Source organism: Quercus lobata, chromosome 4, assembly GCF_001633185.2.
Source record: "Quercus lobata isolate SW786 chromosome 4, ValleyOak3.0 Primary Assembly, whole genome shotgun sequence".
Taxonomy (NCBI): domain Eukaryota; kingdom Viridiplantae; phylum Streptophyta; class Magnoliopsida; order Fagales; family Fagaceae; genus Quercus; species Quercus lobata.
The window spans coordinates 65,417,915-65,490,003 of NC_044907.1; the positions used below are offsets into that span (position 1 = coordinate 65,417,915).

At 34.3% G+C, this 72,089-nt stretch overlaps 3 protein-coding genes and 1 long non-coding RNA gene across 7 annotated transcripts; 2 read left to right on the forward strand and 2 right to left on the reverse strand.

Annotated features, from left to right (window-relative positions):
* Positions 1-14,814: 14,814 nt before the first annotated feature.
* Positions 14,815-16,338, forward strand: LOC115985617. The gene has a single exon (XM_031108544.1). The coding sequence runs from the start codon at positions 14,815-14,817 to the stop codon at positions 16,336-16,338; it is 1,524 nt and encodes a 507-aa protein (XP_030964404.1).
* A 5,836-nt stretch (positions 16,339-22,174) lies between these two features.
* Positions 22,175-26,033, reverse strand: LOC115983838. The gene is made up of 3 exons (XR_004090270.1): positions 25,695-26,033; positions 24,312-24,436; positions 22,175-22,521 (listed from the first exon to the last, which is right to left on the reverse strand). It is a non-coding gene; the product is annotated as an uncharacterized LOC115983838 (long non-coding RNA).
* Positions 26,034-26,140: 107 nt separating this feature from the next.
* On the forward strand, positions 26,141-50,104 carry LOC115983836 (vacuolar protein sorting-associated protein 53 A). 4 transcript variants are annotated; one of them, XM_031106664.1, is made up of 26 exons: positions 26,141-26,304; positions 26,649-26,693; positions 27,657-27,752; positions 28,287-28,381; positions 28,711-28,767; positions 28,971-29,121; positions 30,485-30,555; positions 31,143-31,267; positions 31,761-31,921; positions 32,024-32,165; positions 34,202-34,265; positions 38,524-38,709; positions 38,821-38,862; positions 39,579-39,683; positions 39,778-39,837; positions 41,720-41,797; positions 44,593-44,700; positions 44,806-44,871; positions 45,388-45,465; positions 45,543-45,676; positions 45,759-45,852; positions 46,308-46,385; positions 47,443-47,505; positions 48,895-48,963; positions 49,040-49,135; positions 49,603-50,104. In XM_031106664.1, the coding sequence occupies exons 3-26, from the start codon at positions 27,704-27,706 to the stop codon at positions 49,897-49,899; spliced, it is 2,469 nt and encodes an 822-aa protein (XP_030962524.1). In that variant the 5' UTR covers positions 26,141-26,304; positions 26,649-26,693; positions 27,657-27,703; the 3' UTR covers positions 49,900-50,104. The 4 variants fall into 4 exon arrangements, with proteins under 4 accessions (XP_030962524.1, XP_030962526.1, XP_030962523.1 ...); XM_031106666.1 differs by lacking the exon at positions 26,649-26,693; XM_031106663.1 differs by lacking the exon at positions 26,141-26,304 and having other exon boundaries at positions 26,590-26,693.
* Positions 50,105-52,210: 2,106 nt separating this feature from the next.
* On the reverse strand, positions 52,211-57,307 carry LOC115986608 (DEAD-box ATP-dependent RNA helicase 53, mitochondrial-like). The gene is made up of 8 exons (XM_031109804.1): positions 56,704-57,307; positions 56,124-56,251; positions 55,620-56,031; positions 55,195-55,293; positions 54,781-55,005; positions 53,851-54,012; positions 52,690-53,117; positions 52,211-52,585 (listed from the first exon to the last, which is right to left on the reverse strand). The coding sequence occupies exons 1-8, from the start codon at positions 57,127-57,129 to the stop codon at positions 52,582-52,584; spliced, it is 1,884 nt and encodes a 627-aa protein (XP_030965664.1). The 5' UTR covers positions 57,130-57,307; the 3' UTR covers positions 52,211-52,581.
* Positions 57,308-72,089: the final 14,782 nt, after the last annotated feature.

The following is a 72,089-nucleotide window of genomic DNA, read 5'->3' on the forward strand; positions in this document are numbered from 1 at the left end:
AAGTGGTTATGAGTTTAGTGATTTAAGACTTCTCTCATGATTATTTGTTTTGTTGTGGTTTTGTCACCGATTTTCAAAGGGAAAGATTGTTAGGGACATACTTTATGTAATTGGCTAATCTTTTGACAAAACGCACTTTACTTGTAATTGGGTAGATTTCGAATGCGTTTAGCACTTCAAGAAACAAGTATTCAAGTTAAGTATTGAAGTCATGCAAGTCTGACCAAGAAACAAGTAAAAGAAGTACTGTTCATTAAAGCTCAACAGAAGTCTCGACAGAATCCTTTCTATCGAAATTTAATGTTGAAGCTCGACACAAGCTATATCTGTCAAGAATTATGAAATCAGACTTTTCAGATATGATTGCATGCATATTCTTATGTATTTGTGCAGGATTTCTGTTCTCACAACCTTAGACATATATAAGAATTATTTTAAAGGCCGTCGCACATGCATTGTGTGACCGAATGCAAAAAGTGAGCTAGTTCGTCATTCTCTCTGTAGAAGCTACTGAGTTTGTATGCCAAGAGTTTTGTGACCAAGGAGTTTCCTAATCTTCATTGTTGATGAACTGAAAAACTTTGCAGCCAACAATCTTCCTCAAGTTGGTGAGTTAGTCATGTACTGGGATCCGTGCATCATTGGTTAGTTATGTACTAGGTTTTGTACATTGAACGAAGAGATTGCCGCTACAATACAAGTCCAATTGGGTATTGAAGTAAGGGTTCAATTGTAGGTTGGTATTCCAGGATAGGCTAAAGAGTTTGGTAAGATTCCTTATACTTGTAACCGCTTGTGATTGATAATAGTGGATTCTCGGGAGTGATGACCTTAGATTCACCCGGTGAAGTTTTTTCTCGGTAGTTTTCCCCATTTGTAAACAAATCACCTGTGTTAAATTTAATTTCTACTGCATTTAATTTAGTTGGTGATTTGTTTGAGCTACCACGCCATTGCATGTGATTTGATCTAATTAATTAACTTGGGTAATTAATTAATTTGCAAGGAGTCAATTCACTACAAAAAAACGGGGCTATCCCAGCATTTTGAAAACCGCTGGGATAGCCCCAGAAAGCACTAGGATAGGATCAAAATTCCTATCCCAGCATTTTTTTCCCAACTCTTCAAACTGCTGCGGTTTGAATGTCGGTATAGGGTCGCCGGACATGTACCAACGCTTTTCAAAAGCGCCAGGAAAGGCATACGCCCTATACCAGCTCTTTTGAAAGCGCTGGTATAGACCTTTTAAATTATATTGATTCAAGACCTATACCAGTGCTTTTGAAAGCGCTGGAATAGGTACTGCCTATGCCAGCGCTTTCAAAAGCACTGGTACAGGTCATGAATAAATATAATTTAAAAGACTTATACCAGCACTTCTGAAAGCGCTGGCATAGGCTGTACCTATTCCAGCGTTCTCAAAAGCGCTGGTATAGGTCTTGAATCAATATAATTTAAAAGGACCTATGCCAGCGCTTTCAAAAGCGCTGGTATAGGTCCTTTTTAAAAAAAAAATTAGCACTTGTAATGTACCTAAAATACATATTTTCCAATACCTATTTTATAGCAACCATAATGAATTACAATTCATATTTTCCAATAGCAAATAGAATACCACATTAAACCAAGAAACTAAATATATTTAATTACACCATATCAATAATTACATCCCAAATGTCTAGAATTTTATACACAAAATAATACATCCCAAGTGTCTAGAATGTTATGAACAAAATAATACATTCTAAACAACTATGTACAATGTCCTACACAAAAGAATACATTCTAACTATATAGAATGTCCTGCACAAAAGAATACATTCTAATTGTCTAGAATGTTATAATAAATTTTCCAACTATGATGTGTACATATATATCAAAGTTTGAAACTTTATTATAAATATCAAAATATCATAGTAACTACTCCAAAATAGGTGCCCAAAGTATTGCCTACTGCGTATCATCAAATGATAAGTGCTAAGCACCGGGAGACTGGATATCCATTGCAGAATCACCATCATCATCACCATTACTATCCTACGAATTAAGAAACACACAATGGATTAGTGTACTAAACAACAAAGTTAATAGCTGAATGACACAATATCACTAGTATTACTACCAAGTGCCACATTAGCAATTAAAACACACTCAAAATTTGAGATTTCAGTTAAGCATTCGAACATTCTATTCCTTCAAAAACTCTCAAATTTATTTCCCTCCAAATGGTCCATATAAGGCAAGCCAGAGTAGCTCCCCACTAAGTAAAACAAGTCTTTTTACCACACAGTCCAGACCAAATAATGAGCAGGTCTGGCACCAAACACAGCCTTGAATTGCAGTAAGGTACTTAGACTAGTGTGGTAAAAAGTGTAGAGAAAAGGTTCAAACCTTAACTCTAACTCTTCTAAAAAGATCAAAGCAATACATTAAGTTATATGAGAAACATGTTTTAGATATCACATTTTATATTAGCAGAACCCTTAAATAAGTTCAATTAAATAAGCTACATCTTTTGTGTTTTAGGGGTATTTTGGTAATTTTTAGGTTTTGAGGGTATTTTGGTCATTTTTTGGACTTTGGGGGATATTTTGGTCATTTTTTGACTTTGGGAATATTTTGGTCATTTTTTTGGGTTTTTGGGGTATTTTGGTCATTTTTTTGGTTTCAGGGGGTATTTCAGTCATTTTTTATGTTTCGGGGGTATTTTGGAAATTTTTAGGGTTTCGAGGTATATTTTGGTCATTTTGTAGGTTTTGGGGTTATTTTGGTCTTTTATTGAGTTTTAGGGGTATTTTGATCATTTTTTAGGTTTAAGGGGTATTTTGGTAATTTTAGTGGTTTTGGGGTATTTTAAAGTTGGTTGATTTGTAGAAATGATACTTGGATCATAATTGGGTCTAATTGGGTACCCATTTAAAATCCAATAAACATTAATGTTAATTGGGTTTAATTAGGTTAATACCCATTTAACCCAATTAATAATTGGGTGAGTTTGGGTCTCATTTAAGTAGTCAGGTTTGGGTGGGCAAATGGATTTGGGTTGATTTTGCCACCCCTAGTGTTATTTAAGTAATCAAGGGGTTTTCCACCTTTTTTATGTATGGGGGGTGCTTTTGTCATTTTCTAGCTTTTAGGACTCATTTTGATGTTTTTGGGGTATGGTCATTTTTTATGTTTCGGGGGTGTATCAATCCTTTTCTGGGTGTTAGGTGTGTTTTGGACATTTTTTGTCTTCTTAGGATCATTTTGGTCATTTATCAGACTTATAGGGGCATTTTGTTCTTATTCAAGTAATCAATGTTATTTTGGCTAGTTTTAGACACAAGGGGTACTCCAGTAATTTTCGATGCCTTAAGGGGTGCTTAGGTCATTTTTTATGTTTTGGGGGTATTTCAGTCATTTATTAGGTTTCGGAGGTATATTGGTCTTTTGCTAGGTATCGGGGTGTTTTTGCTCTTTTTCGATGTTTTGGGGGGTATTTTGGTCTTTTTTTAGGTTTAGGGGGGTATTGGTCATTTGATAATTAATAAATTCCTCCACAAGTATAAGTACTTGTGGGGTATGGGGGGCAAGCAACGGGGTTCAAGTCTCTAGGAGGGAGCTTCATATACATATACACTTAGATTAGGCTAGAGTAGAAATTCTATCTTGTGTAAAAAAAATAAAAAAAATAAAAAAATAAAAATCCCTATAAGTGACCTATCCCGACGCTTTTAAAAGCACTGGATAGGTCTTTCCCCTTAAGGGAAATCAGTAACCCTATCCCAGCGCTTTTGGGCTTCCTATACCAGCATTTTTGAAAAACGCCACTATAGGCCTCCTATTGCAGCGCTTTGTAAAGCGCCAGTTTTGAGTCGCCGTAATAGGATTTCCTATACCAGTATTTTCAAAAAGCGCTGGTACAAGCTTATCTATTACAACGGTTTGTAAAAATGCCAGGAAAAAAGCGTTGGGATAGGACGATTTTTTTGTAGTGATTCATTTTAACCCAACACAAAATTCAAGAAACTTCAAATAATTGAAGTTTTTGGGCATGCCAAAAGAATTCAAAGAAAGTTTGGATCCTAAGCAAGGGAAACATTACTAGATTGTTGAGCATGTGCCAGTCATTTATCTCTGTTGCAAGGTTCGCAATGGATATTATAGCTATGACATCCACATTCTCTGTTCCAAGCATTTGGTGGGGTCTAAATGGAAAACAATTAACAAGAATGATGGCAACAATATCAATGCTTAGTTGAAAAAGGTTAGTGCAATATAGCTTAAAAAATGGCTTTAGATTTGGTGGTTATTTTTCTTTTCTTTTCCTGGTGAATAAGGCTATTGTGTTGTAGATTTGTATAGTACAAAGCAACAGTTTTCCTTTTTTATTTTTCATTTGTGGGAATATGTGATTCACACCCCTTTTGTCTCTGTTTACTTGGATTTTGTTCAATTTTTAAGTTACGCTTAAATTCCACTTCTGTGAAAATTGTAGAGGTTGAAGCTACTTTGCTCATTTTTTGATACAATATCAAGACAAAACAAGCGATAGAAGGAAGAGAACACTGTCAAAACATTGCTTTGAGGATTTAACAAAGTTGCTTTTTTTTTTTAATACCCTAATTCATTTTTTTTTATACCCTAATTCAATCTATTTAGATAGGGTATTAAAAAAAAAAGTTTAGTTGAAAGAAGGGCTAGAAGGAGAACCTGGAGGAAGAGGCTAACGATGACTTTGACTCTTTCCATCTTCTTGCTTTCCAATTGGAGACTCCAGGCTCAATCCTGTCAATTTTCTCTATAACCTATCACTATAATTTCTTTACTTAGAAATCATAATGAACAGTGTTGATGTAATTTTCTATAACCTTCAGTTTTTTTTTTTAATAAATTCACCCTCTCTCTCTCTCTCTCTCTCCATGAAGTATGGTTTTTGTTTAGGTTGTTGGTTGGACTATATATGTAAGTCTCTTTTTTAACAAGATTTCACATGGCTGTCAAATAATAGAAATGTCACTAATGTGATTCAATCAACTCTTTCCAATGCTTTAGTTTGTAAGCTATCACTCATGAAGAACATCAGGTAAGGGATTTAGTAGCCCAGGCTTTGTCACATAACTTTTAAGGTAGTCTTCCTGAAAAAAGCTTTATTGATGAAAATTGGCATTACTGTGACCTTTTTTTTTTCTTTTTCTTTTTTTTTTCTTTTTTGTCACTGAGAAGGGTTTGGTTCAAGAATTGGTAGAGGTAGAAAGATTAGTGAAGGATCTTGTGTGTGTTGTCTTCAACAAAAATATAGTCTAACTTAATCCTGGCTAAATTGACTTTATTTTGCATGTGATTTTCACACGTTTTCTTTTTGTTTAAGTTATAAGCTTTTTATTAACTTGCCTTCTTGTTAATAAGTATTTTTCCTCCAATAATAACAAAATTTTACAATTCCTACAAAACCCAAATGAGCAAACCAATTAACTAACAAATTACAACACAGAACCGTGATTAATTACCAAGGTAGTGATTGGCATCGAAAGCCGTGACAGCCCCGTTAGCGTCATCCACAACCACAATTCCCACCCAAAAAAAAAAAAAAAGAAGACAGACTTAAGGATAAGGAAAGAGAAGTAGGAGGAAATTCCGAAATCCAATAGGAGTGGTCTTTGTGGGCATGATGAGTTAAGCAATGATGGATCTTTCTCTTTGAAGGAGGAGTCCATGTGTCCAATGAGAATGGTAAATCCATTGGCCACTTCTATTGACATTTTCTTTTTACTATTTGTGTTGGGAGAAATGGGCCAAATCGGCCATTTACCACTTTTCGTGAAAATTATTAGCAACATACCACTATTTGCAAAATAAGTAGCAAAATACCACTTTTTGAAACTCGAGTTCCTGGAACTTGAGTTTGCTGTGTAAATTGAGTTTCAAACACTCGAGTTTCATAAAAAAACTTGTGCTGACGTGGATTTTTTTATTGAAAAAATGCCACATGGAACTCGAGCTTGGTAAACTCGAGTTCCATGCAACACAATACTCGAGCTTACCAAGCTCGAGTTCTTTGTAAATACAAAACTCGAGCGTAATGTTCTTTTTTTCTCTTCTATGGTACTCGAGCTTACCAAGCTTGAGTTCCTTGTAATATGGAACTCGAGTTTGGCAAGCTCGAGTTCCTTATACTTTTTTTCCCGATCATCAATAAATAAACATAAACATAAAAATTAGTAATTTTTTTTTCATTTGAACGCACAAACATATGTTTTTATTTATTTAAATAGAAGCATTGTAAAATATAGAAATTTTAATTTCAAAATATTAATTTTTAGGCCACTCATACCCCTTGTTCATTCATTTTTATCGCACTCATCAATTTCTAACTTCTCGGAAGCATTATGGTCAAATTGGTTAAAATATTGGTGGTTACAATGAGAAATTAGAACGTGTAAAAGAAAAATCTCACCCCATTTTTAGCCATGGGCACACCGAAAGAAATTTAAACTACATACTAGTATATACATCTAGGTTGGCAATCATAAGTTCATTGCCTTTTTGCATATAGAAGGCAAGCATATGCTTTTCTTTTTCTTTCTCCAATTCTTTGTCTTTGGTGTTGGAGATGCTTTTCTTTTATGCACAATGGAATAATCATGGCTTATTGAATTAATGAGGAAAGTGTTTTATCCTTAGAAAGTAACACCATCTAGTCTATATATAGTAGAAGCAATAGGTGATCCTTACATGAACTTTGTATTAACAAATTTGAAATCAAAGCTAACTTGGAAGCTTCCCTAGGGGTATATTGAAGCCAAAATCATATTCTTGTCCATGTAAGTATTAATGGTCGCTTCTCTAACTTTTTTTTGTATGTCTGTGTTTTCCTATTGCTATCTATAAACATTAGGTTGCTTTACCTGCTTCATTTTTCTCAAAACTATTAAAAATGCAATAAACTTTGAGCCTATTTACTTATTAATTTGCACTTGAATAAATGATTTTTATTGCTAAATGGGTTTGGTTCATGTTATTTTTGTATGCAATTTTGATAAAAGATATATCACTCTACTTTTTATAAATCACTATTTTGAGGAGTCGACATATTTATTAAACATTTATTATAGATTAATCACATGCAAAATTTCACAACAATTGAATGCCACTTGCTATTAACTCCATACACTTTTTTTTTTTTTTTTTTTTTTGATGAGAAGTCCGTACACTTATTTGTTTAGTATATTTAGGAATAAAAAACACACACACACAGAAACTAAATATTAAGCAATTTATAGGTTAGTGAGATTTTAATGCTCACCAATCATATTAATATTCGAAAAGCATGATAGATTAGCTTAATATTTGGTAAGTATAATGGAAGACTAGACCACACCAATTCCCCCACCTCCATTTCAAATTTTAATTCTTATGCATGCACCTTATTCCCCTTCTCAACCTCTCTTTCACACTTTTCTCATACATACAGCCATACATGGATTCTTTTATGTATCTATAATGCTTTTGGGCATGATATTGTTCAATATGACATGAAATACAAGTAATGTCGAAAATATTACTAAGCTAAAATATTGTTTTCACTAGTTTAAGAGGAGAAAATAAAAGAAAAAGATGAACTAATTGGTGGCTACTGGGTTTCGAATTATGGATCACTTTATTTACCAAATGGCCACTTATCTTTTAAAAAAACAAAAATAAGTAAAATTAAACTTTTAATTTTTTTTAATTAAAATTACAAACTTATAAAATTGTTTTAATTTGAAATATTAGTCTATTTTTGCTATTCATTTCCATTATTCTAGAAAATAAATGTAAAATTGTTGATATGTTTCATTTAGGTTTTTCTTATCTAAACAATGTTTTCTCTCTCTACCTCCTCTGTTTAGGGTAATTACAGAATACTCTGGAGTACCATAAATGCATACTCCCCTATTATATAATTGTGGGTCTCATTAATTAAATTTTTAGTAAAATCTACAATTCATATAAGAAAAGAGAGTACGCATCTGTGGTACTCCTAGAGTATTCTATAATTTTACCTTTGTTTAATGGATGTCAAATTGATTTATAAACAAGTTTTTGATGAAATGTAGATTAACTTCCTATGGATTTAATTATAAGAATGAATGACTTTATAGACCTACATAAAGTTCCATAGCACTTTTTCGCTGAGCATTTTTTCTCTTCCAAATTCCAAAAATTCTTAAATTTTATTAAATAAGGAAAATCTTAGACACGTCAATTAATTTTTATTGATTAAATGAGTATATCTAAAAATTTATAATTTAGTAATAAGTTTTCTTTTTTTTTTTGGAATTAGAGTATCATGGTTTTTTTTAAACATGATGTTATTGGTGGTGGTGGTGATAATGGCAAACACCGGTGAATGATGGTGACAACATTGAGGTGAGAAAAATGGGGTGGTGGTGATACTGGCAATAGCATTGATAATGATGGTGTATAACATAGATAAATATGGGCAAAGAAATTTCATAAAATGAATTAAAAAAAAAAAAAAAAAAGTTAGTGTAGATATGTTGGGGGGGGGGGAAAAAAAATAATTATTATTATGACATTTAAAAAAAAAAAAGATTAGAGAAAGAGGAAAATAAGTATATACATCTAGGTTGACAAGCATAAGTTACTTTCCTTCTTGCATATAGAAGGCAAGCATATGCTTTTCTTTTTCTTTCTCTAATTCTTTGTCTTTGATGTGGGAGATACTTTTTTTTTTGGGGGGGAATAAATATTATTATGACATTTAAAAGTTTAAAAAAAAAAAAAAAAAAAAAAAAAAAAAAGATTAGAGAAAAGAGGAAAATAAGTATATAAATCTAGGTTGACAAGCATAAGTTACTTTCCTTCTTGCATGTAGAAGGCAAGCATATGCTTTTCTTTTTCTTTCTCTAATTCTTTGTCTTTGGTGTTGGAGATGCTTTTTTTGTTTGTTTTGGCACAAAGGCATATCATAAATTTATCCTTAGAAAGCAACACCATTGAGTCTATATAAAGTAGATGAGCTCCATATGAACTTCACATTAACAAAATTGAAATTAGAGCTAACTTGGAAGCTTCCCTAAGGGTGTTTTAAACCCAAAATTTTATTCTTGTTCTTGTAAATATTGATGGTTGTTTCTCCAAATTTTGTTGTACGTCTATGGTTTTTTTATAACTATTCATAAAAAGTAGGTTGCTTTACTTCTTAATTTTTCTTATAAATGTTAAAAATGCAATGAATTTTGGGTTTATTTATGTCTTAATTTTCTCTTGAATTAATGATATTTATTGCTAATGGGCTTGGTTCATGAAACATCTAATGTAACCTTGATAAAAGGTACATTATGTCTACTTTTTATAGATCACTATTATGTGGAATTCATAATTTTATTAAATGTCTATTATAGGTTAATCACATGCAAAATTTCACAACAATTGGATGCCATATACTATTAAGTCTATAAAGGAATACAAAAAAAATAAAAAATAAAAAATAAGCTCGTCATAAATTAGTGAGTCTTTTTAGTTTTTATGGCTAATGACATTGATATTTGAAAAGCATGATAAATTAGATTAATATTTGGTAAGCATAAGGGGAGACAAAACCACACTAATCCCCACCACCAATTCAAATTTCAATTTTATGTTAACACCTTTATTCCCCTTCTCAAACTATCTTTTTCACTTTCTTTCTCACAGTATTTGATCCTTACTTTTGCACATCAAATTGAGTAGCACATGAGATTGGAGACACTGTAGCACTAGAGGAAGAGAAAACTTTGTGAGCATAGTTTGAGTTCCCGTGCCATATCAAATAAACACAAAATTATAAAGGTATCTATTGGTCTCCAATAATTTTTTTTTGTCGATGCCCTAATTTTAATTTAGGATATATAACTCCCAACCTTATTCTATAAATTCATTTTCTAAACAAGCTAGAACATTTTTAATTTAGGGTATATGAGTCCTAACCTACCTCTCTCTCTCTCTCTCTCTCTCTCTCTCTAGACACACACACACACACACACACACATATATTTATTTATTATCTGAAAATTTGTAAACATATAAAAGGAATTAGAATTTACTAATAAAGTTTGAAAATATCATGATTTACCATTTTTTTTAAGGTAAACAAGGTGAACAATGCTCTAACTATATTAGATACATGCAATATAACTTTTATATTTGGAACGATTCATTTTAAAAATTAATTGAATATATTTTGGGCAATCATAAAAGTTATGTAGTTCCCTAAAGTATATTGGTTTCTAATTGTCATTCATCTTGAAAAAGATTACAAAAGATACTAAAAATATTGTCTAACAAATAAAAATATGAAAAGTAATAAGAATATAGAAAAAGAAATGGTGGCAAAGGGAGAGTAGCTTCTTAATTAAGATTAATTAGCAAGGCCCATTACCTTTCTTTTAAGATCTTTATCATTTTTTCTTCTTCTTCTTTTTAATTTTTTTTTTTTTTTTTTACTCCTTGGCAATGAAAGGAAATGTTTAGATACTAACAATATAGGAAAGGAATACCTAACAGAGAGAGAGAAGCATTTGACTCTTATATTGTTTAGCAAGCCTATTGCTTTTATTTTACCTTTTGCTTTTGTTTTAGAATTTTCAAATGATTGTGGTGTCATATTCTTCTTATAAGGCCATGCTTGATGCTAACAATAGAATCTTCTTCTTCTTCTTTTTCTTTCCCTTTTTCTTTGTGTGTGTTAGGGTGGGAGTTTTTTTTTTTTTTTTGGGGGGGGGGGGGGGGGGTCCACTAGAATCTTGCTTTGTTTTTAAGATAAGAAATTATTTCAAAGCAACATGTTAAAAGAAATCCTAAAAAAGAGGACTAAAAAATATATGACAATCCTAAGAGATTGAATCTCATATATTAATAACTTGAAGAGAGATGGGCAAAAAAATCTTGTAAGTGAATGACAAAAAATAAAATGTTAGTTTGGAAGTGTTTCGAGAAAAATAAAATTGTAGAATTAATTATTTAACCAATATTTTAACACCATCTCACATGTGTTTAGACTTCCCCTTGATAAGAAGGGTCTAAGATATGAGGACAAAATTCATATTGTTACTATGATTGATTAACACTTGTCCAAAAAAAAAAAAAAAAATTTTGAGGCCATGTTTGGTACGCTGGATGGAAATTATGTTAGGAATAGAAATTCGTATTATTAGAAATATTAAATATTGTAATAGAATAACTATTTATATTTATATTTTAGGTTAAAAATTTGATAGGCATTGCGTTCAAGTTACACTTACAATAACTTTTACAAAATCTTATATATGATAACTTATTTCCTTAATAATATTTTGATAAAACACCTACCATTTGTTCAAATAAATAAAAAAAAAAACACAAAATACTATAATTTGAGTTCTTGATATATAGATTAGTGAATTTGTAGTATCCAATCACCTTGATATTTGTGAAGCATGATAGATACAAAAATGACATTTGAACAAATACTATATTTAGCAAAATATTATTATGGACAAAAAGTTACAAAGTAGTATAATTTTGTAAAAGTTACCTTAAGTATAACTTGAAGGCAATGCCTATTAAAATATTCATCTTGTCTTGTGTTAAAAAATTGTTAGGATATACCCTTGCTTGGGATATGAGGAAGGCATTGAATAGGACTTAGGATTACTTGACTCCTAAGAAAGCATCTGAATTCAAAGGTGTAGCTTATAGTCTTAGGAAATGTTCTTAATTTCTTATCATAGTTAAATAACTAGAAACAAATTAAAGTTGGGCAAACATAGTGAGGGGGACAAGCTTATGGGAAATGTCCAATCAGTGTTTCACTATTCCCATGCTATTATCCCTATTTATAGCTCCCATACACCTAAGTACAACTTCTATGTTATCAAAAAAAAAGTACAGCTTTTTTTGGTTCAGTTGAGGGCAATGATTTTCTTTTACACAGTTACTATAACAACATTGTATATTTATATATTTTTTAATTGAATGATGTAGGTGATTTTCAACTTAAATATGAAAAATTAACATCTAGTTTACTTAAGTTAGATTCCCTCCTAACTGTAAATTTTCATATAAAGATGTTGGCATATACTTTTGCTATGGTACATTATTTGCCTTGAGACATCTTTAATATTGAAAAAAAATCTAGTATTACAAATTATTAAACAATTTCTTTGTCACAACTGTGACGTAATAGAGTGTGAATAGTGAAGAAAAAATGGTAGGTCCATGTGTAATTGATAGACAATTACTTGTAGTCTACCATAATAAAGTTGTGACAGAAAGTTAAGGAATATTTTGTGGTCCTAGAACCACTCTTAATACTTTCAAGTGCAAGTATGAGCCTATATGCAGAGCTAATGAACCTTTATGTGGGGCTAATAAAATTTCCCTTTTTTTTTTTTTAGCCTTCAACAGCAAGTATCAAGTATGAGACTTTTAAGTGGAGCCCCCTACAAAATCCTTTTTTTTTTTATGTCTTTTTTGTGGGCCAAGGGGGAGAGAGTTATTTAGTTAGGATGGTGTGACTATGAAACTTTGTTGGGAGAGTACAAGTATGAGTCTTTATTTATCTAATTTGTTGTCTTTTGTGTTGGAGATTCTTTTTATTTTTGGCACAATGGAATAACTCTAATATGTTTTATTTTTTGAAAGTAACACCATCTAGTCTATATATAGTAAAAGTTATAGATGAGTTCCATATGAACTTCATATTAACAAAATTGAAATTAAGGTTAACTTAGAAGCTTTTCCTTATTAGTATTGATGGCTAATTCTTCAAGTTTGTTTGTACGTATGTTTTTTTTTTTTTTTTTTCCTACTAATGTTCATAGGGTTGCTTTACTTGCTTAATTTTTCTTACAAATTTTACAAATGCAATTGGGCCTACTTACTTGTTAAGTTGCACTTGAATTAACGATATTTATTGTCAAATGGGTTTAGTTCATGTTACGTCTAATGTAGCTTTGACAAAGGTATATCACTCACATCAATCGGTTGCAATTCACTATCAAGATATTTGTTTAGCATATTTAGGAATACCAACACACACACACACACACACACACAAACCCTATATTTTTAAGCTCTTTTGTTTATTACTGAGTTTATATGCCTAATCAAATTAAATTTGAAAAGCATGATAAAATAGATCAGCTTGATTAAAAAATTAATAATGAATTTTTTTTTAACTGAAAACTAAAAACTAAAAATAATAAAAATAATATTAATTTAAAATATTTAAAGAAAAAACTACTTGAGAAATTTAACCCCAAAAAAAAAAAAAAAAAAAAAAAAAAAAAAAAATTTGATTAACTGCTCAACTAGCTATACAATGGATCAACTACTCGAGTCAAAAGGCAAAAGTGGTGACTCAATGGTAGCAAATTTAGGTGAAGAGGAGCAGACCCAGAAAGGGAAAGAGGTTGGAGACCAACAAAAAGAACAAGAAGCTGAGGTAGAGGCTACTAAAGAAGATGATCATGAAGAAGAAGAAGAAGAAGAAGATGATCAGGAAGACGATCGGGAAGAAGAAGAAGATGATAATGAAGACAAGACTGCTACTTAGCATCTCAAAAGCGTTCCCAAGGTAACAAACACCTCAAAAGAGTTCTATATATATATATATATATATATATATATATATATCACACAAACTCAAATGCTTCCTAAAAATGTTGTAACTTTTGTTTTTGCATTTTTGCCATCAACTTCTAAAACATGGTCGTCTTCTTCCTCGAGTGACACCTTTTCTCACTTCTCTTTCCATTTCACCATCTGGGTTATCACTCATTTTTGTCTATTCCCAATCTTCTGAGTTTTTCTCTCATTTTTCTTTCCATTTCATCATCAGGGTTTTTACTGAATTTTTTTTGTTTAAAAATTTGAAAATACAATTTTAATTTAATTTTTTTTAGAAAAAATATTTTATTAATTTTTCTTATTTTTTAATTAAAAAAATTTTAAAAATCAAAACTACATTGTTATGATAAAAAAATTAAATAATATGATAATTTAGATATAATTAATTGTGAGAGAAAATGTGAATCATTTGTATAAATTAGGTAACTTTTACAAAATTATATTACTTGATAACTTTTTTCAAGAATAATATTTTGCTAAAAACCCTACACTTTGTTCAAACATAACCATATCCTTACTTGAAAATACAAATTTTTTTTAAAAAAAAACTATTAAAAAAAACTTACATATATCTAAATATTTTTAACTCTCTAACATTGCCTTACATTTTTTACATTGCAAAAAAAAGAAAAAAAAAAAAGCAACAATATTATCATTTTATGACAATTAGAAATAAATAAATATTAATATAATTTAGGGGATAATAGTAAGAGAAGATGTGAATTATGTTTTAGGGAGGAAGATAATATATAGTAAAAATTTAATGTATAATAACAAAATGCTAGCCTACAACTAGAATTAAATAAAAAAAAATGTTTTGATGCAGCAATTCATTTAATTCATGAAAGCCCATAATCTGGTGTGAACCATTTACTAACAAGCCCACAAAACAACACATACACATAGTATTCCCAAAACCCCAAAAATAAACTTGAGCAAAACCAAGCCCACCAACCATCATGTGTTATGGGTTATCCAGATTGGAAGGTTCAACAATAAGCCCAAAACACTAACATCATCACCTCACCATTTATGTTTACATCTGTTGCTATTTACAAAAACACGAGGAACAAAACAAATGCTCCCAGACTAGACTTAAATCAATCAAATATCTAATGTGCACCTCTCTCTCTCTCCCCCCGTTTATTTCACTATGTTTGTGTATGTCATTAGGAGATGAAGCAGCTTCAACATTTTACCCATTCGGAGCATTCGTTGGTCTTAAATGAAGACATAATTTACGGCGAAGATTGTTATGGGTGCAATGAACCAATATTGGGTCCTAGCTACAGTTGTAAAGAATGCAATTGGTACATGCTTTATAAATCATGTGCAGAACTACCCCTTGGGTTGCTGCACCATCCCTTGCACCCATTACATCCTCTTATTCTCTTTAATGAATGGGCAAATCATCCTGAGGGAGAAAAGAGCAATTGCGAAGTCTGCAAAGAAATGCATGAGGAATACTGTTATTTTTGTTATCGATGCAACTTTAAGCTTCACATTAAATGTGGTTCTTTACCATTCACCATGGAAGCAGAAGTAGAAGTCCACGACCACCCATTAATTGCCATTTGGAAGAGGATGATGTTCACTTGTGACCTTTGTGGCAAAGAAGATAAAGGAATGTCCTATGTGTGTAACGCATGTGGTTTCTTCATTCATAGAAGATGCGCTTACTCTATCCCAAGCAGACTCAAAGTCGTACGGCACAATCACCCCCTCAACCTCATCCATTCTCTTGAACTCCATCAATCTAACTCCCAATTATGTCAACTCTGTTTTCTAAAAGTGGACACAAACTATGGCCTTTACTATTGCTCTAGATGCAATTTGGCTGTCCACCTCGATTGTGCTACTGGCGAGGGAAACATGGAGGACATAAATTTGCTGGAACTTAAAAAGGAGGAGTCCGTCGAGTCAAAAGCTATGCTAGAAAATGTAGATTCAAAGCTCGATCAATCTGTTGACTCAAAAATTTGCAAAGTCATAAAAACCACTATGAGGGAGGACGGAACTGAAATTGCCACAAAAATCAAACACTTTAGCCATAAGCATGACTTAAAGCTTACTAATGAGGTTCCAAATAACAAAATTTGCAACAGGTGCATACGAGCTATTCTCTCTCCATCTTTTTACAATTGTGTCAAATGTAACTTCTTTCTTCATAAATCTTGTATTAAATTACCCAAAATAAAACGACACCCACTTCATCAACACCCACTCACCCTCACTTACAGGGAAAATGGAACTTCGTGTAATGCCTATTGGCAGTTGTGCAATGGCTTTCTCTACAGATGTAAGAGATGCAACTTTGATCTTAATGTTCAATGTAGTTTGATCTTAAACACCCTTAGTCATGCCTGTCACGAGCATCCTCTTTACCTCTCTGTCACAAACAATGGACAAAAGTGTAGTATATGTGGTTTTGAACAATACCGAGTATTCCATTATACCACTTGTGAATTTGTCCTAGACTTCAAATGTGCTACACTACCACAAACCGCATGGTACTACCAACATGAGCATCCCTTCACTCTCTGTTATACTCCTGAAGATGACTACGATGAATATTACTGTGATATTTGTGAAGAAGAACGAGATTCCAAGCAATGGTTCTACTACTGTGAAGATTGCAGTTATCCTGCTCATTCCAATTGTATTATTGGGGAAGCACCAAATTACAAGGAACACATATAATCACCACTTGTTTGGAGATTTATACATTAATTTGACTGTAAAGACAATCTCAATGGCACAATTGATCTCTCCAATCTATCCAGTGTAATTTTAACATCCACAATAATTGTTTATAAAAAGACCAATGCTGTTTTAATTTTTAGTTGTATATTTTCCATTAAGGCTGAGCCTTAGTTTTTTGTTGTTGTATCTTATGTGTTATTATGGCTGTCTAGTTGTGAAATTTATGGGAACTTTCTTCCTTTCTTTCCTCCCTTTTGAGATGAAGCTTATTAGGATTGTTGTTTTTTACCTCTCATAACATTTAATGTGTTGTCACATTAATTAAAGTTGGATTTTAATTCTACAACGAGCTTATTATATTCATCATTGTACCTACAAATTGTGGTGCTAGCAATAACCTCGAGGTGATTGTTGTTTTTCTCCTTTGTTTCTTTTCAATGGATTTGTGATGGTTTGCAGCTACTCTGCTTTTGGTGGGTGTATTAAAGGGTTCTGAACAAAATTTGAGTGAGGCTCTGCATGTGTGTTTGGGTGTTGGTTGCCAATGATGGACCTTTGTGGGGCTATGGGTGGTGTTTAGGGTGTATCTACCCTTTTATAAAGTTTCTTAGAGGGAGTTTGGATTCGGATTATAAGTGTTGCGTCTGCGTCTAACGCGTTTTCTCTTTTTTTTTTTTTTTTTTTTTTTTGCCTTTTCAGCCGTAACTGTTAACCGATCTTCTGTGAACAGTGCACAAGTGCACTGTTCACGGACCCACAAATTACACTTTTCAACAACTTTTTCATTAAAAATGGGTCTCACGGTACTATTCACATATTTAAAAATTATTTTGCTACAGTGTTTTCTGTTTTCAGTTTTCAGTTTTCAGTTTCAGCAAAATAAGTTCTATCCAAATAGACCCTTAGTAACCTCAATTCTCAAGTTACAACAATTACATCAAATTCAACCTTTTTTATTATTTTTTTGGGTAAATTTGCTTTTTATTTGTTGCAAACATAATTTTCTTTGTGAAGGAATATGAAATTTCTTTAATGTCTACTGTTTTGCTTAAATATCGACTTTGTTGCATTCAAACAATGGAGGAATTATCTTAAATGGAGGGAAAGTTGCGGCCAACAAAATAGCCGAAGTGGCAACAATGCAGTCTTAGAAAAGATAGGAATCCAGAAATATATATATATGTATGTATGTATATATATACACACACAACTAAACCACCAAAAAGAGAAAGGTGGTTTGCCTCAGAATTTTTAATCATTTACTTTATCTTTTCCCATGATGTTCATTGCATTGTGAATTATCCACAATGTCAAAATCAATTTTACAGGGGCAGAATTTCACAATGGCGGTGAATAAAATTATTGGAATGGTCCTCTAATGCCAGTAGAAAGCAAGGGATTTGTAAGTAATAATCACAGCCCAATGAAGACTTAGCTTTAGATCATGAAATTATGGAGAGGACTTAAGAATGAAGACTCAACTCAAGTTTATAATAGTAACAAAGAAGGGCTGAATATGGAGAATCATTTTAAAGATGAAGATGGTGAGCTTGACTAGAGGTATGTTCCTTTTTTGGATTAAATGGTTTGTTAGACATCAAAAATGAAGTTCTTGAGCTTAATAGTATTGATTGACTTGGTATCTCATAAAAATTACAAATTGAACGAAGTGGGTATATATTTAGGCTGTTAGTAAGCACTTTCCAAAATTGATAATATGGTTGTATAATACTTGAAATTTTATGCTATTGGCTTATGTTAGCACAAGAATGCTATTTTCACACTTTGTTGTACAACTGTTTTTCATACCCAACTTTAGACCTTCATTTAAAATTAAAACAGAGATCATATTTACTTGAATTTCTAAATTGCAATCATTTTTTTCCTGTTACTCAAAGTCTGTAATTGAGGCAAGTTGAAATGCTGCTCATGTTAGCTTATTTTGTATTGACTTGGTATTTAGATGTGTACTAATCAAGCACAAATGTTATAAGATGCTACACTTATTTATATTGGGACCCTCATTTCCTCCTTTTTGTAAAAGAGTATGTTCACTATTATGTGGGCTATTTATTCTCTAGGCATGATACCCAATATGGTCTTTGGGTTTTTATTTTGAACCATGTGTGAGCTATTGGACACAAGGTGTTTGAGGAAATGTCCCCCTTTTGGCTCTTTGGTGGTGGGTGGCAGCTCTTTTTAGCTATCTGAATGTGTTGGCTTTGCATTCCTTAACAACACAGCTTCGATAAGCGGCTTTGTTATGGAACCAAACACCTGTTTGGAGAACAAAGAAAAGGTCACATCATGATGTACATTTGTATTGAAAACTAAAAGCTGGTATGAGTCTTATCGATGATTATCTTCTTTTTTTATATATATATATATATATATATATGCCGATGAAAATAGCCAAATACCACGTTTTGGCCAAATTTATGGCAAACTAGCACTGTTTCAGAAATATTTAGCAATCTACCACTTTTTTAGTACTTGAGTTTCACAAAATCAAGTTCTAAACAGTACTTAAGTTTAGTGAACTCAAGTTCCTAGTGAGTCACCAACGTGGCATTGCTGACCTGAAATTTGTGTAATTAAAAAAATAATGTGGTACTCGATATTACTGAAATTGAGTTTCTTTATAGTACTTGAGCCTCATACAGTCGAGTCCCCTGTTTTTCTTTTTCTTTTTTTCCTTTTTCTACTTTTTGTTTCGTACAAAACTTTTACTTAGGAAATGCTGACTTGTTTTCCACACAACTATTGTGCTGACTCTATCTATATATACAGCTATATATGCTATATGCCATTCTCATCCTTGACACATATCTAACTCAATGGCTTTCTTTGTTTGCTTCTTCCTCTTGTGATCATTGTGTCCACCAAACTAAGGTTGCCTATTTCTCCAAAGCTTCATCACTTTCATGAAACTTGTCAAGTCAAAGAAAATGGCAAAGTATTTATGGCTAAAATGTCATCCATTTCGGCCAAAAGGAAAGAAGCATGAATTTGGTTTGCATGTCAGGTGTTGTTACTAGTCATCTTCTTTGACAATTCATGAAAAAAATTTAATGCAAGCTCTTGCATTTCTTCACGCATGAAACTCCTTGAATATCATGCATCTTCCTGACATGGGCATGCAAGCCATTTAATGGTTTGTTGGCTAATGTCAAGCCACTAAGTTTGATTATTCAAGCCATTCCAATAGAAAAACAAAAAAAAAAACAAAAACAAAAACAAAAACAAAAAACAAAAACAACAAAAACAAAAACAAAAAAAAAAACAAAAAAAAAAAAAAAAAAACAAATCGACAACAACAACAACAAGGTACTCGAGTGCACTAAACTCGAGTACTATAAAGAGATACTCGATTTCAGTAATATCGAGTACTACATTTTTTTTTTTAATTACACAAATTCCAAGTTAACAGTGCCATGCCGCTGGTGACTCACTAGGAGTTCATTGAACTCGAGTACTAAAAAAATGGTAGATTGCTAAATATTTCCAAAACAGTGCTAGTTTGCCACAAATTTTGCCAAAACGTGGTATTTGGCTATTTTCATCGAGAGAAATGGGTTTGAGATAATGAACAATATTGTGATTTGTGAACACATTTTTCTTTGAGAGAGAAGGAAATGAAACTTTTTTTTAATATTAAATGGTTTTTTACTAGTTTTTTTTTTTTTTTTTTTTTTTTTTTTTTTTTTTGAGAAAAAAGACTTCAAACTTTACACAATAGCCATATCAAGTTGAATACAGGATAAACATGGGGTGAAACATTCTCCATCCACACAAAAGCTGCTAACTTAGCCAAATTATGAGCAACTTTGTTGCATTCTCTTTTTCTATTAATAGAGTAAGACAATTTAGAAAAAGAGGCAGCATAGGTGCATGCATCCTCTATCAACAGCCCAAAAGAAGCTAAACTCAAGTTATTTGATACCAAGGTTTTTACTACAATCTCCGAATCTCCCTCCACAATAGCTTGATCAATTCCAACCTCCAAACCAGATTCTAAAGCCCGAATTGCTGCCATGGGTTCGATCTCAATAGCTTGGTATGCTTGAGGCAGTTTCTGTGTTAAGGAAGCTATTACTAGTACCTGATTATTTCTAATAACGACGCCAATACTTGATCTATTTGCTTCCTCAAAAACAACTCCATCATAATTTATTTTAAATAAATCCGGAGGGGGATCGGAGGAGGCTAGTAAGTGTGGCACTGTTGCTATCTAGGTTTTGAGGATGGCAAGACAGCTTTGTATTCCTCAAATCTATCTCTTGAAGCTTGGGCTAGCTGGTCTGTGGACACACACTATTGCTGCATACGTAGCTAATTTCTTTGGGTCCAATAGACCACACAGTCATGGTGAAAAATTCTGGAGATTTATTGTTTGTTATCACCCAAGCAGTCAGGCTTCTGAAATCTTTGAAATCTGTCAATGAATAGAGAATGGGTAGTGTTTGAATAATTTCCCCATATGATTTTGGGGTGGTTTCGCATTAACCCTAGATTTTAAGAAGTATTCATTAAAATTTGATCCCCAAGGGAATTATTATTAACAAAACTAACAAAATTCAATAAAATATTTTTGTTTTTCAAAACACAAACCAAACGGGCCGTCTAAGTTGTCATGGTTAAAAAATATGATTCACTTTTGCACAACTGGAAGATTGAAGAATGTAGGAATTAATGTGACTGGAGCAATATAATAATCAATTATATTGATATATGAAATTTAAATTCAAAATATTCCAAGCTTAAAATGATAGTTGGATCTATTTTCAAATTTTAGAAATCTCATTAAGCATGTCATTGTAAATTTGTAATGTGTTATCAATGAATTGAATAGAAAATGTCACTATTTGGCTTTTGGTATCATGGACTATTTCCAAATCACTTATCTATTCTCTATTCCTTCTTTTCTCATATTCACTTTTTTTCCCAACATTTTAAAGGGAAAATTACACTAATCTCCTTCGTAATATAAAGAAATGACAATGACCTCTAAATTTTTTTTATCAGTTCTTTTCCTAAAGTTTTATTTTTTATTTTTTTGAAAGGATCGGCAATTACTTAATGTCATTTTTCAAAAACCCTCTACAAGACTACGAGTATGCTCCAGCATGAATCAGAACTCTAAATCTTTCATCTATTTGTATCAAAAGTTATGCAACATATTGAATGTTAATTAATCATGGATTAATATTCTCTATCTTGATTTGTGATCTGTTTTCTATGCAATCATGGGCAATTTGGTGCCCAATAATCACATTTTGAGTCAAATAAGTACTCATGGGTAAAATGGTTATTCCACATGCTTTGAAAATTATATAATTTACTCGACTCTAAAATCTTAACACATAAAGTCATCATATGGAATTTGCAGGCATAATTTTTTTTCCGAAGATGAAATCAAGGGTTTGACCAAAACATAATGTCAATGAAAAAAAAAAATTCACAATGGTTAAATGGTATTACTTGTCGTCATGGGAGTTTGTAAATGGTGAGCTCATTCATCTAGAATGTTACATAAATCTAGAAAAAAGAAAAAGAACGAATGGTCTTATTATTGACATGCATGTATAAGTTTAATTAAGCAACTTAATTTTGGTAAATCCTTATTAATTAAAGTTTAAGTAAAAGCTTAATTCTTATTGATCCAATGGAATAATTATAGACATGCAGCCCGTGGTAATTAAGATAAATAATATATAATTTCTTAAATTATTTAAATAATTATTTATCTTTCATAAGATAACCGAAGATGGTTTTCAGAATTAATTTTATTTTAGAGTAACCTAATTATAAGAGAGTTTATAGTAAGCGTAAAACCTGTTTTATCTCTAAAAATATTATAGAAAAAAATAATCTGAAAATCAGTTAGGAAAATTCAAAAGAGTCAACACAAGACAAGCATTGATCTTGTCTCCCTGAGTTGCGGGTTTGATCTACCAAAACTACCATAAGAGATACAAAACCAATACCTTGTAGACCAATAGAGTCCAACTTTGAATATGAAAAGGAGAAGAGTTTATGCCAAAGTAATGGTTCCATGCATCACCAATGACCTTCCAGGTCAATAACACCCTCCCTTTCCTCTCCACAATATCCAACTATGCATTGGCAGAGTAAATATTTTTAATTCCAAGGCAAGATCTTCTCCAGAATTTCGATTAACTACAAGCATACGCAAATCAATCAATTCAAGCTAATAACAAAAATAATTAATTTATAGCTGATAACAAAAATAAAGAAACAAATAATTAATTCATAGCTAATACAAATCAATTCAAGACATTAATCGAATTATATAATGCTTAAACATACAAAATAATTAAGTTCACTCTATACTGTCAAATAATGTCATATTCGTCTTCCCATTTTTCTCCACCTTTAGATCAAAACCATATAAGTCAGCGCCACTAATCCAATTTCATCAACCTCATTCTCAAGGCATCTCATCTATATATTAAAAAAAAAAAAAAAAAAAAACTGTTTTTTTATTTTATATATATAATTTTTTTTTTGAAAATCTAATTTATAAATGGATAAAACAATCTGGAAATTAACAGCAAAGTGATTTTACTTTTTAGGCAATGTTTTAGTGAGAATTAGAGTTGCATTTTTACCGAATTGTCCATTAGTTTTGTCTCTATTTAAACATAGGGGTGTAAGGGTATATTTGAACTAAAAAATGAGGAAGTCAAACAAGAGAAGCACCTTAAATAATAGTATAAATATAGATAATAATATAGATTTTTACCGAATTGTCCATTAGTTTTGTCTCTATTTAAACATAGGGGTGTAAGGGTATTTTTGAACTAAAAAAATGAGGAATCCAAATAAAGGAAACTCCTTAAATAATAGTGTAGATAAAAGACCAAATGGATAAATTAAAAGAGCAAAAGGCCTTAAAATTTTAAATACTGTAATTTCAGAAGCTCTTTCGCACGGTAAGGGGCATAGCGATCCACACAATTGTGCAAAGTGTAAAGTGAAAGTGCAAACAAGTTTCACGATTTTTATCAAACACCTTCTACCCATCTACAATTTCCGTCACCCCCGGTTAGTTAGGAGTTTAACTTCTGTCCGGAGGTGGCGAAAAAGAAGTGTTTTACGCCACCCAATGAATGAAAGCCACGTCGTTATTTTACAGAAAAATCAATACACCTCAGCACACACAATCATAACTCATTAAAATCTACAATCCTACTCACACACGATAGTTTCAGATTTGGAGAGCTAAACCCCAAATCTCCTCCTTTCTTCTTAGCCCCGGAGCTCTATGTCGCCACATACGCTGCCGCACGTGTCGTTTCCAACGTCTGAAAATTATGTCGGAGTCTTCGCATGTGTGGTGTCACCACCTCAAGGTGTGTTCTTAGAAGATTTGTTATTTTCCCCAAATTTGGGATTTTGAAATATTGATGGGTTTGGGATATTTTTTGGATATCAATCACTTGATTTGGTATGAGTTTTCCTGGTTTTTGGTATTTTTATGGGTTGATCGGATAATTAAATGGTAGGTTCAAACCCTAAAAAAAATCTGATTGTGGTTCTACATTTTTTTTCCCAGCTAGCTTGGGTTCTTACTTATTATGTTTCAGCTCCAAATCATGATTCTTGTGTGCTTTCTTTTTAATTTCTGAAAATTTTTTGAGGTTTTCTATGTATTTGAATCCCCTGTTTTGCTCTGCCATCTTTCATTCATTTAGTTAGTTGAATTGTTCTTTATATTAATAGTTAATACTTACATACATACCATTCATGTTCCTATAATATATACCGTGGGAAATGAGATTTTATTTATTTATTCTTATATGTTTTAAAAATGTGATATGAAATTTACTTAAACCAGATTAAATAATTAAAATTCAGTAGAATGCTATGGTACTCATCCTTTAGTTTAAATAATATGAACTATTAGTCAATATGTTTGCATCTCTCTCTCATTCTCAATTACACACCTGTGATATTAAGCGCTTAACTATCCCCTGAGCCCATAGGAGTTTTGTAAATTTGGCCCTTAAGTAGTTTGCTATCAAGTTGCATTTTGAACTGAAATATTCAAAACCACCTGTCTGCATCATAGCTGGGAAAAAAGAAAAACATAATAAGTTGCAGCTAACATTTGCAAAAGAAATCAGACATATAAACACTTAAAAACCCACTTGAATCTTGAGAAGTCATTTAAAAAAAAAGAAAAAAAAAGAATGAGAAGTCATATATATCTTGAGAACGCTCGTAACCATCAACACAAACTTTGTTGGCTAACTCGTGAACTTAGCCGATATGATAGCACCCATTTGGCAGTTCAATCTATGATTTATCATTCATGGACGTTGATAAGCTAACACACTCAAAAGTTAGCCTTCTTAAATCTTTATGTACAAATCTAGAATTGTATTTGTAGAAACTAAAATGAAGTGATAAAGACATCCTTATTATGAAAGTAGGTTCAATGCAAGACTATTTTGTGTTAGCAAGACAGATATCAAATGTGATTGTTATGCTCAATAATACTGGCAAGTTACCCCACCTTAAATATACTGCATTATTTGCATTCTACCAATCTCGATACCCTTTGTTGCCCTGTGGTCTAATTTTGTTTCATTGTTCTTTTTCTCCAACGATTTAAACGTGGTTATAGAGCTGAAACAAAATTAGAGCAAAGCTGGTGCTACCTTGGTTTTACTTCATTGCATTTAATCAATCTCACTGACTCACATCCCCTCAGCAAACTGATGCTCAAACAAACGAAGTAGTTCCTGGAAGCACCATTTATGGTTTGGTTGGGATAAGGAGGAAAAGGAGGAGAAAGAAAGGAGTACCATAGCATTCTACCGAATTTTAATTATTTAATCTGGTTTAAGTAAATTTCATATCACATTTTTAAAACATATAAGAATAAATAAATAAAATCTCATTTCCCACGGTATATATTATAGGAACATGAATGGTATGTATGTAAGTATTAACTATTAATATAAAGAACAATTCAACTAACTAAATGAATTGAAAGATGGCAGAGCAAAACAGGGAATTCAAAAACATAGAAAACCTCAAAAAAATTTCATAAATTAAAAAGAAAGCACACAAGAATCATGATTTGGAGCTGAAACATAATAAGTAAGAACCCAAGCTAGCTGGGAAAAAAAATGAAGAACCACAATCAGATTTTTTTTAGGGTTTGAACCTACCATTTAATTATCCGATCAAAACCCATAAAAATACCAAAAACCAGGAAAACTCATACCAAATCAAGTGATTGATATCCAAAAAATACCCCAAACCCATCAATATTTCGAAATCCCAAATTTGGGGAAATAACAAATCTTCTAAGAACACACCTTGAGGTGGTGACACCACACATGCGAAGGCCCCGACATAATTTTCAGACGCCGGAAACGACGCGTGCGGCGTCGTATGTGGCGGGGTAGAGCTCCGGGGCTAAGAAGAGAGGAGGAGAGGAGATTTGGGGTTTAGCTCTCCAGATCTGAAACCATCGTGTGTGAGGAGGATTGTAGATTTTAATGAGTTATGATTGTGTGTGCTGAGGTGTATTGATCTTTCTGTAAAATAACGACGTGGCTTTCATTCATTAGGTGGCGTAAAACACTTCTTTTTCGCCACCTCCGGACAGAAGTTAAACTCGTTAGTTTTTGTTGTTAACTGCCCTGATGTGTTTTTTTTTGCCAAATAAGCCACAAATATGACCTGGCACATGCAAAACGGTGCCGTTTGCCCAAAGAGAAAAAAAAAAAAAAAAAAAAAATTCTGCAACTTTACCGATTCCCCCACTAAACAGAAAATCTCAAAATCCTAAATCCTAAACCCAAATGCATTGGTTTCAAGAAGAAGAAAAAAAATCCCCATACCAACTGCAAAAATCACCAACCATCTAGCACCGCCGCTGCGCCGCCCAGCCACTCCACGCCGGCGACGCTTCTGGACCAGCTGGTATGTCTCTCTCTCTCAAAACTCCTCTTTTATAGCTTTTCTATTTTTTAGTTTTGCATAAAAGGGCCGAGCTTTATTGTTTAAGAGAGAGTACTGTACAGACCACAGATCGAGATAGATAAACAGGGGTTTTTGTAGCACTTTGATACGGTTGATTGGGACCAATTTTTTAAAGGATTTTCGTAGTGCACTTGGGAGTTTTTTTTTAGATATGTATATAGATATCATATCAGGGGTAGTTTAGGAATACCCATTTTTGGTGATCCAAAATCACTTTTTCTAATTAAAAAAAAAAAATACGAAACACATTTATATTGGTTTCCGTTCTCTTCTCTTTCTCTCAGTCCCAACGACAACGTCAACTTCCTCCCTCTGTCGTGTCGTTGCAGGTACTACTCTTTTCTCTCTCTTGCTCAATTTTATTATTTGTGATCTGTTGTTTACAGTTGTAGATCTACTCACTATCGCTCTTTCCATTTTCTAATTTTCGCTTTTTTCAATTCATAGACAACTATTTTTCCTTTACTGGGTTCTTTTTTTTTTTTTTTGTTTTGTTTGGATGAAGTTAAACTTAGCTCCAAGAACTGAATCACAATTCACAAATGCCACTTCCATTTTATCAATTTTAAGCTGCTGCATTACTGGGACAATTTCGATTTAGTGTAAATGCTTGGCCAGTGTAGAAATTGGGCTAATGTGAGGGTCTTGAATTGTGTTTAAGGTAGTCAAGTTGAGAAAGTAGGCATTTCTGTTTGTTTGATGACAAGCTTTTCTTTTTATAGATTTTTACTTTGGGTTGTATGGGCACCGATTTGATTTGGCTGAACCAGAAATCAGTAGTGGTACAAGTTTTAGTTGTATGGATAGATGATTTGAACACGGTTTCATGGCATCAATTTTATTTCCTTAATTCCACTGCTTGGAAGTTAACTTATATATATATGGTTATTGCTCTTGGGCATGAGCATAAACTGGTTATATATATTACACAAAGTGTGATGTTAGAGCATTTGGCAAGTTTTCCTTGTGTAAATTAGAGTGGTGCAACTTTGCTTTGTGTCGAATCCTTGTTGCCCATATGAATCTCTCTCAATAAAATACGGAATGATGCAACATGCAATTAGGACCCTCTATGAACAGAATCATTTTGTTCTTTCAAGGAGAGAAGAGATCATGCATCACAAAAATAAATAATTGGATTTGGTGGGTAGTGGGTGGGATTAACACTACAAGTCTACAACACTTGAAAGGTGGGTGCATCATTTGGTAAAGAGAAGTGGATGTGTTATGACATATGATGCCAAAATGAAATGACTTTAAAATTTTGGATTTTTGTGTTGATTGGTATTTAGGGGGCAAGCTTTTGCACGGAATTTTTCAGTTCTTATTACCAGCAAAGATGGACAAGTCAAGCACCTTGGAATACATCAACCAGATGTTCCCTACAGGTTTGCTGGGTGTGTGTGTGCGCGCTAAATTTTGTTCCTCTTGTTATGTTATGCATATGTATTACAAACCAGAAAAGAGGATGTATGTGGGTTACAGAATGTAGCATAGGCTAGTAAAAAATGCATTCAGTTACATATATATGAATAGATGGCCTCTATAAGAGTATGAAAATCTCTAATATTAGATAATTTGGGGATTATTTTCTGAATGTAATCCTAGTTATCATCCTGAAAACATGATATGGGTTGGGTCGGTTGAATGGAATTTTGCAACTACCAGGTGGGAGTTGCTCATTGTTCGAAATTGTGAGTGAGTTTACAGAGTATATGTTGTTACTAGTTAAGTTTGCATACATGAAGAATTATTTTTAATTTTTGGGACTCATTGCATACTCGAGATCTTTATTATATAATTTCTAGCTAACTTATAATAACAAAATAAAAAATAAAAAAAATTACATCCTTTCTAGCTAATATATGTATCCTTATCTGATGCTTATCATGTTGACATTTTAAAATGTGGTGAATATTCAGAGGCATCTTTATCTGGTGTTGAGCCACTCATGCAAAAGATAAAAAGTGAGATTAATCATGTGGATTCTGGAATATTGGCAGCTGTTCGTCAACAGGTCATGATTTTTTCCTGTTTGTTTTTTGATGTCTTAATCTATCAATTATCAAAAGTATTTAGACTGCATTCCACTCTCGTTTGGGCTTTACCATTTCTAATACGGAGAGCTGAGGCTTTGGATGCCACTCACTTTTCTGTAGAATTCTAGACTTCTAAAGAAGATATAAAATGTGGAATTCGCAGAATCATTCAATTAGGATATTTTAATCAGTTGGGCAATAATTCAGTTGCAACTACTTTCATCTAACTGCAAAATGTTCATGCAATTTTAAAAAACATGATTATACCTTATTTAGTTTTTTGATGGCTTGGCTACTGTGACTTCAGAGTAATTCCGGAACCAAAGCAAAGGAAGATCTTGCTGCTGCTACGCGTGCGGTGGAGGTCTGGTTTTTAGATTTGAATTTTTAAATGTTTATTCAGATTATTATCAAAATTGGTTGCACTAATGAAGTTTATCTACCTTAAGCATTTTGCTTTACTCACATGATTAAGCCTTAGTAATGCTGTATTTTTCATTTCTTGTCTTATCTTTGGGTTGTCTATGTTTCCTTTTTTTGATATTTGTTCTATCTTCTGTCAAACAGGAACTCATGTATAAGATCCGAGAAATAAAAAGCAAAGCTGAGCAAAGTGAAACAATGGTCCAAGAAATATGCCGTGACATTAAAAAGTTGGACTTTGCAAAGAAGCATGTAACAACTACAATTACAGCTCTTCATCGTCTAACCATGCTAGGTTTGACTCTGATATCCTTTTATGTTTTGTACATGGAGTTTTCCTGAGAGTTTTTATGGTTCTTCTTACTAAGCTTGTCTGATTGAAACATAATGGATTGTGTGTGTGTGTGTGTGTGTGTGTTTTGCTTGAGTTAGATACATAAATCCTTTTTAATGGAAAAAAATTAATAAAACTCTATCAATCAAACAATGAAAAAGAAAAGAAAAGAATCTGTTGTTAGGAAGAAAATGTAAAGGCAGTTGCAATACAAAGGTATTTTTGTGGGGAGGGATGGGAGATGAATTTAAGTACCATTTGGTTGGTTAGGAATGTTTGTGAACCACTTCAAAATGGAGGGGGAGAGGGATAGTTTTTCTATTAAGTTTTGGCATGATCATTGGTGTGGTGGACCACCTCTAAAGGAGAACTTTCCAGGTTGTATGGTATTACACATAATAAATATGCTACACCGCCAGAGTTAATATCTTTCTTAGGGAAATGCTATCATTGGAATGTCAGTTTTAACCGATTGGTGGGAGTTAGGATCGGTTCTCTTTCATGGATCTACTTTATTCTGGTGTGTGGAAAGGGGAAGGGGTGGATAAGTTGGGCTGGAAACCTTCTTCCCAGGGGGTTTTTGAGGTTTGATCTTACTATAAAGTCTTACTATTCCCTTCTCAATTGTCTTTTCCTTGGAAGACTGTGTGGAAACCTAAAGTGCCAACCTCAGTTTTTTCCTATGGATGACGGAATTGGGTCATATTTTAACTAATGATAATTTACGGAAACGTCATCTTGTTATTATTTATTGGTGTTGTATTTGTAAGAGGGCTGGGGAGACCTGTAATCACCAACTTATACACTGGCCTGTAGCCATAGAGATGTGGAGCATGGTGTTTACACTGTTTGGGGTTTGTTTGGTTATGCCCAGTGGGGTCTTAGAGCTTCTAACCAGCTGGCCAGGTAAGCTTAGTAGGCATAGGAATGGGGTGATTTGGAATGTGATCCCTCATTGCCTAATCTGGAGCATTTGGCAGGAGGGGAATTGAATCCATGAGCTGAAGCTATTTTTCTTCCAAACTTTACTTGGGTGGACAAATGCATCGGGTGTTTCCAACTTTACTTCTTTGCCTGATTTGCTTGATAACTGTACTTTCTATGCATCTTAGTTTTGTTGTTTTTATGTTTTTGGTTTCCTCAGCACACTTCCTATGTGCTTTGGCCCTTTGTATCTAATTTTTCCTTTCAATGAATTTTTATAATTTATCCAAAAATGATTCCCCCCCCCCCCCCGCCCCCCAAAACAAAAAAAAGAAGAAGAAGAAGAAGGTTCTTGCATATGTAAGTTCTTACTTCAATACTGTTTTACATGGCATGACAGTCTCTGCTGTAGAGCAGCTTCAAGTTATGGCTTCAAAACGACAATATAAGGAGGCAGCTGCACAACTGGAGGTACCCTATTTGTTAGTAGATTTGTTGTCATCTCTACTGTAGGCCAAAGATTTCTTTTGATACTTCTTTAATCTTCTCTCGTGTTTTACTCTAGCTTGGTAATTTTCCACTCTCTAAGGGCATATTATTTTGTGGTACTTCAATGTCAAAAACTTAGGTTTTCTTTTTCCCGCTGGAATTGGAAATATAGTTATCAACCTTTTGGTTTTATTGTCAGTCTGTAACAGAGTATGTGATGCAGGACAGATTGTGCTTTTCTTAATTTGACCCAGTAAATTTGAATTTCAGCATTGTATTTGGAGTAATTGGTTGTGTTTTGATGTAGTAAAGGTTGCAGGAATGGCTCACATTTAGTATAATAGGAATTGTAGTCATGGAATTAAATGTTTTTTACGGGGTTTAATCTAGAAGCTCCAGGCTTGGTTTGCAGCAGGCAACAAAGTGGTCTAGTAAACACTATAATTTTTGTTTGTCATAAAAAGATAAAATTTTCACATTTATGAAGATGTTATCAGTATTTATTCATACAATGTTTTTTTTCCTTCTTAAAAAAAACAATTTAATTTTTGGTTCATGATGCTTGTCAGGCTGTGAACCAATTATGTAGTCACTTTGAGGCATATAGAGATATTCCAAAGATCACCGAACTCAGAGAGAAGTTTAAGAATATCAAGCAAATTCTCAAGTCACATGTGTTTTCTGATTTCTCCAGGTAATTTGTCGTTATGGTTCTTCCCATATTTAAGAACCAGTTTTATCTAGAAAAGCTGCATTCTTGTCATTTGCATTTTTCAAAATCTTTACTTATTACAGCATATACTTATTTAGACCTAGTTACTTAAACAAGATAATAGAGGAGGGAAGCATAAAATGGAAAGACACACGCGCTCATGTGCACACAGCCACTCTGATTAATAGATTCATATTTCATTTAAGTTCCTAATGAAAGAAAGAATTTCTGAGGGATAGTCAACTTCAGGGACATCCACAGTTGATTTTTTTATGTAAGTTGTGACAGTAAGAATATTGATATTGACAAGCAATTTTAGTTCTACAAGTTTTTCTCTGAAGTGTCTTCTTGGAATCATCTCCCCTTTATGCATCTTAAATAAACATAATTTCCCAGGAATCCATCTAGTTTTTGTTGCTACAAATATGCTATCTGTACTTTTTAAGGTCCTTCTCTGTTCCTGTTTTAATCTCAGCTTAGGTACTGGAAAAGAGACAGAAGAAACTAATTTGCTGCAGCAGCTATCTGATGCTTGCTTGGTTGTTGATTCTTTGGAGCCATCGGTAAGGGAAGAGTTGGTAAACAATTTCTGCAGCCGGGAGCTTACTTCTTATGAACAAATTTTTGAAGGAGCTGGTATGTCTTACTTCCTACTTAGTTATAGTTATGCTTTCTTTATGAGGTAATCACAGCAGATATTCATTTTATTTGAACTTTTCAATTTTTCTATATCATTAGAACTAGCTAAGTTGGATAAAACCGAAAGGAGATATGCATGGATAAAGCGCCGAATAAGAACAAATGAAGAAATTTGGAAGATCTTTCCTCCTTCATGGCATGTTCCTTACCGCCTCTGTATCCAGTTTTGTAAGAAAACAAGGTATGGTATCTATGCGTCTTTGACATCAAATCTTTTTTTTTTTTTTTTTAAATTAACATGAGTTGAGTGCTTCATGGATAGCTCAATAACTTTCACGATTTTCCAAACTTTACCATAGAAGCCAAAACCTTTTTAAATTTGTTAGCAGTTTTGAATAATATTTGGAAGAGAACACTTTAAAATATCAAAACCTGGGAAAAGTGATGTTTGGACATCAACATGGGTGTTGTCAGTTGTCACCTCATATTTATACAAAGTTTTGAGTCTTTTGACCTATTTGCATGAAGAAAACTAAATGCTTTGTCCCATTTGCTTGTAGTATAACATGTAATTAGAGATAAGATTTTTTCATTGTAATGTAGTGGATAGCACGTCGTTTCCTTTTTTTTTCTTCAGATTTAGTTTCATTTACATTCTTCACATTAGTTTCTCTTACGCGGGTTTTTACCAACACTGTTTGAAATAAAATTTCACCCTTTACCTTTTACTCACAATGTAAATGCTCTACCATTTGAGGTTTTTTAGACAATTTCCGGGACTCAGTGGCAACTGATATCCTGATTCGGACATACAACAAAGGTAGGTTTGTGGAAAGAAGTTTTGCTTATTCCAGCAGGGAGATCAGGTATAGGTTAGGGTGGTTTTGTTGTCTTGGCACAACCACCGAAGGGAAGCATGACAAATTAATTTTTATTGATGGTAACGAAAAAATTTATTAAAAAAGAAGCCAACCTGACTACATTGGGGATGTACTGTGGGGGCAAAAATCAAGAACAAAGATTACAATGATCAAGTAAATTAGTAATGGAAAAACACGTAAAATGTGACAAAGCCACACTCCAAACAAGGAGAGTATGGCAGAAGAAAGACTTAATGGAGGCAAGTTGGAAACAATGGTGACCCGTCACAACTAATGGCAAAAGCTTTGGGGAACCCATATCAAGGCAGGAATGGAAATTTGGGAGGGAATAATCAAAGGAAGATTTAGTGGTATGACTTGTGAGATTTTGGGAAAGAACGGAGGTACGATAGAAGGATCTGGAATTTAAATTTGAAAGGCAAAAACTATTCATACTGAGGTAGGGGAACAGGCTTGTGACTTCTAAATTTTGGGTCCCCAGAACCATAGTTGTAATTAGTAAAGCCCATAACCAGCCTATTACGGAAGCAACGGTTCAAAACACATGACTTAGTCTGGTTGTTAAGTGAGGGAGGGCTATTTTTAGCACCAATCAACATCAATAGGGGTGCCTTAAAGATAGTGTTTTAGGCAAAACGCCAATAGGTTAGTTGTTCAAGAACCATTTAAATTTCCGGTTGGAGACTCTAGGCTGGGGCTGGAACTTGACAGTACTTTGTAATTTATCTTAGAACATAACTTAATTGAGCTACCTATAGAGAGAGGGGTGTATACTTGGTTGAATTCCACTACATTAGTCAGTTGGTGCTGCATGTGTAGGTACAGTGGGGAGTCCATGGACCATTTGATGTTGCATTGTGATTTTGCATATGCTTTGTGGACTTGTTTTCTCAGTATTTGGAATCCAACGGGCAATGCCAAGAAATGTGGGTGACCTGTTTAGTTGGGGCAAGAATATTTTTTTTGTTTGGAACTTAGCCCCTCTGTGCTTGTTGTGGACTTTATGGAGGAGAGAAATCATCGTATTTTTGAAGACGTGAAAAATTCAATGGTTAAACGTACTTCACTAGATCAATATATGAGTGGTCTCATATTTTGGGTCATAGTACTACTCATTCCTTTGTAAATCTCCTTGATTCTGGTATCATTTTATTTGTAATTTATTCCTGTTGTGCCTTTCATGGATACCATATGTATACTGTACACACCCTGTGTACACTAGGTAATTGCTCATTTTTTTATAAAAACTTTTTACTTATGAGAATAATCCATCCTTTACACTCATACTTTCAAGATATTAACCACATCTAGGCTTTTGAGGACTATCAGATAATGATTTCTACTCTAGGGTAATATCATGTAGAACCTATTTTGTGATAAATGGTTGTGTTTTCAGGAAACAACTTGAGGAGATCCTTGATAATATGAAGGAAAAACCAGATGTTGGGACATTATTGATGGTAAGCCATATTTTTAAACACTTTTTAATGATGGGCATAATTAATACTACTATGGCCTGTTTGTTTTTATTTTTCAAGGTATTTTTGATTTATTCACTAATCAATTATTCAACCTGATTGTGAGTTTATTGATATCTCAATTTTTTAGATAAATTTAATCTTTTCATATATTTTTCCATTTTTCTTCAATAAGGAATTTTATGACATCCTTAGACTAACCAAATGCTATCTTGAGCTTAAATAATAGATTTAATCAATTTTTAAGGTTTGACTACTTGAAAAATCCATATTGAACAGGCAGACAAATTATTTCTTAATTTTTACGTTTACATGAGGAGTGAAATATGGTATAAGATTGTATTAGATAGTTTAATCAATGAATGCGTTCTAATTTGTAAAAGTGCTATTTTAACTAATTGTTACAGATACTTTAATGCATCTGCGGATTTAATTAAATTAACTGATATTCTATCATGTTTTCTTCCACAACTTTGGTTCGCATCCTTTTTGGATTCACCTTATGTTACTGCTGCTTGCAACTCAACTTAATCTTAAAATTGGTTCTCAAATGGAATTTGAAATATTTGTTGTCCCTTTGCATATAATTTGATTAGTTTACTAGAAATCTTCATTGAATGCACTTTAAGAATTCTTTGACATTGCGGTTGAAATTTAATTTTTATGGTATGTTTTTGGGGCCAGTTGGGCTATATATTTGAGATGTTTATGCAGCATTTGCCTCACTAAAATATTTTTTCTTTGCATCCACAATTATTCTTTGACAATACCATTGCAGATTTACAAGCTGCAGGGGTGCATATTGGGCAAGCTAGCTTGTACCAATCCCTGCCTAATTCGAACTTGGGCAGCTTGGTTTGGGGTCTTTTAAGGTTAGGTTTGACTTGGGCTCAGCCAGAAATAAGTTCCATCTAGGTTAGAGTTGAGGTCCTTGAACCTGAATCCAGCACTTAGTTCAACCCATAAGCATAGCCCTTTAGCCAAATCAGTTGATGTAATACTTTTTTTTGCTAAGTGATGAGTATTAGTGATGTCAAAAGAGTTCAGGGCTTGGTCTATCTGCCCTCCCTGCCTCCAAGATGTTGATAGGAAGAATGGAGATGAGAAGGGCCTTGAAACTATTACTTATTAAAAAAAAGGGCCTTGAAACTATTACAAAAAGGAGCCCAGGAAGCAAGGACATGGGCAGCACAATTGGCTTGTCTAACAACAGCTGAAAAAGAGCAAAAAATGAAAGGAGTGTCGCCCTCAAAAATAATCTTGTCCAAACCCAAATTATGTGCTGATGATACTGCTAATAGTGCAGCCTTAGCTTCAACCCTTAATGGATCTCCACTGACTTCAATACCTGTCCATGCATAGATACATTTCCTTAAATGATCACAACACACTGCAGCAAGGAATAGATTGTCTGGCCTAATTGCTGCATCAAAGTTGATTGATTTTAAACCAGCCAGGAGGGGGTGGGGACCAAGGGGTATGAGGTGGTTTTGTGTTTTGGTTGTTTGTGAATTCCCAAGCTTGGATGTGGAAGAGAATTTTTTTGTTTATCTCTTGTGCAAGCTGGGGGGGGGGGGGGGTTGATGGGGTGGGACTGATTGGACTCTTGTTAAAGCTTGCTCCTTTGGAACCAAATTTGGTCACATATAACAGCTGCAAAGAGTAAAAATTTTGGGGCCTTTTCAAAAGAGAGGGAGGAGGGTACATGGATTTAGCAAGAGCATGATCCGGGTGGAGAGGCCAAGAAGAGGAGAGCCACACTGATTGAACAAAGGGACATTGTGTGAATAGGTGGAAGGCTATCTTGCTTTCTCCTTTGCAGAAGATGCAGGATTGGTCCCTGGATGTCATGTGAGTTGAAGAATGGCTTTTGTGGGAAGAATGTCCCATGCTATTTTTCTGAAGAATCACTTTGAATCTAACACATATTTTTGCATTCCAAAGAGAATTCCAATCTTTTGATATGAGGGGGCTGGTAGTATTAGGAGTTGGGTTTGGGAAAGTGAGATATGCAGATTTTGTTTTGAATTTTCCTGAACTGTTTGGGACCCAAATGAATTTATCTTGTGATTGTGTTGGGGAAATGTGGATATTACGGATTTTTCTGGCTGTTTGTGAGTTGAATACTGGAAATTTTCTGTCCCATTGGAAGGAATTGGGGTTAATGAGGTCAGACACTCTATGGATGTCATAGCTTGGTTGTGGCGGGTTTGGAATTGGGATGAATCCATCAAGTGAGGGAATATAAGGGTGATCCCGAATAGGTGTGTCTACCATTACCAATTTTGGTGCATATACCTTTCTTGATGATGAATCTGGAATTAAGGATTCCTTTCCATTGCCATGAGCAATTGGTGGTTAACTTGCCTTGCATGAATGGGGTGCCTTTCAAATATTTGTTGTTTAGAGGGAAGCCCATTTGTGCCTGGATTCTGCGGCCATACTCCACCTGAGTTTGGTTTGTTTATATTTCATATCTAGATATTTTTACTATTTCTATAACAGTATAACTTTGGTTTTTTCTAACTTGGGTTTTTTCTATGAGTCTCATGTTTATGATGCTTCTGTTTAAGGTTTGTGTTTGAAGTATATCAAACTTAATCTTATATAGTTGCAATTCTTTGATAGTCATTAAAATTGTATTTTCTCATTATGATTAAACCAATCAATTTCAAAGTAAATCAGTCTTCATTTTATAATTCTTTTTAGTAACAGAATAAAAATTTATGTTGTAATTTATAATTTTGGTTTGGATTTAAGTTCCAGCCTTGCCTAAACCAATCCCAACTGGACCTGAAGATCAACCTAACCCAGCCTAGTATTAGAAGCTAGCCCGATTCCAAACCCGGTCCCAACTTTTTATCCAAGTTGGCTTATGTTGCGTGGAATGGGCTAAAGGACAGGGTGGCTTGGCCAAGCAAATTGTGCCTGGTTAAAACCTTGAGTTGGCCTCCAAACTGGACCAACCGGCCTAGTTGCAGCCTTATTTATTTTTTCTTTATTGGTAATTACAAACCTACGACTCCATCCTCCACCTTGCTCTTACAAGGGGAGGAGGTGCCATTTAAGATAGAGCATTGGCAAGTTGCAAAGTTGATTAGAGTACCTATCATTTTTTCAGTACCAACCACAAATATTTTGATTTAGGATTATTGATTCTATCCCATATGAGGTTCCTTGTACTTTTTAGTTTTAAGTTGTATTTGTTACATCTTTTGTCAACATTAATTATTGAAGGACATAAATGCAGATCTAAACCAAATCACTAACATCTTGCAAAACTGTTATTAAACACTTAACAATTTGTTATTTTGTCTAGAAAAACTGAATTTTAATCTAAATAGCAGTTCAAAATTAGTTTATTTTTCTGGAGTAGTTGAGAACTATACTGAACCTAGTTCTTTACTTGCCAAGCACTTGCTTACTATGAAGATGCATGCTTGAGACATCTCTTTGTCTATAGGTTTATTGTGTAATAATCATAAACTGTTTGGAGAAAGAGTAAATTCCCTTTTGGAAGGAAAAGTCAAGGAAGGATAAAAATGGACTCTTTGGCTAGTAATTTTCAGATGCCCACACAGTTTCTACGAGGCCAACTAATTACAAAAGCGAACATAAATTTCTACTAGTCCTACCATCAACAAACTCAAATGTTCAATTGCCCAATTTGAACTGCTAAGGAAGAAAACAATAATTTTGGATTAATAAGGTGCTTTAGGTGATCTCTGTTGTTGAGGTTATGTGGAATGGAAACCTTAGATGGGCAGAAAGTTTCTATTGAACTGCTGCATCCTAATTAACTTGAGTATTTGCCTGAGAAACAATATTTATTGTAAATGCTTGTAACTTGTTCTTTGGTGGTGTTATAAATGAATCGAAAGTTGGCTTCTTAAGATTCACATGGAACCCCCCCCTCTCTATCTCTCTCTCCCCTTTGTTCATCCTCTTTCAGCTCTTCACTTTATTTATTTGATAATAAAGATGCATTTTATTGCAAAGAGACTACTCTATGCACAAGGAACACAGAGGTTGCCTCTTCACTTTCCTTGCAAGACAGGGCACTGTGTCTAGGAAACCAAGTTGTTCCCCATCAGTTTTGCTTAAAATGATAGTTGTAATGATAAATATCACATGAAGCGTTCATTATAAATTGTATCCTGCAACCTGTCCCATGATCATTTTTAATTTATTTTGTCTTTTTTCTTACATTGACGTTTTCCATGCTGGGGTCTTGTTTTAGGCACTACAACGTACTCTAGAATTTGAGGATGAATTGGCTGAGAAATTTGGGGGAGGAACTCGTAGCAGGGAGATAGGTAATGCGATTGAGGAAATTGGTACAGGCCAAAGTTCTAGTCAAAGCATTTCAGATATTCGAAAGAAGTATGAAAGAAAACTGGCTGCACATCAAGACAGTGGGACTGAAGTATGCATAATAATTTGCTTACTATTGCTGTGTAAAGTTTGTTTAGTAAAAATCTGGAACAATATTAGAATATATTGTCACCTGTTATTCCTTTTGATATTTCTTTGACAGGAACATGATCGGAATAAAGATCTGTCAGTGCCTGGAGCTGGGGTATAATTATCTGTTTATCTTTGCTCTTGCATGTAATTTATTGATAGTATAAGCATTGCTATATAGCTGAAACATATCTAAGGTCTCCAAATCTACATGCTGCATTCGGCTTGAATGTTTGTTCAGTCATATTCACCTCTTTAGTATATATCCATCCAAGTGATTTTAATCATGGATAGGATTTTCTAACCTAGCTACTTACATTCCTAGTGCATGGTTAGTAGCCCTGCAATCTCTTTAAAACAAGTAACATGAAACTTGACTTTGAGAAAGAAATTCCTTATATTACATTATTGTGATGTTAATGAAGACACCTTATCACATTATGATATAGTCACTAGAGTTGCAATGCTTTGGTAATTAATTCCTATTTGCTTTTCCAATGGAAGCTCTAAAGCACTAGATGTACTAAAATAGGTCTAAGTGCTTGGATGTGTCATGTTCTAATTCGTAGTTCTTAGTAATTATTGTGGAAAGGACATTCATACATGCCAATATTTTTTTTAACAATATAGATCATGCAAGTGGGATTAATCTAGGATGGTCTTCTCTGAATTGTGCTATTATAGCTCCTCTGTTCTTATCAAGGGTATTCTTGTTGGTCTTTTAATTCAGCACTTCTTATTGAGATTATAGATTTGGTCTTCTTTCTCACTTTTAGTTAGTACAGATGAAGCATAGGTCCTGAGAATTATCTGCACTGTTTGATTTGGCAGTTCAACTTCCGTGGAATTATTTCATCTTGCTTTGAACCCCATTTGATAATATATGTAGAACTGGAAGAGAAGACACTAATGGAGAATCTAGAGAAACTTGTTCAGGTATTTTGATTGTACTACTTTTTCACTACATTCTATGATTTTCTTGTGCTTATTTTGTTGATTTTTAAATTTTTAATTTTTTTTTTAAAAATAGGAGGAGACGTGGGATATTGAGGAGGGAAGTCAGAATAATGTATTATCAAGTAGCATACAGGTAAAACAACGGGACTTTTTTCTGTCATTTTTGAAATTGACATAATGCATGGAGCAGCATTCCAAATTTGCCTCTTATAGGATTCCTGAAGTTCCTATCCCAGTGAGTACCTCAATTATTGTTCTAGGCATTGCCCAGCGCATCCACAACCTGGAGAGACCTAAAAGCCAAGGCCCACTACTTCAGATTATAGTTACTATTCAATTTAGAGCAATTTCTATAGCTATTTTATATTTTTTTGTAGACTCCCTTAAACTCCAGGTAGATCTCTGGTTGCTGGATCTATATTCAATTGTTTAATATCTATTTTATGATGTGGAACCTCATGGAGGCAGGGCCCTTTGGGCCCACCCCTAGGGAGTAAACCACGGATACATGACCCCACCCACTAGATTCATGTATTAGGTAATCTAAGGGAACTCCTAGTGGGGACTGAACCTAGGATGTTTGGGTCTACAGTTTATCCTAAGCTTCCAACCACATGGCTGCACCTGACAGGTATTGTCACCTAGGATGATTGCCTGCGCAATGAGCGATTGCTGCTCATTTCGCTGCATTTATAGCCTCCTAATGCGAGTGACTTTCTCCCTTTTTGGGATTTCACAGTTTGCTTCAATTCTTCCAATTCGTTTGGTTTTGGATTCAATCTGAAGTCAGCCCTAGAAGATGGAAGGTAGAGGTTATTTTTGTAATCCAACAAGTGGGATTTCCCAAACCCTAAACCAATTAGAATAAGGGTTTCCCTAGTCAACTAGAATTAGGGTTTATCATCAGGCCAAGAAACCAGTTGGTTTTTGGTATAGACAGGATTTGAACTCCAGATCTCTTATTCAACAATAAGAGACGTTACTAGTTGAGGTAACTCCAACCAACCCTAGGTGTTGACTTCTAGAGGTTTTGTTCTCTATTGCTTGGTGCTGACTCAAACAAGCCAGTGCTGACTTCTAGGTTTTCTATCCTTTATTTTTCAGTTCTTCATTTTTATTGTTGCGTCGTTTTGGTTTTGTCCTGCATCACTTACTCATTGCATTATAAAATTTTTTTAAAAAAATGTTCTCCTCTTTAGATCACATCCTGTGATCCTACTAAATTGTATGGTAGCATCTGTGCCATCCCTATTTGTGGTACATTGGATAATGCCTAAGACAGTTGTGGAGGTGCTTACATGCTAGGAAAGGAAGTTTTGCTGTGATGATAGCTGCAAGGTTTAGAGTTCAGTCCCATTTTCTATTATGTAGACATTTTGGTGATACTGTAATAATCAAAACTTTAACAATATTGAGCTTAATCGGAACCACTTAAGTCTTTATCTTAAGATCCTTGTTACCTTGTATAATTGGGCAAATGTTTTGACACTGTATTATTAAATAATAATAAAAATGCAAAAGGCACACCTTCTAAATCTGACAGGACAAGTGTTCTAGACAGCCTTCATTGTAAGTCTTCCTTGGACTCCTTTCTTTTTTTAATCTTAGATTGTAACATCTAGGAGAAATCTGCATATACCCCCTGCTGTTCTCCTTAAATAAAATTTGTGTTAATAATAAAAAAAAAAAGCTGGGTGTTTCTCAATGGTAGTAACTATAGTCCAGTGCAGTTGCTGCAATATAACAACTTCATTTTGATGGATATATTAATGGATTAGAACAACATTGAATATTCAGGATGTTAAATAAAAGATCAGAGAGAGAAGGACTAATCATTAATGGATTAGATCCTCATATTTTGCCAAAATAACCTGTAGACTCAGTAGACAATTTGCTTCATGCCTTTTGTTTTGGATGCATCCATAAAAGCATGTCCTGTCTTGATAGGCAAGTAGAAAAGCTAAATAGTTTTTTTGTTGTGCATTGTCTTAGTATACCTTTGTTGTCTTTTGTAGTTATTTCTTATAATCAAGAGGAGCTTAAAGAGATGCAGTGCTCTAACAAAGAACCAGACATTATTTAATTTGTTCAAGGTGAGTTCTTGAATTTATTATTTGGTACCATTCGTGGTCTGTTGTCCTTGTCTTCTTCTGTTTTTTTTTTTGGTTGAGACTGGTATGTACTCTATGTCGATGATGTTAGTCATCATAACATAGAATTATTTTTTATATTTTAATTGTGGTCGTGGTCAGCATGAATTAAGTACTCTATTTTTGCTAAGCATGAATTAAGTATTCTGTTATCAACAAAATAGGTGCTCTTTATGACTCCCTTAGGATAAGGACACAATAGGGTGGAGCATATGATGAGGGTAGAGGTCATGGGTACTAGATGCCGCAGGTGTCTGCTTAACTTAAAATTTATAAAGAGTTTGGCCCATCTTTTCCTGGTTATCTTTGTAAGTTACCAATGGGCTCTAGGGCCTCTAGCTCAACTAGCTCCTCCTCCCATTATAAATTCTGGGTGGAGGGAGTGGTCATGTTTTCAACACCCATTGATGCATGTGTAACTTACATGTTAAAAAAAATCTTTGAAAGTTATCCTAAGAATTTAGATGATTATGATTATGTGCTTGGACTAACTGTAAACCTAGAAGTCTCTGGTTCGACTCCTAACTGAGGCATTTCATGATTTACCTAATGCCTGCTCAGTGGGGGTGTGCAGGCATTTGGGGTTTGCCCCTCAGGAGTGGTCCCATTGGCCCATACCTTGAGGGGTTTCCTAGTAAGAAAAAAAAAAAAATATATATATATATATATATATATTATCTCATTATCAAATATTGATGAAAACCACTTTTAAGACAAAGGTTTAGTGAAATCTTAAGAGTTGGAATCCAGGGATTCTTCTTGACAGATTTGTATTCTTTTAAGATACATTCATTCCTATGGACCATGGCTTTGGGGAGAATCTTGACCTCCAATAATTTGAGGAAGCGTCAAGTAGTTGTGATAGATTGGTGTTGCATGTCTAAGAAAGATGGGGAGACGATTGATCATTTACTGTTACATTGACCTCTAGCTGGAGAGCTGTGGAATATGGAATTTTCATTAATTGGGGTTTCTTGGGTTATGCCAAGAGGCATAGTGAAACTCTGGGCAGGAAAATTTAACAAATTTAAATCTGCGGTGATTTGGAGTATGATTCCTCATTGTCTTATGTGGGGTATTTGGTGGGAGACGAATGCTCACACTTTTTAAAGAAGTGAGAGATCAATCCATGATTTGAAGCTTTTTTTCCTCCCGACTTTGCTTTAGTGGGCTAATTTTTAAAAAAATTCTTTGGCTGATTTGCTTGATAGTTGTACTTCCAATACTCTTTAGTTTTGATGGTTTGCTGGTTCCTTAGCAGACTAACTGTGTGCTTTGGTCCCATGTATTTTTGTTTCCTCTAATTTGCAATGAAGTTTTATTACTTATCAAATATATAAGAAAAGGAGGAGAACAATATGGTGAGCCAATTCACCTCATGTCGGGTTTTTTACGAGGGTCATTGTGAAGGGAAAAAAAACTCTTTAACAATTGACAATTTGTGGAAAAGGGGCATTATTATTCCGGATTGATGTAGCATGTGCAATTCTGACAAGGAAACTATGGACCATCTAGTCCTACATTGTAGAGTGGCCAGAGAGTTTTGCAATTTTCTATTGAGCCTTGTAGGTATGAGTTGGATGAGGCCTAGCAGAGTGACAGATCTATTAATCAGCTGGACCGGTCTATGTGCTAAAAAGGAACATTCAAAAATTTGGGTAGCTATTCTGTCTTGTTTGATGTAGATTATTGGAGAGAGGATTTTTTGCATTTTTGAAGACTGAATGCTTGGTAATCCTGCTCAGGTCACAAATGGTGGGCATTGGGCAATATATTTGAGTAGGAACAGCCTGCTTCTCAGTCCCTTGCCTTTGATTCTAATCTTTTGTCTTTTTTTTGGTAGTTTGTATCTTGGCTGACCTGCTTGGTTTCTTCTTTCTTTTTCTGTAAGTGTCCCGTAGTCTACTTCTTGTGTACTTGGGCCTCATCCAACTTATCTTATTTTTAAATGAATTTCTTATGCTACTGATAAAAAAGTGTTAATAGAAACATTAGCAACTTATACGTCAATAAGATATCTAGAAACAGTTCTGGATGCTTTGATGTGTTAGTGGGTTTGTAGACATGGAAAGTTTAAAATCAGTGATTCTAATTTGCCATTCTTGGTTCCAAAATGCTTATACTCATACCAAAAGCACTAAAACATGTCTGCTTATCTCCATGTTTGTGCCATGTATGCTCTCCTGCCTTTTTATGTATATGCTTACTGACCCCATGCATCATGGCTGTTTCCTGAAGCGCAAAAGCGTGGTGCTTTAATTCACCAGTTTGCAAAAATCATGCGTGTCTTAGGGTTAAGAGGATCACACTTATACAGATTCATGGATCATATTAATGGTTTGGGTTGGTAGCCTGTAAATAAGGATATTTGCTAATGGATGTTTAAAACTAACCATAAGGATATTTGCTAATGGATGTTTAAAACTAACCAGAAGAAATAATTCTATTTCAAATATGTTTGTTGTAAAACTGAATCTTCACCAAAATTGGCGCAGTGACGGGAAAAAAGAAATTCATTAATACTTTATGCGTGCACGCACACACACACAGCCTATATAGGAGTAATATATCCAAATTTCAAATAATTTTTTCTCTAGATACAAAAATAATAAGCAATGCATAGAAATGATCTCAGATTAAGTGCAACTGAGACTGGAATGGTATGGTTCTATTATTACAATGGTAATATGTGTGGTTTATATATATGGAATATAACTTTGAGCCCTTTTCTACTTTAGGTATTTCAAAGAATTCTTAAAGCATATGCGACAAAACTTTTTGCAAGACTACCCAGGGGTGGTACAGGGATTGTTGCTGCAGCCACGGGTATGGATGGACAGATAAAGGTATTGGCAGACCTTATTTATCTTCATGATTGTTTCAAAACTTGTTTATTTTCTATAACAGAGACTTATTTTATCTTTTGTTACGCATGTGATTATTTCGAGCAGACTTCTGACAGAGATGAAAGGGTGATTTGTTATATTGTAAATTCAGCTGAATATTGTCATAAAACAGTAAGTTGGTTCCTGAATTCATGGTACTTGTAATTCATGGCTGAATGTCATCTTAATTTATGCATGTATGCTATCACTGATTTTGTAACTGTTAATTTAACCAATCAAGATTCTTTGAAAAACAAAAAGCAACCTTCAAGATTCATCATGTTTCCTCAAAACCATTTTCTTTTCTTACACTACTAATCTGTCTTTGATTTCTATATAGACTAACCTATAGTTTAATGATAATGCTTGTTCTCACACTGTAAATTGGTTATTTTTTCAAAATTTTAAATCCATGTGAAGATCCTCTTTGGAACCTTTATTCAAAGAATTGAATTTGTAGTTTATGAGCTGCAAGCATGTTTCCAGGAAATGCATATAATATGATATAATCCCTCGGAAATTAGGACACCACATTACTGGGGGTTAGTAGTGGCTAATTGTATAATTTTTCCATATACTTCTATTGTATAAACTTTTAGATATTATGAATGCTGATGTGCAGTCATTAAAACTTGGGATTTTTGACAGTCTGGTGAATTAGCGGAAAGTGTTTCAAAAATAATCGACTCTCAATTAGCAGATGGAGTGGATATGTCAGAAGTGCAGGTACTGACTATTCCATAAATAAATTATGCCATTGATGTTCTTCTCTTCATTTCTGGATGAGTAATTCTATTGTGCAGGATGAGTTTTCTGCGGTTATAACAAGAGCATTGGTAACCCTAGTGCATGGCCTGGAAACTAAATTTGATGCTGAAATGGCTGCAATGACACGTGTTCTGTGGGGTACCCTTGAAAGTGTAGGCGACCAATCAGAGTAAGTACATTAATGAAAATTTGAGCCTTAAGTTACATTGCCTGACAACTTTCGACAATTGACCATATCCACCTTTTTGCAGGTATGTTAATGGCATAAATATGATCCTCACAAGTAGCATTCCTGTACTTGGAAGCCTTCTTTCACCCATTTACTTCCAATTTTTCTTAGACAAGGTGATTATGAGGAAGAAGATAACATCTTAGGTTTTGATGCTCAGCATAGATCTTGGTCTTATGAAGTTTAAGAATCGTGCATGTAGCTTTATTATATGTTTTCTATTATTGATAACTTATTTATACTAATAATAATAATAAATTATTTCTTTTTAAAAAAGAAGATGATACCATATTGATCTATTGATCAAGAAAAAAAAAAATGGTACCTTATGGATATGTACAACCAACTTAAATGTCCTACCTTGTATCTTACCAAGTTCAATCAGATATTCTGGTTTGTGTGGTTTGTTCGAAGATCATGCCTCTATAGGCTTTATGCATCCTTGATTGTGCAATATTTAGTTGACTACTAAACTTTGTGCCTATTCAGTTGAATGGCTTACACTTTTTCAAAGAATCTGTCTTTCAAGTTTGTCGGCTCAATATTCTAATTTCTTTATTATTCCATGCAGCTTGCATCTTCTCTTGGTCCTCGATTTTATGCAAACATCTTTAAATGCAAGCACATATCAGAAACTGGAGCCCAACAGGTATGGGCTATTTTCATTATTTATTTCTGTTCCTTTTTTGATAAAGTGTGTTGGCATCAAGAAAGACTTGTTTTAAAGACCTTATGTTTCAAGGAAAGTAAAGTTATATCTTTTGGCTGGTGGGTTATTTATGAATGATGCCCCTTAAATTTTAATTCTAAGGAGGTTCTCCTCATGTTCAGGGTATATGCTACTCGTGAGTCACATGTGCACTTTGAAGTTTGCATTATTTCTACTATTGGGTGTGATACACTATGCATAACAGTCTATTTTTCTTAAAATATTTTAGTTGCTATCACTTACTCCTACACTGCCCAGTAGCTCAAGAGTTGTGTAATATGGTGTTCACTATTTGGGGTTCTTTGGGCCATCTTGTGTAGTGTTGTGGAACTTCTAGCATGTTGGTTTGGCAAGTTTAATAGAATCAGAACTAGGGCGCTTTGGGGAATGATCCCTTGTTGTCCTATGTGGGTCATTTGGAGGGAAAGAAATACACGCACCTTTGAAGGGAATGAAAGATCGATTCATGAGCTGAAGCTTCTCTTCTTTAGACTTTGTTTGAAAGGGAAAATGTTTTGGGTGTTTTTACTTTCAATTCTTTGCCTGATATGCTTGATTTTTGTACTTTCATTGTTTTCTTTGTTGCCTCTAGCACACTGCCTGCGTGCTTCATTCCTCTCTATTTTTTTACCTCTTTTTTCAATCAAGTTTATTACTTATATAAAAAATAAAAATAAATAAATCATTCAAATTACCAGAAAAATGTTGACTATGTATTTCACTTGTAAATTGCCTAATTTGGAGCTGCTTGCCTAGACCTTCAGTATTCTTCGCATTCTTTTCCATTGTTTTAAAATTCTTAGTTCCATAGTATGAACAAATTCATGAGAAGAATGTCCTTTGTATCTTTGATAAAAAGCTTTTTGAAAAGTTCAAATTCCCCCTTCCCTAACTATCAAATTATCAACAAACAAAAAAATCTATTTTTTTCTTGAACGTAATCTTGTGGTTGATTCATGTAATTGTCATGTAAATGAATGGTTTGATGTTTTTGCAGATGCTATTGGACACTCAAGCGGTAAAGACAATTCTTCTAGAGATTCCTGCACTTGGTCGACAAGTGAGTTACTGCTTTTCAATAAATAACTTTCATGTATTTCTCCCACATGATAGATATGGAAATTCATGTTTGGTGAGAAAGTTTATGTTTGTTGCACTCAACCCTTCTCTTTTATTATTTTCCCAATTAAATATCATATTGTTATATGTTCACTTTTCTAGAGTGAAAAATGTTTAATAATTCTTGACTACTACAGAATTTATAATATCTAATTGATATTCTGATTTAAATTTGCTTCCATTATATTCCATTACAACTATCCACTTTTGTGGGCAACATTCTAATCCAGATAATTCTAGAAGCTCAACTCTATCTTTGCGAGGTTGGCAGATTTTTTTAATTTGGCTGCTAAGCATTGTAGCTCTCATTTGAAAATTCTGTGTACTCGTGTAAGGGCAGGAAATTGATAGTATAGATCGACTGGTTATTGTACTTATTCCTTTTCTTTTTTGATAAGTAAAAATCTTTATTCAATAGAGAGAGAAAATTACATCCACTGTACACAGGAAGTGAACATAGGGTCTGAAAAATCAAGACAGAGTACATAAATCTAAGAATTCCTGCAGATTAGAAAAAGAATGGCCACTCAGTACAGCCATCCAGTCATACAGGATCCATAGCAATAACAGCTTCACATCTGGAATCAAGCACTTAACTCCTTAAAAAATTCACTGGTTCCAGCTTCACATCTGGAATCAAGTACTCAACTCCTTAAAAAATACACTGGTTCCGTTCTCTCCATGTAGTCCACATCACCCAGAGAAAAGCATCCCAAATATCCACATAACAATGCCGACCAAAACCCTCCTTTCCAACATTCCATCAAAGCCAATACATTCTAAGGCATAACCCAAGCTCCCAAACATGCCAAAAACCATAGACTACACATCATGAACAAAAGAACAATGAAGCATCAAATGATCAACAGACTTCTGACTCAGCTTGCACATACAACAGCAATCCACCACACACGACTGCCTTTTACAGAGATTATCTATAGTTCAAATTTTCTCCATAGCGGCTGTCCACACCAATCCACCCACTCCACCTGTACTCATTCATTTAAAAACATGGCCTCTGATTGAGTGAAATGGCAAGCAAACTTGTGCAGCTGACTTGGAACAACTGGGTTAATATTTGTCATGTGATTTTGTATGTAACAGCACTGACTATTCATGAATGTTTTATAAGTATAGACAAGAAAACGTATCATTACCATCTGCAAACTATTCCAGAAAGTTGGTTTCAACTATCGGATAAACATCAAAGTATTGCATTCATTTGCTGTGTTTTCTTTGACTACATATGATTGTTTGCTGGAGTGTATTTATTGTCTCCTATTATGAAAAGCAAACCTGTTAAATATTTCTTGTTATTCTTTTTTAACAGACATCAGGTGCTGCTAGCTATTCAAAATTTGTAAGCCGTGAGATGAGCAAAGCTGAAGCACTTCTTAAGGTTGGTTATATATTTTGCTTCCTGGAAAGTTTTAGTTTTATTTTCTGATACAAATTTATGTATATTCATTGTTCAGGTTATACTGTCCCCAGTTGATTCTGTGGCGGATACATATCGTGCATTGCTGCCAGAAGGAACACCAATGGAGTTTCAGCGCATTCTGGAGCTAAAGGTTATAGTCAATTCTCTCTGTTCTTCAATATATGGTTTAGGCATACACTGCTGGCTGAATGATTGGTTAACTCATGTACAGCGTCAAGCACCACCTGCTCCCCCAACACCAACCCCCCCCCCCCCCAACAAAAAAAAAAAAAACTTGAATGGAGATAGGTCAAAGCCATGAGAGCTGACTCAATAAGACTACTGATGGACTTGTGAAACTATTGGGGTTTTCTGAATCCTTGAGTCGTGAGTCTAAGTTGTACATAAAACAATCTGCATGTGGACATGTTCAAAACAATCTTCATGTGGACGTGTTCTTAACAATTGAATTTGTGTACCCCACTGTCTTTTAATTATGCTGGTCAGTTTACCAAAAATATTTTAAACTTCTCTAGGAGTGTTAGGTGCTGGAGTTAAATATATACCTCGAATGAGTTATGCTTTTATGTAGAATTAATTTTTGCATGGCATTTGCAGGGCCTTAAAAAAGCTGATCAGCAAAGTATACTAGATGACTTGAACAAACATGGGCCAGGGATCACACAACCTTCCGTGGTACCATCAATTGTCCCAGCTGCCCCTCCTGCCCCTATAGCTCCTGCAATACTCAATCCAGCTTCACTTGGACTAATTAGTTCCCGAGAGGATGTGCTAGCCAGAGCTGCTGCACTTGGAAGAGGTGCAGCTACAACAGGGTTCAAGAGGTTCCTTGCTTTAACTGAAGCTGCAAAAGATCGGAAAGATGGGCCCTTCAGAAAGCTCTTTAATGCTTGACAGCATTAGAATCTCATTAACGACAGTTTTGGTACTAGTCACTGATTTTTTTTTTTGTGGTAATTTTTTTTTTTGTTTTATCACTTTATGTCCAGCAATAACAAAAACAATAGTTAAAAAAAAAAAAGGTCTTGTATTACTTTCTCAATGATGTAATAAGAAAATGCTTATTCTCATATATGGAGGAATTTGAGTTTTTAAATCTCTTGCCGATTCCACTCTCCCTTTGTCACTGATCTGTTCAACTCTTAAGAATTTATGGACTTTCTTTGGTAAATTGTCACACGTCTTCTGATAGTGCATGTTATTAATAGTGGCATCTTTTTTTTCAATCTTGTGTTGGCTTCAGAGTTTGCTCTCTTCTAAGAACAATGTTAGGGACAGCATTTTTTACGATTTTTTGACTAGTTGTGAAGGCTTTAAGTTGTGATTGGAGTATTATTACTTTCACATGAACCTACCATGAACTCCACTTTATTTACCTTCAAATTCCTTTCCTCAAGATGTTCAACCTAGGACCAATCAGATCAATGGAAAGAGGTATCTATTGGCAGTAGAGTGGTTCTCTCTGCACAAGGTTTCAGATTGGATCTCAAGAAACAGTCTTGTTGATCAATCATGGTTGGAAGTTCGTTGAAGCAAAAATTTGAAGTTTTGGTGTCAAATATCGTAGTCATGCTCAGTGCCCAAGCGACTGGCTAAAATAATAGAAAGAATGATAGTTTACAGTTTCCCAAATGTTATTTTCATCATGTTTGGAAGTTTATAAGTTTATAGAAAACTGGAATGAAATCATTTTTTTATAGATAAAAAATAATTGGTGTATATTTTCTCTAATGTATTTCAGAGTTCATATAAGACTGAATAAAAAGTAAAGAGATATATTTTACTACTATATCATTCCCACTTTATTTGTCATTTTCATGATATGAAAATATTGATATTTCACCTTTATTTCATTAAAGGAATAAGTACTTTTCATTTTTGTGAGGAATGCTTACAAGAACATATAATGGAATTAGGATTCTCTACTAACCATCCCATTCCAAGCCAAACAAGTACAAGAACATATGGTGGAATTAGGATTCTCTACTAACCATTCCATTCCAAGCCAAACAAGCTGTTGTGCTTGTAGTTGGCCTTTTGCTTCAATATATAATAGTGGAGCCACTTGAGTATAAGATGAAATAGTATCAGTTAATCAGTTTAGAGAAAAAGTTCATGCCTTGGTTTTGAGAATGATTTTGGGAGCCGAAGTACAAGTTATCACCTCTTTCATTTTTCCCTTCTTAGGGATTGAAAGTAGACCAAAATTAAATTGCTCTATGGTAACTTGTAGGAGTTTGGAAGGAATGTAAAAACCATAAAAATATCAAAGCTTGAGAGTAGAACCTTTTGCTAATGACATATTGGCATCCAATAAAATGTTCAGATGTAGGCAATCTAGAGAGCAGACGTGAGTTAAAAAAAAAGACTTTCACAACTTACTTCCAGACTTTACAGGAATCGATTCTGTTCCCACCCCTATACAGATTCCAACCTTTGGTCACATTGTTAAGAATGTTAAATAAATGTTAGCTATTGAATGAGAGATTTAATCACAATGGGAGACATTATTTTTATTACAACTAGTACAAGCACGACTGCGAGAAAGCCAACCACTCTTTAAATGTTAAAAGATCCATAAAACCCATTGGCGTGCAATAATTTTCCAAATATCAACTTATCTTCGTGTCGATTTTTCTCCCTTTTTCCCTGTGTCGATTTTTCTCCCTTTTTCCCTGTTGCATCCCACATTAATAAACTAGCTTGTAACCTCATGCATATGCATAAATACACTTAAAGATATACCATAAGATATATAATATAATTCTTATATATATAGTTGAAATACTATTGATAGTCATTTTTATATTTTATTAAGGTTTAAAATGTAAATTGTCCAATTTTTTTTTATTATTATTGTGAAGCACTTTTTCTTTTCTTTTTTATTTTTTTTATGATTCATTTATTCTAAACTCTTTGGTTTTTGTACTTAATAACTCACTTAAATGAATATTTATAATGTAGTCTCACATTTTATTCAAAAATTAAGAAATAAAATTCTTTGAGAATAAATAATTTAATACACATGACGCAAAATTGAAACTCTAATTTAGAATTCTAATTTGAGAGAGTTTCTCTCACTTTTACCTATTATTATTATTATTATTATATAGATTATAGTTATGCTGTAAAGAACAATTTCATAATGAATCAAACACCATTTTTACAGTCCAAACTAGGATTATTTGTTTTAGTGAAATCAACGTTCCAACCATTGCTATGCTTCATAATTTTATGTAAATATTAACTAGGAAAGAAGTACACTCAGCTTTTGAGTACTAAGATGAAAAGGAAAATAAATAGAGGGAAAAAAAAAAAGAACAAAAACAGACTGTTTCAGAATAAATTACATGGGCCTCAACTACCAACATAAGATTATTCTCTTCATTTAAGAATATAATTTTAATATAAACAACAAGATATCTTAGACGCTACGTCTTAAGAGTAACTAGAAATATTAGTACTTTTTGCGGTGGAGAATCCTGTAAGCCATGCCCCTTCCATGAAACTCAATCAAATTGAATCATTGTCTCTTGGTAATCTTCTTCCCTCTGGGAGTTGTCTCCTTTCCTTTCCTTAACTGCAATTTCAAGCATTCGAGTGTTATTGTTGGCTATTGCCCCATAAATAAATAAAAATACATAAACAAAACAAAACTAGAACAATCTAAATTAATTTTTCAACCTTTTGTCATCCCCAAAGCTGCCAAAACGACTAGTAAAGCCACCACCAAAGCCACCGCTGTTTCGACTTGATTGACTGTCACCGAATCCACTAGAACGACCTGAACCACCAGAGTCCCCAAAACCACCAGAACGACCTGAACCACTAAAGTCCCCAAAACCACCAGAACGGTTCCCAGGCCGGTTTGTGCTATGGCCACCAAAACCACCGCCAGATTGTCGTGAGCCAGAGCCGCCAAAGCGTCCAGAGCTAGAATCACCATAACCACCACTACGACCAAATCCAGGACGCCCATAGTCTCCTGACCGGCCAAAACCAGAATCACCAGACCGACGATCTCTCGTGCCAAATCGACCACCACCACCACCACCACCACCCATGTAACCTAACATGTCCATGCTTCCACCCGTAGCAGCAATTTTAGGTAGCTGATCATCAAGTAATCAAGAAGTCAGTCTAACATAGAACATCTGGTAGGTGGAAATCAGTATCAAAACCACACTATAGATTTTAGATGACAAATCTCTGTTTTGTATCTAAAGGGCTGTAGGACAGACCAGCAGTAGGATTAGAGTCATATGCAGAAAAAGCACGTGCTTGTTAGTGTGGTAAATTTTTCTACTGCTGAGTATTGCAGTCTTAGCCATAACTGTTTTTATGAGTGCATTTTTTAGAACGTGAACATGCATATATATGATCATGAAAAAGTTAGTCTGCTGCTCATTTTTAGTTCAGAGTAAATGAACAAATTCACATAATTCATAACATCCTATCACGATACTGTCCAAGCTATATTTTTGACGACTTTAAATCTAATCATACAACACAGCTTCACTACCAGATAGGCATTTTTTACAGACATTGTAACATGTATAATCTCTTCAACTTGTATTAAATCAAACCCCACCTCCCCCTCCCCATTATCTCTACCAATACAACATGCACGCACACACACATATATATATGTCAAGTGTGTGTGATTCTGAGTTAAGGCATATCAACCCCAATGGTTTGACCAGAGATTTGCATTGCATTCTTAAAAGCATTAAGCCTATATTCTATCTCATTATCAACACATATAAACTGTTGCGTCAGCCTAACTATTAAATAGTTCTTAAACTCAGAACAAATAAGAAGATGCAAATGGCAAAGGATCTTGACCTCTGTAAATCTGCATCCTACATCTCGCTCTATAACTTTGACAGCCCTTGTCTGATCTGATGTATAAATCAGGATAGCACTTCCTTTCTTCCCAGCACGACCTGTACGCCCTGACCGATGAACAAATATCTCGGAATTGTTGGGAAGCTCATAATGTATTACCTAAGCAAAAGTTGAGTTAAAATATTGAACAAGAAAATGAATAGGACCACCAGAAAACAATTACATGCAAACAAAACATCCACTAATTAGAAAAGCAGGTTGGAGAATCCAGAGAAACAAAAGAGAATTGTTGCTAAATAAACATCTCCTCTCCTCATAAACAGGTAGGGCAGAATGAGTATAATCACCAAGAATATATGTATGCAGGGCTGCAACGCCCTGAGTTATGTCTAGTCACTTGGTCCATAGACCTTATTGCTAATAACATAATAGAGAGAGAGAGAGAGAGAGAGAGAGAGAGTATGATCACTCATTGATCTCACAATAATACATCTCACTAACTGATTGGATAGAAGGGAACCTAAAAAATAAAATAAAAAACAGCTCCAGCACATAAAGTCAGTCAACCCAACAGCTGAATTTTCTTTCACAACTGCTTGCAAAATGGTCTTGTATAGTAGAAATCACTGTATATTTAATCAGCAATGGGAGAAATAAAAATGCATACAGAAAATGGATGGTAACCAGAAATTCTGGTTTTTGCACCAAGTTCTTTTGGTGGGTAACAGGGAAAACAATTTTCGTTGAGAAATGTAAGAATAGAAGCACATGCTTAACATCATCAATCACACACCATGGAGGAGATAAATCTATTTTCATTTGTCAACTAAGAAACACACTAGTTGATTGCAAACAAAGGAGAATTCATAATCACCAAAACAAAAGATAACATAGGAAATAAGAATGAAAAATGGAGAATAGTCCTACCAGATCAACATTAGGAATATCAAGCCCACGAGAAGCAACATCAGTAGCAACCAAAACATTGAAATGCCCCTCTCGGAAACCTGCAAGTGTTCTTTCCCTCTGAGCCTGTGAGATATCACCATGCAAAGCCTCACATCTGAGGCTTTTTGCCATGGCATATGCCAATCGATCAGCATCACGCTTTGTTTGAGTGAAAACAATAGACTTTCCTCCTTTTGCATGCTCCTGACAAACAAATCTGATGGTGAGAATGGAAGCAATATTGAAAGAGTGATAGAACAAGAATACATACAAAGTTTCTCTTACATCAAGAAACAATGAAGCTTCATAAAATTTTGATAAATAAATAATGTTATTAAATAATTACATCAAACAGAAAGAAAAATTGAAAAAGAATTTTTTTTGGAATCATACTGTTATCAGAGGGCCAATAATTGAAGCTTTTCCATAGCTATCCGAAGCAATTGAGTACAAAGAAATTCCATCAGCCAACTTTTGATCGGAATCTCCAACCTACAGAACACTTGACCAATAAGTGCACTGGATTCAAAAATAATATAATCATAAATATAAACCTCAAGGTTGCAGCAACAAGTACAAAAACCATTATGAAATTAACAAAAAAAGAGACTTTTTTTTCCATCCCTACTACTCCTACTCCTATAATGATATTGACAATAACCACTGCAACCAAATCAAATTCACAGAAAAGTTAAAAAACATAAGAAGCAAAGAATCGGATCCTTCAACACAGAAGTCTAGGGTGGTGACAGAGTAGTCATTCTGTAAAACTCATAACCAATGAGTAATGACTGACTAAAATGATGATGCTTACTCACCAGATCAATGGTTAGTGGCTTTTTAAGATAATTTTGGGTGAGCTGTTTAATCCAAGTTGGCATAGTTGCAGAGAACATCAGAGTCTGACGTTGCTGTGGCAACCTCTCCAAGATTTTCTCAACGTCTTCCTGAAAGCCTACTTGAAGCATCTGATCAGCTTCATCGAGAACAACAAACTGAACTTCTGATAAGTTGAGGGAACCTCTGTTAAGAAGGTCAATAATGCGACCGGGCGTGCCAACAGCTATATCGACACCGTAATCAAGCTGCCTCATTTGGCTTGAGATGGGTGTACCACCATAAACACAAATGGTATCCAAGCCTGGTGCAGACTCAGCAAATTCCTTCTCGACCTGGCGAGCAAGTTCCCTAGTTGGAGCCATAACCAAGGCCAGAGGATACTTTCCACGCCTGTATGATGAAATTGTTAAGAAATAAACAATTGGAATTGGATCACACTGGTAAACCACACAAAGAGAAGCAAGTGAAGAAATAAAACAAACCCATGTTTGGCATTGAACTTAAGGATTTTATCCAAAATGGGAATTCCAAAAGCAAGAGTTTTGCCAGTTCCTGTTCTAGCACGACCAATCATGTCACGCCCTTGCATTGCTGGTTCCAGCACCGCCCTCTACACAGAATAAATCACATTTTCAAGCAAAATCTCTAGCCATAAATCACATTTTTGAGACGTAAACCAAAAATTTTATTGCACAAACACACTGTACAACAAAATCAGAGGGCTTAAGCTTCAGAGTCAAAACAAAGCAAAAACAAAAACAAAAACCCTCTTAACATCTAGGCCATTGAAGGCCAAACTTCACTAAAATTCACCAATACAAAAACCCATTAATTGAAAGACCCCATTATCAAATGCAAGGCACACAGGTTCTAAAACAAGATCAAAAATTTTGTTTATAGTTATGAAATGGGTATCCATTATCACTAGCCGCACAAACAAGGACATAAATTTTTTTTTTTTTGAAATTACAAAGAAATGATTTTTGTTACTTGTTATTGAAAATTAAGAGAAACCCATAAGAGGAAAAGTGAAAATAAATAAAGGGTAAGAGCCAAAGAGACCTGAATAGGGAAGAGCTTGGTGATACCCCTCTTGGCCAAAGCAGATATAATCTCCTGAGCGATTCCAAGCTTAGCGACCTCCAAACCTTCATCGGCTTTCGGCGACGAAGACGAAGATGAGGCTTCGGATTCGTAATCGGCTATGGCAGCGTACTCGGCTAGAGAAGGCGAGGAGGCCTTGAAATTCAACGGCCCTGATTTGAAATGAAAGGCTCTGTTTTTAGGAAACAGAAATGGGTATGCAGTGTCTCCATTGTTAACAGGGTGGGAAGATGGGATTGATGAATGGTGAAAGTATTGGGTTTGAAGAGCAAAGGAAAGGTTGTTGTTGTTGTTGTTAGTTGTGAAGGAAGAAGAAGCGAAGGCGGCGATGGTGCGTTTAGAGATGACTGAACAACACCTCCTTGATGCAATACTTGTCATCATCTTTGTGATTTGCAGAGGAAGAAAGAGAGAAGAGTGTGTGTGGGTTTGGGTTTGGGTTTGGGTTTGGGGAGTGGAGGCTGTTAGGGTTTTAGGATAGGGTTTGGGGTTTTGGGGGCATACACCAAGGAAATGAGGTTGAAGAAGAGCGAAAAAGGCCCCTTCGAGTGATGAAGCAAAAGCTAAAAGGGTTTAGTTGCTACTACTTAAAATGTTTGCTAAGATTTTTATGGAATCCGGATCCTCTGCGGTCAGCTTCATCCCCACTGTGCTGCACCCTCTTTTTTTCTTTTTCTTTTTTCTTTTTTCTTTTTTCTTTTTTCTTGGAGCACCACGCACTTTAGTTATATTTGATAATCGTTTTTATTTTCTATTTTTAAAAACTTGTTTTTGGGTATATAAAGAAAAAATAATTTTCTTGTTTTTTTTTTTAAATCAAAACATGTTTGGTTAGTTGAAATTAAAAAAAAAAAAAATTTTGATAAAAAAAATAGAAAATACTAAAATATTTTATTACTAAGATTTAAACTCTAAGAAGACTTCGTTTGGGAGGAAAGAATGGAATAAAATGGAAATGAATGAAAAGAATAATTTTAGAATATTCTTCTCTTCCCTTGCTTGGGAGTTTTAATGGAAGGAATGGAAAGTTCATTCCCTTGTTTGGGAGTTTAAGTGGGAGGGAATAGAATGAGTAGAAAGGAACACTCATTCCTCTCTATTCTCTTAAAATCTCAAATTTTCATTCCCCCCGAAATTGAAAGGAATGAGAGGGAATGGAATTAGATTTAATGATTTTTTAGCTAAAACTCCCAAAATACCCTTATATATTCAACCCTTTATTTTAAAATAGGGATCTAATAGTAATATTGTCATAAAATGATTCCATTCCAATCCCTCCATGTTGCTCCCAAACAAGATTACTTATATTCCATTCATTTTCATTCATTTCCATTCTTTTATTTTAAAACATCCAATCAAGGTTACTTAATTCCATTCTATTCCATTCTTTTCCATTCCTTTCTCTTACTTAAATACATTCCATTTCATTCCATTATTTTTCATTCCCTTATGATCATTCCATTCTATTCCCTTATGAACTCCCAAATGGAGCCTAATACTAACTCATTAAATAAGACAGATTCATAAATAAAATGCGTTTTTCATTGACTTTTGAAAATTGGAAACTAAAAACAGCATTTTGCATGTTTTCAATTTCCTTCACAAATTGAGTTTTGAGAACAATTTTTGTTTTTTCCATTTTGGGTCTCCAAACAAGTTATTTGGTCTCAAAAACAGAAAATTGTTTTTAGAAATAGAAAATAAGGGAGAAAAAACAGTTACCAAACATACCCTTATTGTCTAGGGCAGGTACTATAAAATGTTTCGTTTATTTGTGTATATTTTCCTATGTTTGTTTCACAGTAAAATATGATTAAATTTTATGAATCCTGTGATATCAGTGGGCTGAAAGTCTCGGGCGTTGATGAGTTTGTCACTGAGTCTTGAGAAAACAAACAGAAAATCAGAGGAGACCGGTGGAAGCCAGCCAAGAACCCTCCGATGGTGAAGTTAGCCTTTTTGTAATTCCCAGTAAATTGGAAGTCTCAGAATCAGAATCCCTTACTCTTTTGTTGGCGAGCGTTTATATAGCGTGCGGGGAGCGGTTACTTGTTTGGTAACCGTTCCTATTGTTGAGGAGTCCAAAAGACTCGGAGGTAACTTCCATAACTGCCATGAAAGTTACATTATTTGGGTCTGCATTCCACAATGGTTAGATTTGACTAGCAATGGTTCAATTTCTCTCACACCTGGTAGAGAAATGTTCGTCTAAGGCTAAACATGCTCATGGTGCAGTAACCTCGTCCGTCCTTTAAGGACGGACGGACGAGGTTGAACTTGGGCGAGGATCTTCCTTCTTCCTCTCTTTTCTTTGGACGACTCATATGGACGAGACAAGACTTATATGGATTTTCATTACGCCATCAAAATTTATGGGTTCCAATTAACTTAATTCGTAAAAAATTTTGTCGTTGAATAATAAACTTAGGGTTCAAATTATGCCTATATCAAAAATTGATTGTTGTCTTAACATGATAATAAGAGCAATTAGCATAAAGTGGATGTTACGAATTGAAATTAAAACTTATCTGACTTGAAAAAAAAAACCTATATAAAAACTTGTAAAGCATTTTACAACCAAAAATTTTGGTAAAATGTTTTACCAAAATGGAAAACATATTTTCTCTCTTTCTTGCTCACATAGATGATTGTCGTAATTAGTGATGGCAATGAGGCGAGGCGAGACCAAAAGATGGGGTCTTCACTGCCACTCCTTAGGGCTTCACGAGACCCCATTACACCCAATAAAATTCAACTTTGTGTTAATTTTTTTCACCTCATCCCATGTCTATTACATTTTTTTTTTCTTAACAAATATTTCGGATATACTTGAAATTAAAACTGAATTTATATTACATTAAATCAAAGTATTTAACAAGAGAATATCACAATAAAAACAAAATTTCTTAACATCAATGCATATAAATACTTAGTAATACAAATTAAGTATTTAACATTAATAAAGTGAGGCAGGGCAGTATGGAGACGGGTCTAAACCCATCCTCACCTTGCCCAAGAGTGCGGAGAAAACCCACACAATGTGGAGTGGGATAGGTAGGGCAAAATTGTCATCCTAAATTGGAGTAGCCAGCCCTTTTTTGTCGAGCTCAGTGGAGAGGTGGGCTTATAGTTGGTCCGCAGAGCCAATTGCAGCTAGGAGGCGATGCTACACCACTAAGAGGCGCCAACAATGACTATGAGGTAGCAATTTGCTGAAAATGTTTTTAGAAAATATTTTACAAATAAACAAACAGTGCCTAGGTCCCATTAATTTCAAAGAAGCAATTCAAATTTTTAAAATTTGTAAAATAATTCAATCTGGTCTTTTGTGCTTTTGAGATGGAAATCAAGATTCTATTTTATAATGTTTTCAAATTAAAATATGTTTGGAAAATTTTATTTAAAATCATATTTTAGAATATAAAAATATTTTTAAAGCTTGTTTAATTAAAAAAACAATCCAAAAACAATTTTTCTTTGGCTATTTCATCACCAACCAATTTTTCCCAAAAAAAAAAAAAAAAAAAAAAAAAAACACAAACACAAACACAAACAACTACAACAAGAAGCACATCAATCACTCAGCAAGCAATTGTGAGCCATCTCACTCATCAACACAACCAAATCAAGTTAGCGACCACAACTCAATAACGTTGAAACAGAGATGCACAACCAATTTTGCTAAGATTTATGGCAAATGGGCGTCAAGATCTCAATTGGTTACTTGTTTGTCAATATTTACATCAAATAGTGACAAGTTTGCCAAGAGAGAGACCGTCTGGAAAAAATAAAAATAAAAAAATAAAATAAAAGAAGACAAAATGCAATAAAAAAATGAAAAAATAAAAAGGGATTCGAAGGCATGATACTTTTATTTAGAATTTTTTTTTTTTTTTGATAAGTAAAGAAAAATGGTAAGAGAAATGTAGGGACAATCCTTCGCTCAGACTGCAAAAACTAGAGTAGCAAAGTGGCCATGGCGTTCCCCCAAATAGTTTTGGTAATGTGCGCCTATGCACTATCGTCATCATCATCATCATCATGACAGTGTGCCATGATAAACCTCTCCCATGGAAATACCACGCCACCCCTACCTCAAGAGGGAAGCGCTCGGCCTTAGGCACTTTTTATTTAGAAAGTTATGTCGATTGGTTGATGATGGTTGAGAAATTACTTGTCAATCAATAAGGTTTTGAATAGCATCCTATAATTGGGGGTGCTAATTCAAGTTCGTGTGTCGGATTCATGTCGTGTCAACTAGAAGTGTGCAGCCAACTCACCAAAACCGACTCGACCCAACCCAACCTGCGGGGTTGGGTTGGGTTACAATTTTTTTTTTTTTTTTGATAGCAAGTCAGGTTATTTAGAGTCATACAATTTCAAACCCGCCAAACCCGACCCGACCCAGCCATATAGTTAATATATATTTAAAATATATTATAATTAATAATTTTTTTAAAAAAAAAAACAACTCTTTTTATTCTATATAAAAGCCAATTAGTTCACACAAACCGTAGGAAATTACTATTGTTATTTAGTTATTAGTGTTGTTTGCCTTTAAGGAATTACATTAATACTAATCTTTGGGTTTTTTTAATATATTTATATTTTTTTCTGCTCAATTTAATAATAATAGTAATAAATAATAATAAAAATTGTCTAACCCATAGGTTTAACCCGACCCATGTGAATTGGGTTGGGTTGGGTTGGGTAAAAAAATCTCCTTAACCCAACCTATGCACACCCATTCGATTATATGAATTGACACTAACTCAACACATTTATTAAAAGGGTTAGAATTTTTAAACCATAATACGATATATTTATTAAATGGGTTAGTCAATTCTCAAAAAAAAAAAAAAAGTATTAACTATGGTTTTAAAAATCAGACTGGACTGACCGATTGAACTGAGAACTAGAGGTCAGTCTGGTCCAAAAAAAGGCCAAAAACCGGTAAAAACCGAAAATCGAAGGCAAATCTGGTTTTGCCTCTAGTCTGATTTTTAAAACCATGGTATTAACCAAAGGACAAAGTTTGGTTACAAACTTAGTTGTAGCCTAAGGCAACAATTTCCTTTTAAAAAATAAACATTGCTACATATTTTGAAAATCTAACCACTGACCGATTGAACTGAGAACTAAAGGTTAGTCTGGTCCAAAAAAAGGCCAAAAACCGGTAAAAACCGAAAATCGAAGGCAAATCTGGTTTTGCCTCTAGTCTGATTTTTAAAACCATGGTATTAACCAAAGGATAAAGTTTGGTTACAAACTTAGTTGTAGCCTAAGGCAACAATTTCCTTTTAAAAAATAAACATTGCTACATATTTTGAAAATCTAACCACAGGCGTGCATGTTCTTTACGCTCTTAACACGTGTCAAATTTTGTGCCAATCAAATACTATTTACTATATAATCCATAAGCTTATTTTTTTATGCATAATTTTATACTATAAAAACTTGTAATTTAAACAATTAATTGATGACATAGCTATTGATTTTTGATCTCCTAAAAATTTTGTAAGCATGGAAGGCATAAGAAGGTAATATAATCCGATGGTGGATTTGTCAATATTTACCTGCAATAAAAAAGATATTTATTGAAATTGTATCCTTAGGCTATATTTAAGTTAGTAGCCAAATAATTTCCTTAACCCAATTAATCTAAAGTTCTAAACTATAAAAAAACCAAACAAACAGACCTTTTTTTAATATAAAATTTAGAATTAACGAGTAACTGCATCACAAATAATCATTCAAAACTAAACATATATTATATATCACAAATAATCAATCAGGTTGATGCACAAAACTAAGCCATACACGACGTGTTTATTAAACGAGTTAATTGTATCAACTTGAATATGACACAAACCCGTTAAGTTTCAATCTATAACTTACTAATTTTGTGTCATGTTCGTTGGTTGTGTCAAATTTTGTCACCCATGGCTTTAATGTGAAGCAACTATCAGTGTTATTGTTATGCCCTATCATAGGATAGTATTGGCAATATCGACTGATTCCTGATTTCTTGACAAAAGATTTGGTGTGGTCTTTGGTTCCTATGGATCCAATAATCCATTTGCTTGAAGTCTCTCTAAGGCCTCAATCATGATCATATTCAATTCATTTCCATTGAAGTTTAGGACTGATATTCAATGATGTTTGGGGATTAACAACATTAATCGTGTCCATGTTAGTCGTGTGGATCGCCACTTTCTTGGAGGAGTGGTTTCCTTCATTCTTCATCACTTGAGTACCATATGTGACTAAGGCTTTGAAGGCCATGTGAGGTGAATAAAGAAAATTTGTTTCCAAACAAATAATCGAACTAGCATATTTTTTTTTCCTTAAAAGCAACTTAAAGGCATTACTAGAGAACGAAAAAAAAACCATTATAGCTCCTCTGGTAGCAATGTTGGAAACTATATGCAAAACAAAAGAAATTTCAATTTCTGACTTATCTCTCTTAGTTCGAAATTTCATCAAACCAGAATTGTTTTACAGTAGGACAAAGTTTAGTTTCAAACTCAATATCTTTTTATTGGAAGTGAATTTTGACAAATCCATCATTAAATTACATTTTCTTTTTATATACTCAATGCTTGCAAAATTTCTAAAATATTAAAGATTAATAGTTAAGTCATCAATAAATTGTTTAAATTACAAGTTTTTGTAGTTTAAAATTATACATAAAATATAAGTTTATAGATCATATACTAAATAATATCCGATTGATACAAAATATGTAGTAATGTTAAATTTTTTTTAAAAGAGATTGTAATTTTAGGGTACAATCAATTTTGTAGTTAAATTTTGTCATTTACATTATATACAATGATTCTCCCCACAATCTAGCACTTTAGAGGACTAAGGACTCAAGCTTCATCTTACACGGCTTCTCACAGTTTCAACTTTGCTATCAATTTCTCTCGGTGATGGTGTACACTACAAGAGTGATATATAAGATTTCCACAATCTAGATACCTCACACACTCACAAATACAAAGGGAGAGAGATTTCCTATGTCTGTAATAGCCACACCTCCAAGTTGAACAACACCGACCAATACTCCAAATGGCTGTTACAGCCTCTTGGAGTAATATCTCATGCGTTTCTCTATGTTGATAGAGGAAGAGATACCCACAACGGGTCTTCTCTTTTCTAGTTAACTAAAGCTATGAGCCAAGCAAGCATTTAATGCGGGCTCCACTTCCACCTTAATTTCTATTTGCAGTGATGAAAAATTGTTTTAAAAACACTTATGAAACACCCATTTGATTTTTAGAAGCAAACATATAAAGAGAGAAAAAGGAGTTCTAATACAAAGGAACATTACAAAATTCACTAAAAAATCATGATAATTTTTAAGGATGAAACAACCATTTAAATTTTAGAAAAGTAGTATTCTTTTTTTAATTTCTCATGATAATAGTGAGTCGTAATGGCAATGTGGCACTTTTAACTTGTATCTAATTTTTAGGCCACACAATTTATTATTATTATTATTATTATAAATGTACCAACCACATGACAAATTACTATTTACATTTAGCGTGCGGACCAAATTGGATAGTCTTACAAACTTTAAGAATTTGATTTCTACTTTTTGAACTTGGAAGGATCAAATTGAAAAGGACAAGATTCTCAAAAAAAAAAAAAAAAAAAAAAAAAAAATGAAAAGGACAAAGTTTGGATATAGCTTCTACTAAAACAAATTAATAGAACTATATATTTTGAAAATCTAATTATTTGATTGCATATTTTTTATGTTCTTTATTATATACATGTCAAATTTTGTGTCAATCAAATGTTATTTAATATTCGATCAATAAACGTATTTTTTATGCATAATTTTAGACAACAAAAACTTGAAATTTAAACATTTGATTAATGATATAGCTATTGATTTTTTATTTTTAGAAATTTTGCAAACATAAAAGATATAGAAAGAAAATGTAATCCAATAATGAATTTGTTAAGATTCACATCCAATAATATATATATATATATATATATATATATATATACACTAATACTATAGCCATTAGCTTTGTCCAATTGAAAATGAATCAAAAGTAAAGTTTGCCCTTTTATTTTTTACTGACGTGCTGTCTCATTTCACATATAAGTGGCTCATTAGTTGTTAGAGTAGTTTTCTCTTGGCAAAACTCTACTATCTAAGTTTCAAAAATTTTAAGATTCTACCCCAACTTTTACTACCAAAAGTTTAAAGAAATATAAAATAAAATTTAGAGTAGACTATATCACTCTCCCTTGACAGTTAACATTCATTAAAATGACACTCTCCATTAAGGTTTGTATAAATCCAACAATGAAGTCCGCACTTCTCGACCATTTAATTTCTAATGGATTGATGGAGTCTAGATGATAATAAGGTCAAATTAAAATCAAATGTAATTGTATTGGATTACATTTTTTTTTTTTTTTTTGAGAAGAGTATTGGGTTACATTGAAGTTTCGAATGTATCTCGAAGTTAATTCTTTGGCAGTCCACGCCTCCACGGTTCATCAAAGCCATTTTTGTTTGTGCAAGTTTATAAATCAAATCCCCCTAAAAAAAAAGTTCATAAATCAAATCCATTGATATCAACCAAACAGAACAAAGAAAATCAAACCCTTATTCAATCAGTCCTCACTCCTGACTGAAATTGTGAAATCTTTGATTTCCCAAAAAAAAAGAAAAAAAAGAAATCGAGAAACCAGAAGAAGAAGAAAAGAACAAGTCTGTCGACCACCAAAACTGAAAGAAGAAAATTAGAGGAAAAACCAAGCTTGTTGCAATTCTGGACCCTGAAACGCTGAAAATATATGGGCTAGGTGAGATCGAACCCAATTGATGAGAACCCCAATATTAGGCCAGGCTGAGCCCAATTTCTAATAGTAGAAGTGGAATTGCTACTTATTTTTTAAAATAAGCTTCTGATTAATAATATACTCAATGCTCAAAAGTATTATTGGAGATAGAGAAATACTTGCATAATTAATTGTTATTATTTAATTTTTTATGAACTAAAAAAATTCAAAGGAATTAGAGTAATCTATATATATATATATATATATATATCATATCATATTATATATAATAAAAGTTGAGCTTAGACGCTGTGGTTGCACCAAGTGGCTTTACCAAATTGCAGACATTTTATTAAATTTTTAGATTTTTAAAGAACTAAAAAAGAATAGCATACTACCAGGACTTTAATTCATGTCTAAAAGAAACTGTAGATTAATATTAAATTAATTAGAACTCTAATTCATTCTTATCTCTAATTCAAAAAATTAGGACTCTAATTCATTTTTATCTCTAAAAAAAAAATACTGCTTCACGTAAGAATTTTTTTTTTTTAATTTAAAACTGTAGATTAATATTAAATTAATTAGGACTCTAATTCATTCTTATCTCTAATTCAAAAAATTAGGACTCTAATTCATTTTTATCTCTAAAAAAAAAATACTGCTTCACGTAAGAATTTTTTTTTTTTAATTTTAACGTAAAAAAAAAAAAAAAATCTAATATCAATCTATCTAATAAATATAAATTCTTTTTGTTGTTATCTTCTTCTCCTATAATTTCTAACTTGATTAAAAACTTTAATTTGATTGCAATCCAAACTCTTCATCCAATCCCTTCCTTCACTTTTTTATTCTTTGGATAAACACTAAATTTTAATATAGAATTATGATTAACGTTAATGTAGTATTCTAACAAATTGATACACATGAGGCCTAGACCGTTAATTGATATAAATGACACCTTTTTATCTAAAAAATTTCAAATTAGGTGCCTGAAATATTTTAAAAAAAAATTGTAAATAAATAATCTTTAGATAACTTTTAAAAAATAAGTTACATTGAGTTTTACTTCTTCTTCTTCTTTAGATAACTTTAAAATTATAAACTGATTATAACTTCAAAAAAAAAAAAAAAATCTATCCAATTTCCTTATTAGCATCATTCACGTTTACATACTTCTTCTTCTCTCTCTTTTTTTTTTTTTTTTTTTTTTTTTTTTTTTTTTTTTTTTTAATTATTACTTACGTTCATGTCATTGTTGTCAAACATTTTTTTTTTTTCATTCAATCTATATGACATTTTTATTTTGTGGATAAAGCATATATCCTAAATTAACTCTTCTTCTCTTATAATTCCTAGAGTGATTAGAAATCTAACTTCCTCACAATTGAAAATTTTCTATATATATATTCTATTTTTCTTTGTATTCTTATATAATCTTAGGCATAACAACTTCTTCTTCTTTTCTCTCCCCCATTATTATTAATAATTCTCATTCTTTTATAATTTCTATGTTGTTTAGAAATCTAACTCTCATTTTTTTTTTCTTATTAATTAGGCAATTTGATGTCTGTGAAATCCATAGTAGAAGTTTTTATCAAACCTACTGTAAGGACGCGATTCGTGACGGACCGTAACAGTGTCGGGTTCGCACGTGAAAAGGCCCCTAACAATATCATTTGTAGAGCGTGGGTTTGGAAGGTTAGGCCTTGTTCGATAGGCGGTGGGTTTTTCGCGGTGTTCGTATGAACTTAAGCTTTCCTACACCCCTGGAGTCTTTCTCCTGGAGGTGGGCTGGGAGGCCCTGGTTTCTGGCCATTTTTCCCAACCCCCTTTTAGGTTACTTCTTTTTCCTTTTATATTCGCCTGCGTTCATTGTCCTTCGTCCACGTATAGGGTCAATCTTTCCAAAATTGATACTTGTCCCATCAGCCTATCCCCCAAAGTCGTTGGGGATGGTTGTAAAAGCCAAAGAATGCGGCTCTGTCAGGTTCAGAGCATTAAATGGCAATAACAGCAGCTTTCCCTGGATATTTTAGATCTTTTGTCCTGGTTTCGGTCCTATACCGTTTCTGCCCTCCTTTCAGAGGGGGAACTTTGGGTCTGCCGAGGACTGAGCCGTCCTCGGCGATGTCCATAGGCTATTTGGTCGAGTTTGGGCCATAGCCCTCCTCGGCTTGGGCCTTTGGATTTTCCCCAGGTAAATGGGCCCGGCCCGTAAATCGTTTGGGCCCCACAATAGCCCCCCAAAACCCGGTTGTCCAACTTCTTGGTTGGAAAGGGGGGTTTTGGTGATGCCAAACCTCTCCTGTGGCCCAATCTATTCGGCCTATTAAACATGCTGGCGGTTCCTCATATGCCCAAGAGATTCACCGGTCTACGAGATAGTTTTTAATTTCACGCTTGATGCATTCTTATCGCTTGGGGTATTCAAAACGCGCTTTGAATAATCACTATTTACGAGACTACTTTAATTCGACGGTTTATTTTGATGGAGTGGAGAAGCGGAACCGGCGTGTTTGGGTTTGCTGATTCCTTTGGAGATCTGAACTTATTAAATACCCCCCGCTCCGCCCTCTGTATAAGTAGGACAGGAGGAGGTGATTGTTTTTACCAAAAATCCCTTTTCATCCTCCGGCGACTCTGGAATACTTAGCCTCCCTTAAGATTCGATTTACTCGCCGGTTTATACACTTAATCGTAAAATACTTTACCATAACAACAAGGGATGCAAAAGTCCCACCCCTCCCAAAAACGCCACGTTCCGATAAAGCTTATCATGGCTCGATCGGGACAAGGATGGCGAAGACTCAAAATCAACCTCATCCTTCTTTCAGTCAAAATCCGAAGCAGGGACTCGTCACGTCAAACTTTCGACGTGACTGAGTCGAGAACACCCAAGATCGTTACCATCCGGCTCCTCACGAGCGTACCTAATATGGCACCGGCGTGTTAGGAGTCAGGGCGGAGGCAGGGGCTAAGTGCTTCTGCTTCTCCCTCTTTTGCTCCTTGGTGCCCTTCCCCTCCCTCTTCTTATTGTCTTCCCAGCACCAGTTCCGCCCTGGTGCTGTTTCTTTTCTATCTTTTGTTCCTCTCTTTGTCTCTTCATCTCTCTCTCTTCTTCTCCTCCTTCTTTACTCATGTCCTCCATCTTCTTTATTCATCCCCCTCATCTTCGTCATTGATTTCTTCCTTACTATTTCCTTCTTCTTCATTCATTTTCTTTTTTAAAGTGAGTCCCTCTCTCAGTATGAGCAGCAATGAGGCAGAGATTGGAGAAACTTTGAAGACGAGTTTAAAAGACGCTTGACAGTTTACTTTTTTGTACTACAGATGTAATGGTTGCTTAGGCAGTTTACATTTTGTATAGGCTCGTTTGAGCCCCTTTTTGTATGTTGTAATGATTTTTTTATATTAATAAAAATTGTTGTCTACCTTATTTCGCATGTTATGTCTCTATGTTTTCATAAATTTGCAAGCGCTGCTCGGCACAATAATATAGCATCTAAATCAATGACGACTAAGACCAAAATATTTGATAATAAAATGATGTCGCCATAGCTTTAATAGAAGTGCTTGGCACAATAAGGCCGACCCGTAAAAAATAGTACTCACCCGGAACTAGCCGAGGAGAGAACCGAAGGCTTGATGCCGTGTGAGAAATAGCCGTCCGAGGACATATCCCCTACCAAATGAATAGCCCTCTTATACGACTAAATGCTGGGGCGTTCCACCCCTTTCCTTACACCTTTATTGGCCTTAACATTCTATGGTGTTTAAGCCGTGGATGAAATGACCTGACATTTTGACCAAGTAACCTTTCTTATGAGAGTCAAACCTTTTCTTATCCAAGTATTTGGTTTTCCCATAGGCTTGAGTCCGAGGACCATGCAAGGCCTTGGTTCTGTCCAATAACTTGTAATTTTTATAATTTTTCGTACTTGGTTTCCCCATAGGCTTGAGTCCGAGGACCATACAAGGCCTTGGTTCTGTCCCTGGGCCCATATGCCGAACGGGCCTAGGCCGCGAATTTACTGGGCCCACAAATTAAGAGGTGTTTCCATAACTTCTGATCACGCGGTACCTTTTGGCGTCCCAGTGTTCGAGGTGCACCTTCTCGAGACTCCTTTAACCTCAGGGTTGCAGACGACGTTGGAAGTCGAGCCAGAGACGTTTTGTCTGTAGCGTTTCTTGGGACGCTGCGCGAATTAAATGCCACCACCTTATCTTTTAACATAAATAGGAGAGAAAGTTGCTCCTTTTCACACACAAATCCTTCAGATTCCTCCCTTAGTTCATCATGCTTGAGGCAGAGATTGGGAAAAAGGAGCTCCCTCCGCCACAAAGGCGTCATGTCCCCCCGAGACTCAGAGTAGGGAGGTACGGGCCAAGGAGGTGCAAGTTCAAGGGAGCATTCCATTTCGTCATAGGGGAGGGGGTCCTCTTCCCTCTTTTAGTCAAAATCCGAAACAGGTTCTGGTCATGCCAGTTTTTCGGTATGTCCAAAGAAGGAATTTCCACCATCAGCACTGTCTACCTTGTGGCAGGCAAATTTTTGTGGGGGCTTCCCAACCTCAAGCTCCTAGCACCTTTTCTGTAGATGGTGTTAGCCTGAGGTCAGGTTCTTTGGCTGCCTGAGTTATGGGCATGCAGAGGTGTCGAGGAATGGTTTCCTTAGACAATAACTTGGCGCAGTAGCCAACCTCTCCTCTGAGCTGTCCCCACGGCCTTCTCTCCACTCGCTTGTATTTTCCTTTACTTATGTGGTCAGCTTTAGTGTAAGCTTGTTTCAGCTTTTCATTGTACACTGTACTGTTCCTTTGTCTTAATAAAATATGTGCCTATTTCTCCATACATATCTTTCTTCTCCGTAACAACTACTTTATGCATGAATATTAAATGCAAGCTTGCCCTTAAGGATATTCCAGGCAGAAAAAATGCTTTAACACGGGTTCCTACTAATTTAAACTCACAAATATTATCAAGTATAACAATGGTAACTTTCAATAAATTAAATTCTTGGAACTAACCGGGATAAGCGTTGAGTACTACGCGATGCATGCTAGACCAATGTCCGAGAACGATAATCTCTAAATAATTCGTCTGAAAGGGTAGCTAAGTAGCGAGGGACTCTGGTTGTGCTTTTGGGGCAATATGTTGCGCCGTATCGCATCAACCCCTTTGATACTGGGGATCCGAGGGTAGACCGAGGAATCCGCGCAATCAAGATATTAACCCGTCCGCTAACGCGGAGTTCTCTTCGGAGGGATTTCGAGGTTTACGGGCCATAGTTTTTCTTTAAATAGTTGGTTCCTCATCCAAGTAGTTGGTTTCCCCACAGGCTTGAGTCCAAGGACTTTGCAATGCCTTGGTTCTGTCCAAAACCTAGTTTTCATTACATTCAGGTAGTTGGTTTCCCCTGAGGCTTAGGTCCGAGGACCATGCAATGCCTTGGTTCTGTCCAAAACCTAGCTTTCCACATCCAGGTAGTTGGTTTCCCCTGAGGCTTGGGTCCGTGGACCATGCAATGCCTTGGTTCTGTCCAAAACCTAGTTTTCCACATCCAGGTAGTTGGTTTCCCCTGAGGCTTGGGTCCGAGGACCATGCAATGCCTTGGTTCTGTCCAAAACCTAGTTTTCCACATCCAGGTAGTTGGTTTCCCCTGAGGCTTGAGTCCGGTGGACCATGCAATGCCTTGGTTCTGTCCAAAACCTAGTTTTCCACATCCAGGTATTGGTTTCCCTGAGGCTGGGTCGAGGACCATGCAATGCCTTTGGTCTGTCCAAAACCTAGTTTACTATATAATCCATAAGCTTATTTTTTTATGCATAATTTTATACTATAAAAACTTGTAATTTAAACAATTAATTGATGACATAGCTATTGATTTTTGATCTCCTAAAAATTTTGTAAGCATGGAAGGCATAAGAAGGTAATATAATCCGATGGTGGATTTGTCAATATTTACCTGCAATAAAAAAGATATTTATTGAAATTGTATCCTTAGGCTATATTTAAGTTAGTAGCCAAATAATTTCCTTAACCCAATTAATCTAAAGTTCTAAACTATAAAAAAACCAAACAAACAGACCTTTTTTTAATATAAAATTTAGAATTAACGAGTAACTGCATCACAAATAATCATTCAAAACTAAACATATATTATATATCACAAATAATCAATCAGGTTGATGCACAAAACTAAGCCATACACGACGTGTTTATTAAACGAGTTAATTGTATCAACTTGAATATGACACAAACCCGTTAAGTTTCAATCTATAACTTACTAATTTTGTGTCATGTTCGTTGGTTGTGTCAAATTTTGTCACCCATGGCTTTAATGTGAAGCAACTATCAGTGTTATTGTTATGCCCTATCATAGGATAGTATTGGCAATATCGACTGATTCCTGATTTCTTGACAAAAGATTTGGTGTGGTCTTTGGTTCCTATGGATCCAATAATCCATTTGCTTGAAGTCTCTCTAAGGCCTCAATCATGATCATATTCAATTCATTTCCATTGAAG

Excerpts from the sequence above, each read along its gene's own strand:
- LOC115985617 (XM_031108544.1), top strand. The coding sequence starts at position 14,815 with ATGAAGCAGCTTCAACATTTTACCCATTCGGAGCATTCGTTGGTCTTA.
- LOC115983836 (XM_031106664.1), top strand. The coding sequence starts at position 27,704 with ATGGACAAGTCAAGCACCTTGGAATACATCAACCAGATGTTCCCTACA. Across the intron at positions 28,768-28,970 it reads CTGCTACGCGTGCGGTGGAG|GAACTCATGTATAAGATCCG; the intron begins GTCTGGTTTTTA and ends TCTGTCAAACAG. Across the intron at positions 44,701-44,805 it reads GTATGGATGGACAGATAAAG|ACTTCTGACAGAGATGAAAG; the intron begins GTATTGGCAGAC and ends TATTTCGAGCAG.
- LOC115986608 (XM_031109804.1), bottom strand. The coding sequence starts at position 57,129 with ATGATGACAAGTATTGCATCAAGGAGGTGTTGTTCAGTCATCTCTAAA. Across the intron at positions 56,252-56,703 it reads CCAAGCTCTTCCCTATTCAG|AGGGCGGTGCTGGAACCAGC; the intron begins GTCTCTTTGGCT and ends TATTCTGTGTAG. Across the intron at positions 55,294-55,619 it reads AGCCACTAACCATTGATCTG|GTTGGAGATTCCGATCAAAA; the intron begins GTGAGTAAGCAT and ends AGTGTTCTGTAG.